Source organism: Erithacus rubecula, assembly GCF_903797595.1.
Source record: "Erithacus rubecula genome assembly, chromosome: 9".
In the NCBI taxonomy this organism is placed as follows: domain Eukaryota; kingdom Metazoa; phylum Chordata; class Aves; order Passeriformes; family Muscicapidae; genus Erithacus; species Erithacus rubecula.
In genome coordinates, this window is record NC_136660.1 from 4,361,576 (window position 1) to 4,432,010 (window position 70,435).

Here is a 70,435-nt window from a genome sequence, read left to right on the forward strand (position 1 = left end):
GAAAGCAAAGGGGGAGGGGAATTGAGATAAGGAAGATCAGCAGTATCTTTAGATGGGGAAGCAGCTGGAGCAGCCCTACAGCCTGAGGTGTTAATGCAGAGGTCAGGCCCTGCAGGGGTTTCTGGCAGTGCCCAGCAGGGCATGCTCAGAGTTTTAAAGTCTGGAGCAGGAAGGTTGTGATGCTCCACAGGGTCTAAGGCCAATTCTCCACAGCATTCAGCATTACTGGGGTGGTCTCTGTGGAGCCCAGTGTTGGGAACTTCTGTAGGATCCAGGGCTCTCTGTGAGGCACCCACCTGCTGGGGGAAGGAGAGTCCCCCTCAGCCCAGGCTTGAACTTGGGAGCAGGGCTCTACCATTCGAAAGAGTGGTGAGTAACAATCCTACAGAGTTTAAAAACCCACGGCCAAAAACTAAATGCCACCAAAAGTGTTTGTGTTTTGTTTCTAAAGACTTTCAGTTTGTGTTTCTTTGTAACTCAGTTTGTAGTTTGTGCATGGTTGCTTTTTCCAGGGCTGGGTCCCAGGTGATCCTGGTGCAGGAGCCTGGGCCCTCACTCCAGGGCACATGGGAGTGGGCCTTGCAGGGAAACAGACTTTCTCTTGCTCCCCGAGAGTAAGAGTAACAGTCCCATGGTCAGAGAGCACTTGGGGTTGTGTCCCTTCAGAAACAATCCTTTAAGGACCTGTGGTGGTGTAGCTGCTTCCAGCATTCCCAAGGTGGGACAGGTGGAGGCTCTGGGTGTGCCTGGCTGGGGTTTCTTGGGCTGTTCTTTCCAGGGTTGCTGTGAACAGTTAGAGCTGCTGTGCTGGGTTCATCTGAGGCACAAACCCTCTCCCCCTGTAGCCCAGGTGCTCCCAGAAGGGTATAAGGAGAGGGAAGTAAACCTCCAGGAGCTCTGGGAGCCCTATGCCATGTGAATTTGCCCAGCTCCTTTCCAAGGTCCCATGGCAGAGAGCTGCTTAGTCAGTGAATGGTGATTTGCTTCAGTGCCTCTGCTTTTCTGAGCCTTGGGCCTCATGCTGGGGGAAGAACCAGCAATTCTTTTCCCTCAATATTAGGATTATTATTATTACTGTTATTTTCCTACTGAGCCATAAGTCTGTATCTTCTTGAAATTGCCCAGCAGAGTAACTCAGGGTACAACTTGGTGACTTCTCAAGGATTCACAGCTAGCTTGAACCAGTTGTTATCTAGAGATGGCCAATTGTTTTAGCCTGAAATTCAGTATTTTGCACTGGGTTTTATTCTCTAGTCACTTTGCAGATAAGTTTATAATGTAAATAAATGCAACTGCTTTTCAGTTTGATTCTGGTTCAGTATTTAAGCATAGATTCTGAGCTTGAGCTCAGTATAATAGAAGAATCAGGCTCCCTGGGTCTTCCTCTTCTCACTTTTTTCAGTTGCATTCTCAATGCTGGTTTCATTAGAATTTTATGCTCCTGTAACCCCTTTTAATTGTATGTTGACTGTCCCTTTGTTGTCATGCATTTAAAAATACTATGTTTTCCATAATCAGATACACTAATTAAAAACACACTGAATTCAAGCCAGATCCATAGAAAATGCATGGCCATTAAGAAGAAATTATGACAAGATGTTTAAATATGTGCTGCTTTAAATACTTTTGCAAAGTCATCATTGTGTCTAATGTACCAGAATAGGCTGGAAAGTGGCTGGGGAATGGCAAACAAATGCTTTACTTTGCTTTTTTTTCAATGCATCTATTCAATATAAGTACTAAGGACTATGATGCTTTCATATGATAATTTACATAACTATCCTAAAAATAAGTGGTCTCCTTTTTTGACATTGTACAAATTACAGCTGGACCTGGACATGCTCTGCCATGCTTCCAGACAAATTTCATACATTTAATCTTTGGTAAGTTTGTAAGGTATAGCTAGAAATTAATGGAAACCAGAAATCAAATGACAATTTTAATAGACTTTTAGAACAGAGTGTACGAGTATAAAACACTGGTTTTGTATTTCAAAAGTTGCAGGAAGATAGCCAGTCATTTTAAACAGTCTTCTACAAAACATATGCCAGTAGATTACATAAAAGACACTATATACAATATAAAAGAGCAGAAAACAATCCTCACTGTAAAAATAATTTAAAACAAAGTATTTCGATTTAAAATATCTCCTATAGCACAAACTAATACATTGTGACATGCAAGTGAAAACTAAACATATTGCATTCTTTAATGTAGCCAAATAAGAGCTGTATTAAATTTGGACAATGAGACAACATGCCAACATTTCCCAATGAATACAGGAGGCTGTTCTTAAATATTTATTAAGTGTTGTATTATGTTCAAAGAACAGCCACTATACATCTTCCAAAATGTAATAAATATTAAAGCAAAGTATATGAATAATCTACATCGTAGAGTTCATTTGGGCCAATGTTGAAAAAGTGGTTGATAGAAAAATGCTGTTTCACTGACTACTGCACTGTGCAATTGTACAAAATAGTTCTAAAGGCTTGGAAACAATCTGCACTTGAACATTTGCAACATCCAGGTTTAAGGCAGCCTAGCACTGGAGATAGCAGAGTGGGAGAAGCTGCTTTGCCTTTCGTATCCCAGGTGGAGCTGGCAGCTGGAGGAGGATCCCAGCTGAGGCAGGAGCTCAGGCCAGCAGGTCCTTAGTTCGTGTGGAAGCTGGAGCACTGCAGTGTCTCTCCTGGGCTCGGGGACAGCACAAAGGAAGAGCTTTGCTTCTGCGCCTTCTCCCGCGGGGAGGAACGCTCTCCTGGGCTCTGCTTCCACAGGGAGCCTTGGCAGGTCCTCAAATGCTATTTATAAAGCCAGCTGCTCTAGATGTGCCCGCTGCATACAGTGACAGACTCTGACTGGGGGGATCCTTTTCAAATGCCAGGTTCTAATTGCTAAGGAGCCAATGGCAGCAACGCTTCACGTCCACAGGAAGTCTTGTACTCAGCAACCTAAGCGTGGTCGCAGCACTTCTTGATCCATCTAAAAACCATTGGATTCCTCAAGTGCTGCTGTCTTGTTTCCATCTCACTATCTGCTCGCAATTATGTCTCAAACATACAAAGTAACTGTTAAAGCAAAATAATTAGCTGCCACGGGAGGTCTTAGAAAATGCCAGTGTTTAATGACAGACTAGGCGTGAATGAAAGGTTTAGCAGAAGCCTAAGAAGATTTTAAATAAACCAAAGTGTTACAAAGCAAGAGGTGTGAAAATACCATTCTTTGGTCTAAATTAGCTGTTCCCTTTATATTAGTTTAACATTCCAATGGCTTTTTCAAAACTGTTTAAAAATAATATAAGCTGAAATTTATTAAGCAAAAATATGTATTATATACATGGATGCCTGATCAGACAGATGAACTTAAAAGTGAACATAGTGACAGTTGTTTAGATAATCCTAGTACCTTAAAAAAAAAAGATGAGTTAGTGTTGAGTGCGCAGTAATAGATTTTTATTGAAAAAGGTAGAAAACTAAGCATGAAAATCTGTTTTAGTTCTTTATAAACACTACATCCGTATGGTTTTGTTGCTCTAAATTCAGACGTAAACATTCATTCTGACATGCCAAAGCTCCTAATGCTGGTGGAAGTTCCTGTAACCAGTCAGCCTTCACTTCACAGCGCGTCGCTCGCATGTGCCGTCCCTGCAGCTTCGTTTGGCTCAGCTGATTCCTCAGCTGCCAGCTCCTCCTGCTCGGCTCCATCCTCCTCTTCCCTCTCGGGAGCATCCTCATCCTCTATGCCATTGTAGAACTCCTCCATCTCGCTCTCATCCTCCACATCCAAGCTCTGGCTGCGGCACGAGCCGCTCTCGCTGCTGCTGCCACAAGAGCTGGAAGATATGATGTCGTCCTCAGAATCCGAGTACACCTCAGCACCGTGGAAGATATAGCGATTGGGTGGCAAAAACAGATACTGAGTACCTGCAACAGAATTGGAGCAGTCAGGGCCAGGCTGAAGTAAGTGATCCGTGCAGCGGCTGGCAGACACCTGCACAGATCTGTTTTCAACAGTGACTCTCAAATCAGATGACATGAAACTGCAGTTAGGTCCATGTGTGTGTATTGATTATGAAGGGCAAAGAAATGCTTCACTGGAAAGCTCAGTGTTCCTCCTCCCCCCTCCCTCTGACACCAAAGAGGATTTATGCTGATTGTTCAGCAGCTTTTTCCATGGGAACACATTCCCAGCTAGATTTCCTCTACCTGTGACAGAACAGGAGCCCCTGCTTGAAGTATCAGCGAAGTCTGAACCCAGCCTTTCCTCTGGAAAATTGCACCTGAATTCCTGACTCCTTACATCAGCTACCCGACTGCACACTGGAGGGCTTCCTTGGAAAATCTAAACTTTCCTTAAAAATGTGCCTCACTCCAGCTGAGAGATTTTTAAGTCCTGTCATGACTTTTGTCTTCCAGCTCTACCCTAACCAGCTTCTACTAACTTTTCTGAAAATGCATCTGAAAATGTTATAAAGGGATTGATTTTTTGATACCTACCTTCAGTCTCCTAAACCTTGATCTTTTAGGTGAGGATGTAATCACAGATTTTAAAACCTATTATGAAATACAAAAAATGTTTCCTACTGGCTTCTCCAAAAGAAAGAAACGGTTCAATGAGAGTTATGTAGATACTTGTCTGAACAAAAATAGTCGCCAAAACCTACTGGCTCAAGAGTAACTTACTTATCACTTTAAAGTCTAGCATAAATTTATCAGCCAAAAGGATGCAAAATGCCAAAAAGCATTAACACTTACCATCCAGCCTTTTGCTAATCTGTTCTTTTGCAGACCTGTTTACCCAACACTTCTTCAGCATTTCACTCTTTTCTTTATTTTCTCCATCATTAGATCCATTTTCCTTCATTGTTTCAGAGTTCATTAGCTCACTAGCAGGATTTTCAGGGTTCTCTGATGGCACCTGCGTGTCCTGAAGGGTCTCCTGGGAGCAGGTCCCTTTAGTTTCTGAGGCAGGCTCACAGTTTTCTACCTTACATTCAGGTGGGTGTTGTGACCCTGCTGCAGGATCAGGTGGGCTCATCCTTTCTGGTGAACTGGAGCCTTCTGAAATGTTCAGAGGGGTTGGTGGGAGCTCAGCCGAGAGCGCTTCGAGCTCCTTGTGCGGCCGCGGAGGCTTTTCTGTGATTTCCGAAAGTTTTACCGAGTTGTAGCAAAGTTTTGTGTACTCACTACCTAACCTCTGACACAATTCATTGATTATAACATCACAGTCTCCGAGGAGCTCCACGTCAAAGTGTAGATGAGGCAAAGGTTCCCTATTAATTAGGATCTGAGGCACTTCATGGGGGATGGAACCTAGAGATAGAAAAGAGAATTCAGAATTCCAGCAGAGCCCTACTGAGAAAGCTCAGGCTTCTCTTCATGCCTTCTTGCAACAATACAAAACCAGCCAGGTCAGGAAGAAGGCAAGGCAGTCCCAAATTTAGCAATGGTGGTTGAGGCAATAGCCTGGTTAGATGGGGTTTTCCCCCCCCATTTTTTTCCAGTTAAAAGCATTCCTCAATCACAGAAATACTGGCTACAGTAACATTAAAATACATTTAATAGATAGTATTAATACCATAATCTCTTCAAATTACGTTGACTTTATGCATTTGTTTTATGTATTAAGTAGACACGAGGAATATGCTGCTTTTGAGATGCTTCCTTTTTAAAGCCTTCAAGCCTTTCTAAAAGCATATCACAAGCAGGGAGAGAACTTAATCTTAGAACAAACTCATTCAGGTTTAAGAAAGTAGCTTTTCAGAGATTTTAAGTACCTTGAGATCTACCTGGAGTGTAGAAAAAGCATTTGGAATTTGTTATTTTCTCCATTTTGCATTTCAGCTTTACATAGGCAAGCAGCTTTCATCTTACAAAACGTCGTGCTCACTGAATTGAGCCAAAGGTGTTTTTAAGAGCTTGGAGTTTCTTAACTGAGAATTCCACTTCTGATCCAATCTTTTAAAAGAAAGTATTACCAGAGACAGCCACTTACTTGGGATCAATGCTACTGGTCTTACTTTGAGCGAAGACCCAATGACAATGAGGAGATCCACTTCATTTTTGTCGTACTTCATGGCACGGTGGAACTGCTCAGGCAGGTTCTCCCCAAAGAACACAATGTCCGGCTTCATGATAGCCAGGGGCTCCTCGGGGGGGCAGCGGGGACAGCGGGGCACCACCTGCACAAACAGCCACTGTTACTGCTCTGAGGGCTGCCTCACAAAGCCCACACCTCACTGCTGCTGCCAGACACAGGGACGGTGCTATTGCCTCATTTCACTGCTCTGCCTGCAGCAACTGCTCAGGGAAATAAAGCTACAGCAGGAACCAAAAGGGAGAAACCAGGCAGGTCTGTGCCATGAGCCAAAGTCCAGCAGTTGTGCTCAACACCCACTGAGCACTCCTCCCATTTGACAGGAAGTTTAATCAGAGCAAAAACTTAAATTTCACTATCAGGTTCCAGCTGAGGATCTGATACAAACCCTGTCCTAATGAAGAGACTTTTGTGGAGCTTTACCTGGAGTTTCTCCTCTCCTCCTGAAGGTTATATGTGTTACACAAAGCTACAGGACACTGTGGCTGGCTAAGAGCATACAGGACAAGAACAGAGGCCAGAACTTGCTTGATCTCCATTTTAAACTTTTCTAAATTCTCCTTGAATGGAGGAGAATCCTAGTGGACACTAGCTGGGTTTGTGGAGAAGTTGATTCCCTTTTCTCCTGAGCCAGGGAGTTTTCTGATCTTTGGGACCTCTTTCAACTCTTCCCTAGCTAAAGACTTTTTAAGAGAGAAGAAAAGCAAGAAGGTGAGTGATACTGAGCAATTTCTTTCTAATAGTTCATGCCTTTTTGGCTATACTATTAAAACACTTCACAAAAAATCCAAGGAGCTGCAATCACAGAAAAACCATCACAAGCTACAAATCAGAGCTATAAAAGTGTAAAGATATGTATATTACCTATTGCAATAGAAAAATACCTGAAAACTGACATTTAAATGCATAAGAACTCCCTGCTATACAGAGAACAGCTGCAGAAAAAAAACAATGTAGAATGTTGAAAGTTTAAATGAAAGAATTGGTTTCATGGATGCCTGTAGAAGACAAAACTCTCCAAATTAGAAAATATCACAAGTAGAAGGTCTCAAATAATCTTTCCTAAAAGGTCTCAAATAATCTTTCCTAAAAATTTAAGTCTTTGAACAAAGAAAAACCTTGTGGGATGGATGTCTTGTGGGATAAGAAGCAATTTGGCACAAGAGCTAGGAACTGATGTGGTGGAAACCTTCACCCTGCACCTGGGCAAGAGAGTATCCAATAACCCCACAGTCAAGGGAAACCAACTAAAGGATTCCCCAAAAAGGAGCAGATGGCTAGAATGAGTCTTGAACTTTTTCCTCAGATCTTTATATATTAGAAAATCTAACTCCAGCCAGCTGGCTCTGGAGGTAAAGGAACAAAAAATATCTGTAGGATGTTCTTAAAAATAATATTCTTAATAGCAAAGTAAACCAAATTTTACATTCAGTATTTCAGGCTTCAGGCTTATGAGATTCACATTTCTTAAAGCTTTAACTCAAACATCTCTTCTGAAAGGCTTTCTCTGAATTCCATTTCAAATGTAATACCTGAAGGATTTACATCCCTTCCCTGTTTCTCATCTTAAGTTGCAGCTGTGGACTCTGAGGCATTTATCAAAAAAACCCAACAATGAGCCTGCAGAAAGAGTTCCCTTTCATCTGCACAAACAAACTGTGATCTTTTTGAACACAGAATCATCATCTCTGTTCCTTCACAAGAAAGGAAAGAAGGGCAAAGGCAGAGGGTCTCTCCAAGTCAAGGTTCCTCTGCTGTGACAGAGCAGAACCAACTCCTGCCTTGGTCACTTGACACCCAGACACAGGGAGTTTGGAACATGGAATGGTTCAGGAGTCCTAGGAACAACACAAACATCCCATTTGAGCCTTGCTGAGAGCCTGCTCTGTGGTTAGCAATTTCTCCATGTATCAGCTGCTGTTTAAACACATTTTAATATAGGTAAATGCCCAAAGAGCAGCCAGTGTTATAAAATGCTAAGAATGCTTTCTCAGTGTGACTAAATTCAGAACAACACAAACCAGGTATATATCCAACTTTCTGCTTACCATTTAATCTCTATTTTTTATCAGGGGAGCCATTCAAAATGGACTCTTAAGGTTTTTGCCATTACCTAATTTTTGCAGTACAGTATTTGAGCATACTTTTAAATACCAGAGGAAATGCTAAAATACAGAGAGGCACTTTTATGAAACACATGCAGAGATATGGAGGCTTTTAAAAGCAGATCTTGTAAGCAATTCCAGTGTGGTGGTTCAGGGTTTGGTTTGGGGGTTTTTTGAGATAATTACTTATTAGAAAGCTGCAGTGAGTTAAAGTAGATTTTTTACCTGATTGAAAATATCTCCTCGAACAACTTCACAATCAACTTTGTATTTACAGATCAGGCAGGAAGCTGTTGCAAAGGAACCTGAGGGGAAAAACCCGTATGGTAGCATCAGGATTTTCAGTCATTCAGATTTGGTCCTATGCCCAAGCTGTTTTGACAAAAAGGCTGTTATGTTGCAGTGCTACAGAAATCAGGCATTACAAAAGGTAATGTAAAATTAAGAGGAGATCCTTGTAACATTAGAAGTTGTTGTTCTTCAAGGTGTGTTAGTCAGCAGAAATCTTGTTTTAGGAGTAGCCATACACCACATGCATGTCAACACAAATGATTCTGTGTCCTGCCATTCCCCTGACCTGTGCAAGCACAGACAAGGAGCAGAGAACAGAAGCTGCCCCCCTCATTACACAACAGTGTGCTGCAAACAGCATCAGCAGCACAGGAACCCACAGCAACTCCACAAACTGTAGCACAGAATAACTAAGAAAATGCATTAGTGCAGACTTTATGCTTTCAGGGTATTGTATCTGGTTAAGACAAAGACAGTGAAAGCACAGAAAAACCTGGAGCAGATAATTTATGAGCAACTGGCAGCTGAGGTCTGCTGATCACTGCAGGCCTGCTAACTGCACAGCTGCTGAAACCTTGCTCAGGATTGCAGCTCCCCCAGCCTGAGGGATTCCAAGGACCATGGGAGCTATGACAGTTATTTTCTCATTCTAATGAGCTGACAGTAATAATTCAGAGCTTCATACAACACAGTAAGGACATGTCTGTCAGGCTCACAGACCCAACTCAGAGGGATCTGCTGATACCTCCCTGTAACTCTATCATGGAAATTATTTTTCACCATCAGAAGTCTGGTGTCTGGCATGAGCCATTCCCAGCCAGCAGGCCATGGCCTCTGCTCACACAGCTCCAGCAATGGCAAGGAACACAGTCTAATTCCAGATGCACTGGTTGAATGCAAGAGCCATTTTAGATACAGCAGAATGCATCTCAGACACCACAGTTTCCACAAGAGGAGCTGTATTGTAGGTCTGCAGTGACAGATGGGTCTGAAGGTTCACGTAAGAATTCCCCAAATCACTGCAAGGTTCTTTGTTAACTGCTCATGATTAATTTGCCATTGCCCCAGCCAGAGGAAAAAGTAGAATAAATACAGCAGTGTGAACCCCCACAGAAGAGTTTTGGTTTCTCTTCAGCCACCACCATTAGGCAACAACCATTTGGTAAAGAGCAGCAGCTGTAGGTCAGATGAAGCTTGATGTGCTCAAAAACCACCTTTGCTGATTTCCAAAGGCCTCAAAATCTCCAAGTGCACAGCATCACCTTAAACAGGACATACACTGAAGATGATCCCATCCCTGGAATGTGCAACTGGAAAAATGGGGAGCTTGAGCACAGCAGTGATGTGCAAAAACCCAGCCACATAACAGGTCTGTGATAAATGCCTCAGATGAAACACCAACCAAAAGAAAACATGTGACACATGAAGCACAAATGGGAGCCAGCACTGGGGCTGGGGAGCTGACAGCCAGATGCTGCTGTGTGCTGCTTGGGCCCATTCTGAGCACTGTGCTTGCTCTGCCTGGAGAATCAAGACCCACAGATCTGGCACTGAGCTAAGCTTTGTAGGTACGGAAACCACGTGAGATTGGCTCCTGGCAGAGGTGCAATTAGATTGATGGGCCTTACAAACATGCCAGTGCTGCTTTTAGATGATTTATTTGTCTGAAGTTCACTAAATGATACAAACATGCAGTTAAGAAATAATTTTCTGCAAGCTTTTCTTGGAAGTTAATCCTTGGACTTACAGCTTGACATATGCAAGTCCTTGGAAAGGGAAAGCATATCAAGCAATTAAAGCAATTCCACTAAATTAGGCCTCAGAATTACAGAATGTGTATGACATTGAAGGTGCAACAAGACAATCTTCAGTTCAACTGAACTGGTGATTAATCCTCAGTGTTTTATACATGAGGTGGAGTCACTAAAGTGTCAGGACTTTAGTGGAATATAACTTAAATAAAGAGTCAGATAACACCCATTCCATTGATGGGCAGGGAGAAGGACCTATGGCAAGACTGGTTTCAATGTTATGTTCTCACACAGATCAAGAAGCACCAAAAGCATTTTAGAAGTTGCAGTCCAAGCTTGTGCCAACAGGGTGTGGATCTTCACTGATACACAGACACTTCATCAAGCTCAATTCCTGAAAGGAGTTATTTCTACTTGAAACACTTCTGATTTAAATATGCAAGCCATCTAAAACAAAATTTCAACATTTAAAAATCAGAATATTTCTTGGCAAGAGACGGGAATTAAGGGAAAGAAAGTTTAATTCCAACAGTGATTACCTTGTCACATGCACCAGTAAGAATTGCCAGAGGGAAAAGAAGAGAAACTAAAGGCACTAACCATGACACTGTATTATCCTCTGGATTCCTGCCACCTGTTCCAGTGTGTCTATGTTCTGAGTATAGTTGCGAAGGAGTTTTCCTTCCTTATCCATCAAAGCGATGAACCTGTGGCAGAGAGAGGGCTGGAACTGTCCTGGGTAGATTTCCTAGGGAATTCAGAAGCACATCAGACAGTGGAAATGGATGCAGAGTCTTTAGCTCAGCAGGACACTGTCCCAGAGGTCCCTCCCTATCCCTCTGCCACTGTTCTAGCACCCAGCTCCTCTTCCCAGCACTCAGTCAGCTCTTCAGCAGGAACTGCTCTGTGCAAGCTGGGATTTTCTTCTTTACACAGCATAAAAGCAACATACAGATCTTTTTCTGGTTTTGAGAATTATGAAATGGGAAAGCTTTCTCTCCTTTGTAAGTGTCCTCAGTATTTGTTATTAGAAACATGTATTCTGATGGACAGAAAAGGAGGAGGAGGAGTGAAAAAGTAAAAATTAAAAAGTATCAGCTAAATTGGATTTGGACTTTCCTGGTAAAACCTGTGTATAGACAGGTTTCCAGTAAGTTGACTTTTTGTTGTTGTTTGCTGTGGTGTTTTTTGGTTTGGGCTGGGTTTTTGTTTGTGGGGCATGGTGTTTTTTTAATATTAAACCCCAAAGGAACCAACTATACTGATGAGCATCAAAATTTATTAGTATCTGGGTAGGAGGCTTTCAGAGAAAGCCAAGCAGAAAAAGAATAAATTGGGTTTTCTTTCCCACCCTTTGTAACATGACAGACCAGTAGTATGAACTGTGTACAAAAAAGAATAAGCACAACTAGTGGTGATTGATTTTCACAAGTCCTTACTGATCCTGTAGAAATTCTTATATTTTGGATTTAATATTTCTTTTTGGTCTCAAGGAAATTGAAGACTAAATGCAATTGGATTGGTTTTCTTTTTGTTTCTCCATATGTCTACAGCTTCTACAATTCCTTCTTGTTTAAGAGATGTAATCACTGCTTTTGAAAATGTTTAACATCATTGAGATCTTTTCAACCATTTGATATAGTTGTGTACATCACAACCATGATATATCATGAACTTACAACAGGAACAGTAAATAAGCTTAAAAAAGAGAGAGAATGTTGCTGAACATTTTTAGTTTTTAACTGAGTTATACATTTAAATACTGTCATCTTTCTTTACTGACCAAGACAAGAACTGTTGGAAAACCATACCTTTGAAAACTTAAAAAAGGGCCTGGGATCCTTTCTGAAGTATTCTATATCAAACATTGCTTGAGGATCTGGAAGGTCTGGGAAGTCTACAGCAAGGCGTGCATAGATGCCATCTCTGGATCTAAAGTCAGGGATTCCACAAGACACTGACACCTGAAATACATTTTTGCAATCTGAAATAAGTGCAGCTACATATTGGACTATAAAGTGTTGCATATAAAGCTGGATTATAAAGTGAGCATTTCTTAATGCTCAGAAAAAATATGCTCAATGCTCAGAAGCATTAAGAACCAGTCTGGGTTCCTGGGTTCTACTATCCTTTTCTTTTATTAGTCCAATATAACAATTCCCAAATCACAATCAGGAGAAGCAGCACAGAAACAAAATTTGACAGGTGGACAAAAAAAACCCTTTAGTACAGTCTGCACAGGTAGCAACAGGATACCAGAACTTGCTTTTAGCACTGGAAGTTTTTTAAGGTGTGAACAAAAATTTAGAGCATAATTGCATTAAATTTAATTAATAATTGTTAGCTGATCTGCCAACTCATACTTAGATATGGTGGTTGATATTTTAAATTTTCTTTTACATGCCAACACAGTAACAGAACAGTCTTGCTTTTGAAAAATATATTCTTTTGAAGAACCCTTTTTGATAAAAGTTGCTTACTGACAAACATTGCTTATCAAAGCATTGTAGTCAATAAGGACTGAAATCATTGTCTCACACTACCCCAAAATAGCTTGGGAAGAGGAGGAGAAACAGGTGTATGGAAGTATGGAAAGAGCAAGACTGGGAGTGGCAGTGCTCTTCTAAAAGCTGATTTGAATTACTCATATGCTCTGAACTGTCACACCATCTGTGTGTGAACAGAAGGAAGAATTGATCTGGTGCACAGGTACAGAGCTGCAAATGTGCAGCACCTCAGGAATGTTCTTTATTCAAACAGTGAGTAGCTTCATCTCCATCACAGAGCAGCACATGCTCAAAGGAACATTCAGTCTGCTGAAATCTGATCAAACTGCCCTATGATCATCCTCCCCAACTCTTTTCTTTTCAAATCCTATTCTTCTAGTCCCTCAAGCTCCATCTAGGATTTTAAGAGACTTTAAACCAAAACAGAGATCCACTGAAATTCTGTTTAAAAAATTCATCCCCTTTGTCTGAAGACTAGGATAGAAAATGTTTTTATTCCATAACTCTTCTGCATGGAAGCAGCTGTTTACAAGTTTCTGTGTCTAAGATTACTTTGTTCTGAGAGGAGAGATGGTGTAATTTCCAAAAGCTCCAGCCCCTGCAGTGGACTGGACTCTTTTCCCCAGCACAGTGACTTGCTGCCATCCCATCAGCTGTGCTGAAGTGTTGAATCAACCTGTCTCCATATTGTCACACTGTCACTGCAGCAATACCTACCCCAGCTCCAGTCAGGACCATGATCTTCTTGCACTCCTGCAGAAGTTTCACAGCATCATCAATGGTGTTAATATCTTTCCTCTTCTTCCTTTTTGGTGGCTCTGAGAGGATGTTTATCACTATCTGCCACAGAGTCATGTCATCCAGTTCAGGCGGGGGGATCGTTTCTGGCAGCAGGTCCTTCAGAATCGTCCGGGGGTCTGTACCCAACATGAGATGCTGCTGGACAAAAGTGTAGGGACCTAGGAAAATTTAAAAATACAGGTATTTAAAACACAGGCAACTACTGCAGATGATCATGGTCATTGTTCCATTTGTTAATATTTGCTAGTATAGTTTCATTAATCCAATTTAATGCTCCATTAAACCTCCTGTATTTTGGTGTAAACTCTCAAGTGAGAGCTGGGCATTTTATTTCTTTATCATTATTTTATGTTAACCCTGAAGGATTTAATAGAAAGTCAGTCAGGTAGGAATCCCAGTTCACAGCAAACTTAACCTCTTCTTAGACTGTCTTAGAGTCTCCATCTGTATTTTCCCAGCATTTGGTATTTACAGGAATATGCTGAAAAGACAACGTACACATAGAGCCCAGCAATCCATGATTTTTTTGTTGTTGTTGTTTTTTGGTCATCTAACACAAATTATTTCAGACATGACCTCCTCAAGACATTAAATCAATTTTTCCAGAAACACTCAAGATGAGGGCTCACTGTCCTAAAATCATACAGGGATCATGTTCTTGTCCTTTAAAGAATTAATATTAGTAGGCAAGCTACAGAAATATGCCATGAATTAGTTTAATTTAGTGAGTCTGTGTATATCCTTTTAATAGGGATCATGGCAGGATTTCTATTCAAGTAAAAAAGACATTGACAATTTTAATCAAAATACAGCAAGTTTCAAGGGGTTCATTTTTAAACTCCTTAAATACCATACAGAATACAGCCAACACCTCTAAGCTGTTCAGAAGCACTAACTGCCAATATTTTTGCAACATGAAAAATAATTTGAATACTGGGGAGGATTAAATGACTGCTCAAAGGCAAAGAGAAACTAAGAACATGCTCCAGGCTTCTACCTATACGTGGTCTTGGGGTCCAGTCACTGGAACTTGCATGTGAGGCTCTGTCTTCTTCATCACTGTCACAGGAGTGAAAGCCATTGGCTATGATTTCATCACTGAGGAGGAAGTTATCTGCAAGACAGCACAACCAGGGGGTTACAGTCCAGCCCAAGGGCACAGCATATCTTCAAACAGATCACAAAAACAAAAATCACATGCTCAATTGGCAGTTTTGTCACTTAGGCACAGAAAATGTCTATTTTCCTTCACATTTCTAGATATGCTTTCAAGCTGTCATTAGATTTACTGCAGGGTTTGCTGCCTTAATGCTGGGCTTCAGGGGGCTGGATGCTGACCTTGGTGAAATCTCATTCTCTGAAGTGTTGGGCATTATGGATATTTCACCATAAGGAAAATCCAAGTGCTTTAAAAATATAATGTAAAATGCCTTTCCCTTACAAATATCACTGCATGCCGCCATTGCAGAGAGATCTGTGACTAGGTTTTAAGAGCATTTTAACAGCATTTTGAAAGAAACCCACAAGTGCACATTTGCTACAAATTCACAGGATTTTGTGAGGGTGTTACCTTGTAGCTGAGCTGTATTGCTGACCACAAACACCATTTATGATATTTCAGCTGTGGCACAGAACCACCCTCACTAAGTTTCTCTCCTCCCTTTGCCCCTGCAGCTGGGTTTGGCTCAGAGTGCCAGTCACCTTGGCTCAGCCCGTGGCCTTAAGCCAGAGTAACCCAATCTCACTTCAGCCCAGACCTCGATGAACGAGCCCAGGGCAGAACAAGGCACTTGTGTTACTGAGCTCACACTGAAGGGGAAATCTAAATTCAACCTCAGCAGCTTACCAGAACTTGGACCACTCAACATTTTTAACTGGCTTTATGAGAAACAGCCTCAGCACCTGTAGCTTCATTTGCTGAAAATCCAAGATACACACAAAGAACAAATTTCAAATTTGCTCTGTAGGGCAAAGAATCACTACAGTAGTTCTACTCCACTTGATTCTCAAATAAAGAACACCACAAAACACCATTTTTTATTCAGAGGTTGTGTTGTCCTTTCCCTTGTTGGCATAAATACTTTATTTTTGATTAGAACAGAAAGAGTTCAATTACAGAAAAGTTGTTGTTGGTTCTCACTGCCTTGTTCTTCTGAGGCCACAGGTGCTCATTGACATTACTATCTCCTATTAATCTACACATTTACAGCATTTCAGCTCTTGTTATTCATGAAGTCAGTGAACATACTGAGAATTCTGGAGAAGAAAAAAGTGCATTAGTACACATCGGTAACTGGAGGTGCAAGTTTCACCTAAGCGACCTCTATGGCTTCTGTATCAAGAACCAAAGTTTACATTGTGAAAGGCTCCTCACACACAGCTCACAGCGCCTGGGGTTCAAGAAACAGTGACAGATACAAGCAGGATAAAGCAACAGTTTAAACTGTAACACTCCCTGTGTGTTCCTCAAAGGACCAGACTGGGAAATGCTGGCCAGAACTAAGGCACCCACAGCGAAAAACGCCCGAGGCTCAGAGGGACCTCAGCAAAAGGCTTCGTCTAAGGCACTGATAAGAGAGATTTTAAACACTGAGGCTGTTCCAAGTTTATCCCATACTTGATCTTTTTGGGTTGTTTTACAAAAATTTTCTATAGAGCTTTACTGAAAAAATAAAATATCTTTAACTGCATTCCAGGGTAAAATGTAAAGACAGTACTGGCACAACGCAGTGACTGATACATTTTAATAAATCTTTCCAAAGCACTGCTTAAAAAAAAAAAAAAAAAAAAGCGCCAAAATTAACAACTCCATCAAGAAACAACTCAAACCGGATCTGTTTTTACTGTGAGGTACTTTCGCAGTGATGCTGCCCACCAGTACAATTCAAATGATCTGAAAGAAACTTTTTAGAAAGATTACAGTTTAGTTGTGTGCTGCAGTCACTGAAACTTTAGCCAAGACTGTCACTTGCAGTTCTTTAAAGAACTGGTCAAGACTGCTGCTCCTGAGCTTACGCACAAGTTTCTCAGCATCAGAAATAAAACAACGCGGCAGAGATTATGAAAAGGAAAGCGGGCTTATGATGTTCCATTTTTAATAACTTGTCGCCAGCAGCACAGCAGAATGAATGCGTTCCGGGCGGAGAGCCGGGCGCTGGCGCTGCGCAGGAGGTGCCGGCAGCGCCGGCCCGGAGCTCGCTCCGTGCCGCGGGGGCGCAGCGCCGCGCTCACCGCACCGCGCCGGGCGACAGCGGGGCTGGCGCTGCGCGGGGGGAGGAGGGAGGGGACAAGGGAGGGGTCGGTCCTCACCGGGATGCGGGGCCGGCGCCGCGGCCGCCCCGTTCGAGCACTGCGCCCGCCCGCAGCCCGGGGCCGCCTCCGCCGCGTCTTCGCCGGGCGCCGCCTCTGCGCCCTCCCCCTGGAGCCGCCGCGGAGGCGGCTCCGCCCGGGGCAGGCCCCGCAGCGCAGCCCCGCTGTCTGCGCCGCTCCGCGCCGCCGCCGCCTGGCCGCCGTCCTCCCGCTCCGCCCGGCCGCCATCGGCCGCCGCCGCCGTCGCCTCCTCCCCCGGCGGCTCCGCGGGCGCGGCGGCGACGGGCGCGGGCGGCGGCCCCGCGGCGCGGTCGGGGCGCGGTGCGGGCGCGGCGCTCCCCGATCCGCGGCGGTGCCTCTTGGCCGCGGGCTCCGCGCTGTCGCTGCCGGGGCCGGCGGGGCCGCGCGGGCGGAGCGGCGCAGCGTCCCCGTCCGCCATCTTGGCGCCGCCGCAGCCGCCGCCCCCCTCGCGCCCGGCGCCCCCGCCCGCCGCGGGCAGCGCCGCCGCACGTGACCGCGGCACGTGACCGGGCAACAACAAACCGGGGCACGTGACCGGGGGCGCCGCCGGCGTCACGTGGCGCTCGTGCCGCCTCGCGCCCGCCCCCCCCCTCTCCCCTCGGGCAGCCCCGCAATGGCGGCGCCGAGAGCGTGAGGGAGCGCTGAGGGGCGCGACCCGCCCGTCGCCTCCGTGCTCTCCTGTCCCATCCCGTCCCGTCCCGTCCCGTCCCGTCCCGTCCCGTCCCGGCCGTGTGCCGCTCGCAGCCCGCCCGCTGCCCGGCACTGACCGCGCGCGGCTCCTCTGCTCCCCCGGTCGGCGGCTCCCGGCAAATGGCGGCTCCGCTGTTCGCTCCTCGCCGGCCGCGTGAGGAGCCCTCAAGGCTCGCTCTCCCTCAGGGTATCGGTCACACAGAGCCCCTTCCCCGGAGCGAGCTCCCCGCTGCAGAGCCCTTGGCTGGGCCGTGCGGCACCCGGTCAGGGGAGCCCGCCGGGCACAGGCTCAGAGCGGGGCTGGGGCTCAGGGCGGGCTCTGAGCCCCCCGAGCTGAGGGTGAGGGTGCTCACGGGGCACGGCCGCTGCCCCGCGGGCTCTCGGCTCTAAGGGATGCTCTAAGGTTCGCCCCTCATCCTCCGGGATAGCCCCGTAGCCCTGCCTGGGAGTCTGAACCGCGGTGCTCCAGCTCCCGGGATGCAGGAGCTTATTTTGGGCAGTCGGCACCGCTCTAAACCTCTGCTGCTTTAGGAATGGAGCCTGCCTGCTGTGTGAGAGACCTGATGGTAAGAGGCGAGAGCGGCATTTGTTCACATAAGGGCCCCAAATTCCTTGTGTTTCTTTCCCCCTCGGAGTTTAGACTGGATAGAACCCAGTCTTTTTCCCAGGACTGCCACCAACATAGTCTAAACTTCACGGGTATAAATTTAAATATCAGTTTGTTGTTACTGTTCAACATCACGAGCTATTTGTAGAATAGTATTAGAGGATTTAATACAATGGAATTCCTAAATTTAATAGCAATAGCCAGGTTAGACATTTAGAATTTCCCCCTTGCAGGCCTTGATAACTAGTAGCTTTTAAAATATTTGAGGCTAAATTTTTTGATAAATTTGGCTTCAAAAGGGATTACTTTATGGATAATTAACTTTATACATGATCTTTGTAGGGGGAAGAAGTTTGGGTTTCGGTTTGGTTTGTTTTTTTTTTTTTTTTTTTTTTTTCAGGTATTAACAACCCTGGAAAAGATGTACATACTGTTTTTCAGTATGTACATATACATATACACTGCTTCTCAAAACAAGCTGCAGAATAACCAGATCAGGAAGTTTTTATTATTTTGTGCAACTTTGTATACAAGCATTCTTTTTCTTTCTTGCCTCTGGAAGCTGAGGCAAGATTTGTATTTCTTAAAGGGCACATGCAAGCTGCTTTTGTCAGCATATAAAGGAGAGGTGGTTTGATGGTCATTTGTGTGAAGACAATTCTAAGGAGGAAATAATCCCAGTGATGCAGATGTAGGATCTGAAGTTCAAATAGAGATTTCCAGATCTTACTGCTTTATTTAAAGGACTGTTTATGACTTTTACAAGTTGTTGACAAATGTCCTGTTACATTGGAACAAAATTCAGATTCACTCTAAGCTCTAAACAAACAGAGTTGTCGATATGTGTTGGGACTGAGAGACACCTTTAGTTGGTGGCTGGGTCCAGAGAACAAATACGAGATTTCCTCACTTCCAGAACAGTTTGTACATCCTGAATAGCACTAACCATGGCATGTGTAGGCAACAGTCTGTGCCATCTCCTGCTCTGCAATTCCCTTTTAAATGAACTCTATGTCCTGGGGCTAATCTTTGTGGGTTTTCTGTGTAATACACGTGGCTGCTCTTGCTCTCCTTTCTGATGATGCTTTGGGAGTTGCCCCTCAGAAGTCAGTGGGAGCAGTAGAAGGCTGAGTTGTTCAGTGTATTCTGTGTTTTCCAGACACACCTGCAGCTGTGCTGTGCTGGTTTGTCACTGCAAGGCAGCCCTTGGACCTGACAGCACGGGAATAGCCACTGACACTGGAAAGGAAAAGGGTTAAAGAGCTTCCCTTTCACCTTACGCAAATGCACAAGGAATACTTGGAAAAGAAAGGGATAGCAGGAATGCTGTTGGGAGCAGGGACAGCTGTTTGTTTTTTGTCCTCCCACAGAGTACAACCTATTTAAATATTGACATGTTCTGTTATTAAAAGACTTTCCTGCACTTTTCTGGTTATTAAGTTATGAATGGTGGAGATGGAGGAATTTGTAATCGCTAATTCTTCCACTTGTAGTGATGTTGAAAAAAGATTTCTGTTGTTCCACTTACTGAGAGAAATATGTTGGTGGAGTTTTCTGTCAGATTTAAATGGTTTCACCAAGGATTCTGCTTTTTGTTTCAGTATTATTGCTTTCAGTTATTTTGTGTATTTTATAATCTTAGTAGGCTGTCTGAACTTGCAGTAGAGGCAGAACATTTCAGACAATGCAACCTTGAATAGCAAATGCTGGAAGATTAATATTAATCATCATTGCAGAACATTATTAATTCAGATATTAAAGCCCTTGTTGATGGAAAAAGTATGTATTTGTTATTCATAAATAGCTCTGAATGGCTAATGGGTCCTTCGTTGGTTCACACGTGGCTGTTCCAGCCTTAGTCACATCCTGGGCATCTGTAACTGCTCACAGCATCTATTTGTAAGTGTTAAGGAAACATCTGAATTTAATGACACTGAACATTTTGGGCTGCAGAGCTCTTGCAGGTGTGGATAATGTAAAACCAGAAGTCCTAGGACTCCAGGGGAAAGACTTTAGCCTGTGGTTATATTATGCTTAGGAAGCCATCTTTTGAAATCAACAGATCATGGTGACACCAAATATGTCCAGAGTCTCTGTTGGGCTGAGGCCTTGGTCATTAATCATAGTTTAAAATTAAAGTGTTAAAATTAAAATTCACCTCATTGTAAAATGAGCTTCACAAGGAACATGTTTTGCACACAGTACAGACCCTCAATCCACAGTCTGAAAGTAATTTAGCATGAAAAAGGCTATTTAATTTGATAGTAGATGCTGAGTGTTTCATGTCCTCGGGTAGTTTTAATTTGTGGGACGTGACTGCTGTGCAGTTGCTGTTTGGTTTTGAGGAGCAGTGTCTGTGTACCCAAGGAAGCCTTCAGAGAGTGAGGGTTGCCCCCTTTTTGTTGATGACTGGCAGACCTCAGACACACTTTGGCAAGGTCGGTGCTTTGCTCTCCAAAGTTCGCACCCTGTAATTGTTATTTTGGAAGTAATCCTTACTCTTTTCTGTAATTACCCATCTAATCATCTGATCAAGGGCGGTGGCAAAAGTTGCAAACAGAAATGGAACAGAAAATGGCTGAGGTGCAGGGCAGCCTCTCGGTGTGTGCCTGGTTTGCAGGGGCTGCACAGGTGGCGGCCAGAGACAAATCTCTGGCACGTTTCTGTGTCCAGAGCTCTGCGGTCAGGACGAGAGCCACAGTTTCAGCTTGGGGTGGCTCTGGCAACTACAGATCCCAGGGAGCGCTGCCGATCGCAGCTCGGCGCGGGGCCAATGGCAGCGGGGACCTCCCCAGCCCCGCGCCTGTCAGCTGCCCGCGTTCAAAAGCGCCGCACGGAGCTCGCTCCGCGCTCCCTGTTACCCCGGGCACTTCAGACTGTGGCTGAGCTCCGATCTGTGTATTCTGTATTCCGCAGCCTCCCTGCTGACTCGGAAAAGCCCGCTGGAGCAGCGCCGATGGATGCGATCCTGAGCTGCAAGCCGGAGGACCTGGAGGATTACTACAACTTGCTGGGATGCGATGAGTTATCGACGGTAAGAGCCTCTCCCTCCCTGCCAGCTTATTCACAGTTTGAACGTGCTCGTGTGCCTGCTGGGAATGTTTGAAATGCCTTGTGCACCTTCTTTCTTGCCACTTGTAGGATCTCCCTCGGAAAGCTCTGTTTTCTCTCCTGTGTTGTCTCTGACGTTAGGAGTCTGGAAGTAAGGCTTAGGTTGAAAATGCCGTGTAGAACAGGACTGGATTATGAAGAGAGGCAAATGCATGTGCTTGACAGCATCCAAACAATAGTTTGGAATATATATTATTGGTTTTGAAAACTGAAAAGGAGCTATTTATGCACAAGTAGTGCAACAAAAGTTCATAGCCTTAGGGCACTGATAACACTGCTCTATTTCTCAGGCTTTACACATATTTTTAAAAATGTATTCACTGGTTCAGATGAAAGCAAAACCAATATCTCTATCTTTTACCATATTAATGTTTTTAAATGCTGCTTCTAATGAAATTCAAGTACTAGTTTCACTAATTTGTTTTGATAGCAGATACATGCTTTATAATGAGATTTAGCTAAGCTATTTTTGAATGATATGCAGCTAGAGGTGTCCCTACAATTTTTTGTTGGCTAGGCTAGTGTGCTGTTGTTTGGTTTGTTTGTTTGTTTTAAATTTAACTGTTCTATTAACTGGACTTTTGTTTCTGATTTGGAAAAGGAGTTTTGATTACTCTGCTGTAATGAGGGATATATTCCGTGGAGATAAAAGCTGTGTTTTGCTCAGTAAATTTAGTCAGATGCTCTCACCTGTACTAGTGGTGAAATATAAAGCTCAGGAGTAAACATCTTCGGTGTGTCCCAGAGGGAAATGTAAAGCTTTTCCTGAGGACACTCCTAGCAGTGATCCCAGCAGAGGGCAGTGCTCAAGTCTCGTTTTCTACCTCACACTAATTCTTTAAGGGCTCAGCAATTAATGAACAGTTCAAGTACATGTGATAATTATTTTTCCGATTGCTTGAAAATGAAATTAAAAGCTGGAATAAATGCTAATGAGCCCTGGAAAAGAAGCTGTCAAGTACTGTTTGTTGGGAGAAGCAGCAGATGTTGCTGCACTGTTTTTGACACGGGACATCCAGGCTGACTGAGCCCCAGGATCACCCCCCCTCCCCTCAGGACCCTGCACTGCTCTTCTGGGGTCTCACAGGAATTTGAAGCATTACAGGGGTTTTGCAGTCTCGGTGCTTTGTCCAGGAGTCAAACATTTGGCACAGGATGCTTTGGGCATGCACAACACACTCCCAGCTGCAGAATATCCAACTCTTGGTTGGACCTGGTTACATTTAGGCAGAAATGCTCTCAGTTTCTGCAGATTTTTTCTGTATTCAAATAAACACAAACTCGGCTGCTGGTGGAATTTAACTCACAGACACCTTCTTCATCTTTAGATGTGATAAGAACAGGGGAGATTTAATCTCAACCTTCTTCAAGAACAATACTATTCACGTATAGTGGGTATTGGATATCTTTCTTGCTAAAACACCTCGCTATATATTTTATAATCATTTCAGGTATGTTGTGTAAACTTCCTATAAACTTTCCTTTCTGCTGATTATTTTTCTAAGCTGAAGGCTTCCATGCTACTCTTCTGCTACATTTCAACCCTCTGTGCACATGTTAACTTTAAAGTTGCCCTTTCAGTAACTAAGTTTTTGAGATGGTAGCTGAGTCTCACGGAGTTCTCTGTACGTGTTTAAAGGGTCTTACTGACTGCAGATACACCACATTACATCTGTTCCTCTGGAAGGAGCAGAGTGAGAAGTGTAGAATTCCTAAGATACTGCTGTAGGCCACATTTTTTCCCAGAATATGCCAACAAGATTTATCCAGCTAGTTGAGCAAACTGTAATTTTATTCTAAATAAAAATGCCATGAGACTCAATTTTGAAGGAAATAATTTAAATTGTATGTGGCTGTCATGGTTTGACAAATGAGGAATTTGTATAAACAGCCTGGGTACTATGGGAAAGAATGGTAATTATTTGATACCTTAGGGTGAATTGTGAAAGCTTAAGCTGAACTGCAATGATATCAAGAAGTTTTGTCTTCTGAATTATAAAAACCAGCAAAATACTTGGAAATGCACTAAACATTTGAAAACCTAAGATGATGCCCACTGCAGTGGTTTCTTGTATTTTAACTGTTAACATGTCTTAGTTTTTCCAGTGGTTGTAATGCTTCATGGTACAACAAACTGTGTGGGAATTTGCAATTAACTGATAAACTAATACATTCCAAGTCTAATGTTGATTATAAATCTATTCTACTCCAAGCCAACCTTTTTGCATGGAAAATTGACTTGAAGAAAGGGTGTGAGCTACTGGTTATTGAGCAAGTTATCTTGGGGTATCCAAGATGGAAATCTCTTGGGATATCCAAGATGGAAACCTCATGGGGTGCAGGCTGAATTTCCTATGAAGAGATATGGAGGAAACCATCTGAATTCACAAATTGGTCTTCAATATTACAGAAAGCCTTTGCTTCCTGCTGAGGTTCTGTTAGAGTTGGTGAAACATTTGGTGGTTGCATTTTTCCTCTGTGGTCAAATGTCTTTGCACCTTTTTCTGGAGCCATGTTGGATGAGCCTCACAGAAACAAGACCAAGGATGAGTGCATGGAAATGAGATTAAATAAGCAGTGTCACTGGCAGATGGTTGCTGTTACCTACTTTGCTTGTACTAAAGCTTGAATAGGACAAAATCTTTCAGCCTTCTTTGTTGTTCCTTCCAGCCTCTTTCAAAAAGAAAATTTGCAAGTCTTTTCTGTGTTTGCTCACTTTATCTCAATATTTTGTTTAGGCTGAACAGATTCTTGCTGAATATAAGGTTAAAGCCCTTGAATGTCATCCTGATAAGCATCCTGGAAACCCCAAAGCAGGTATGTATTCTTTCCTGTGTAAAAACAATCTCTTTTTTTCTTCTACTAACATGGCCAAGATACTGAATTCAGCCTTAAAACTTTATTTCCCCTCAATGTGTTTCAATCATTGTGTGCACTGAGCACATTCTATTTAAATAGCAAGTTTGTGATATTCTTTCTAAGGCTTGCACACTCCTCTGTGGTAGTGCAGGAAGACACTTGTTAGACTTTTTTTTTATTTCTAGGACCTTGGATTTTTTTTCTTTCTACAGCAGATCATCTTAATACAGAATCTAGTTCTGGAGTGGGTCCCTTCCTGGACCTATGGAGTTGGTCAGTGGCCTTCAAGTGCCACACTTGTGTCCATCAGTTGATTTACTGCCAGGAACAAGCCCATGAGAAGCACATAAAATGTGCTTTATTTTCTTCTAATGTAATTTAATGATGGGAAGTGAAGCTGGCCCCATGAGGAGCCTCTGTTTACAGAACAGCAGCTGATGTTTGTGCTGGTGAGAGGGAGCAGCTCCTCAGAGCTGGGAGGGCTCAGCAGCACCTGAGTTATTTATTTGAGTCTTTACCCATTCATAACCACAGAGAGCCCTTGGCAGAGCTCAGCAAGGCTGAGCCACAAAAAACAGCAGCTACATGCCAAATAGCAGAGCAGCCTTGCTTGTCATGAAGAAATGTTACATTCTCTCTTTACCTGAACATGCCTTATTTAATTTAAATACCTTTTTACAGTACTAGTGAGAGTTTATTTTATGATTTTTATTTTATTTCATCAGCTTAAAGCTTAATAAATAGTAATTAAAATAGACTTTTTATTTGTTGAAAACTAGTGACACTAGAAAAAAGAAACCTAGTACAGTTGTTCCCTCAGCCTGTTGCCTCTTGTTTGATTTATAGTTATCAATTTTGATTAATGTTTGGGTGTAGTGTATTTCAAAAGAACTCTCTCTGATTTATAAACTGGAATAAATGAATAATAGTAATAAGAATAGATCACTGTAACATAGGTGAGTCATAGATAAAGTCTAAATCTTTATAGCCCTTCCACAAATAGTAACATGCAGCTGCATCCTTAGTAACCATTCCATGAAAAATTACCCTGGAGGGAAAAGTGAGAGCTCTCACTCATGCACTGGATAACATTGTAGCATACATAGAAGGTACATCCAATAACATGCACAAGTTAATTAATCTGAACTATATTTAGATTATTCTTCTTGTCATTTCCTGCTCATCATTTTTTCTCCCTGCTCGTGGTTCTTGTTGCTGTGCTCTGCTCCTGTGCTGCTGTAGATCTATGTGTTCCTTCTAAGTAGTGTTGCTCTAATTTCCCTTTTTAAGGTAGTCTGCAGGGGCTGACTTGTGTCTTTCACCTGTGAGCTCTGTAAGCTTCTCTGAACTTACATTTAGGAGCTTCTGAAGCTGATAGAGGAACATTTCAGTCCTGATTTGCAAGGGATCAGTCCACCAAAGGTGCTGTGATCCTAAAGCCAGCCAGAGCTGTGCAAGCTGGAACCAGAACCACATCCCTTGGCCACTTGCTCCTCCTCCCGTCTTCTCTACTTTGCTCGGCGCCGTTGCTGGCAGGGCCCCTTTTGCACCTGAATTCATTCCTGTGCCAAACAAAGGTTGTCTTTAGTGTCCTTTTGGTCTGTGTGGCAGTGGAGAATTTCCAGAAGCTGCAGCAAGCCAAGGAGACCCTGACCAACGAGGAGAGCCGGGCGCGTTACGATCACTGGCGCCGGAGCAGAGTGAGCATCCCGTTCCAGCAGTGGGAGGCGCTGAGCAGCTCCGTGAGAACGGTCAGTGCGTGCTGCGGCTCTGGGCTCGGCAGCGGGGACAGAGGGGCTGCCCCGGCAAAGCACTGCACTGAGGGGATGCTAGGGGAATTCAGGAAAAACGGGAGGGCTTCAGAACCCCTTCCACGTAGTTTTAGAGTGACTTTATCGGGTTGCTACATTTATAGGAAGTTTTAGTCACTTAAGGGCTGTTTTCAAATGCTTCAGCTCACTTTGCTTTTGTAGGAAACTTTTATTTCTTTTCAAAGTTAAGTTAAAGCTGGGACCTTTTTATAGTATGTTTTCCTCTTGGTATATTGCTTATCAGATAGGTCTGCATGCTGATTAAATGAAGATCTCATTGAAAAAATCCAGAATGTCCTTCCCTGGAACCTGGGCTATCCACAGAGCTTTGGAGAGGCCCTGCTAGGCTGATGGGGGGACCTGGGACAGAGGCAGGAGTTTTTTTGGGTGATTTCCCTCCTGATCTTGCTATTGAAAAGATTTGGTAGCGTGTCTCTAGTAGAGCTCAATTCCATGATATTGGATTATTTTTTTCCTGCCCTACTAGAGTGAATTATAGTTACAGGGCTACGTGGTCATATTTTAAGATAGGTGAGTAAAAGTCTTCTATGTCAATTCTGCCCATCTCAGTTCTGCTTAGGAGAGGAGTTTGAGACACTTCAACTAGAGCATTAAGCCTGAGCTTAGATGTTTGCTGGAAGTATCCAAATAAGCTTAGTTCATTTCCAAACAGATGTTATTCCACAGACTTTTAGTATTAAACCTTCTCAAATTGCCTTGCCTTCAAAGGGTACTTTGAAGTCAAAGACAGCTTTGAGAATGAACATTTTTGAAGTCACTCATGCCCTTTTAAAAAATGTCTGAATTAATGGCAGAAGAAACTGGACAAAAGGCCCTTAAAATTCTGATCTACTTGTACATTTTGTTCTTCACCCCCATCTGACATGAAGTATCCTCTGCAGTGCTGTTTGTTACATGTAACCATGCTTTCCCCTGTCCTATTGACCTGCAGGCTTCTCAATGTGCTTTGTTTGACCACTTATTACAGCAATATAAGAAAGAAAAAATAATTAAAAGCCCATTAAAGCATAGGGCTTAGCTCTTTGTTATGTTTGTATTTGTGTAGTCAATGCACTGGGCTGTCCAAAGTAAGAAGGACCAAATGCTGGAAGCTCCTGACTTTGGGAACACCAACAACATAACTACTGAGATGTGGACCCAACAGACAGAAAACAATGGAGATGGATTGTTGGAAGGGAGCAGAGAGCAGGAAGATGTTGCAATTCCTGATGTGAAACCACAATCTTCAAAGACTCCAGACTCCCCAAGTAAGTGAAAACAGCAATTGCAGAAAATTGCAGTATCCAGGGATTGGCCTGAAATGGGGGCTTTCAGCCATGAGAAAGTCTTCTCCAAAGCAGTGTGTTTGACTTGGAGCTTTTCAAATGTGGTTTTGGGTTGGGATTTTGGTTTGGGTTTTATGCTTTTGATTACTTATTAATTTTGAAGTTTTCAGATGCTGCTTCCTCCCTATCCCAAGTTTCCTTGTTTGTTTGATAGTAAAAGTAGCAATTGGAGAAGAAGGAAAAAATTGCTTCTTCCAAAATGGAAGGTTTAATTTTTCTGATATATAAAAATGCAAAGTAAAAAGAGAAGGGACTTTTTTTCAGTGACTTTTTAAATAAATTAATTTTAAATATGTTAAGTAAAATATTTAGGTTTTGGGGGGGTTTTATCCACTTTTCAGCACTTGTTTTTTCTAAGTAGTGTATGCACCAGAATAAATGTGTGTTTCAAAAGTGTCACCTACCAGTCATCACTTCCTGGCTGTGGTTTAGGTCACTGTGCCTGGGCAAAGCTTCCTTAGGACCATGGTCTGATCCTTCAGGAGTTTCATAATTCCAGGTCCGTAGAACTGTTGTTAAACAAAGTCCTGTCATTTCTCCCCAGTTTGATCAAACAGGAAATCAGGGTGAACTGTGAGGGTAGCAAAACCTAATGTAATCCCAAACATCTGTGGAATGCAGAAAATAGAAAAGAAAATTCTACAAAGAAGTGTATGCCAGGACTAACTGAAAACTTGATTTTGAAAAATTGTGCTCTATAACTTCATACTATTTGCTCTTTATTTTTTTTTTAATTAAATAATCACTGTATCCTTTGTAGAACAGTAAAATTTTGAAGGAAAGAAGATATAATCTTGTTCCTTGTAATGGTGAATTTTCTTTGCAGGCATGTTCTTTCTCTTTCTCTCTCTTTTTTTTTTTTTTTTTTTTTTTTTTTTTTTTTTTTTTAAGTTTTAATTTAATTTCCAGATATTTGAACAGGGAAAACATCAAACTCATCGAGTGCCTACTTCATTTATCCAGTGGCATATATTTACATCAGTAAATGTTAATATTATAATGTATTTGACAGGGTGTGTATACACTTCAGTGTATATACCTGATATTAGGATGTTGATAATGTTTTTGTTTTGGTCCAGCAAAAATTTATATATTTGGTTCCACTTTGAAACTGAGCATTGTCTGTTCCTGTGTGCTGGCCTGGTTGAATACTGAACTATCATCTACATGATTATTTCAGCTCAAACAAGAGATTGGAACACTAATTCTGCTCATAGGATTCAGTTTGCTGTAAAAGGAAGGAAGGTCCCATTTTAGTATTGAAAGGCCCCAGATTAGGTACTTGCAGATTAATCACATCACCATCTTCTTCCTTGCAATGTGCTCAGTTGTCCTTTGTGAGTCCTTGCAGTTTTCCTTTGGACCTTCCCAGCTGATCTCTGTCCTGAAGGTTGGTGTTTGAGTTCCTGTTCCAATGTGACAAGAGCTCGTTGCTTATTTGTCACTGATAGTCAAGAGTACTGGAAGTCACCACTTTTCTGCTGACTTTTTTTTGGGAAGACTATCAAGTATTATTTCAGAAAATTTAACTTTATGCATGTTTGTAATAACTTAGTTCTCTTTCCCCTTTTCCCCCTCAGGATTTTCAGAGGGGAATTACTGGCACTTGCGTTTCCGCTGGTCAGGAGATGCTCCATCGGACCTTCTGAGGAAATTCAGAAACTATGAGATCTAACATGAGAAACACACAGGAACATGAGATCATCTGTTCAGCAGTTCAGTATTTTTTCTTTTGCCAGCAGTTATAAGTTATTTGTATTTTGTATTCTTTGATTGTAATGTGTTGTTCCAGTCAATGTCTGAATACTGATTTATCACACATGCCGTGAGTGTTACAGATGGAGGTTTTTCTGTTCAGTAAGCAAAGTCCTTTTCAGTATTAACATATAGTGATTTTGTGAAGTTATCTAACATCTTATATATTGTTTCTTGTATTCTCAAACATTGTGTAGTGATTAATATTTCTCTCAGTAGTGTGATGTTATAAAAAACATACTCTCAGTAGAACCCTGTGCTCCAGGATATCCTACTCAGTGAGGATCTTCCAAAAGCTTGATGACAGTGACCTGTAAAGAGAGCTGTGCTTATCTCTGTGCTCTGCTTCACTTCTCCATTGCACTGTACTCACTGCAGTGATTTATAATGTGCTCATTACTAACTTAACTTGTAGGAGAGTTGTGATCTTATCGATAAAATAAGAGGGTTCTTGTTATCCAAGGTCTCTGTGACAGATCAAGCACTCCTAAAAATCACTTGTTTTCTACCTTAACAAGAACACTTTTTGCACCAGCTATTTGTTTTTGGAAGGCAGTTCCAGGACTTTACTCCTCCAGATAGCAATTTTTGTGTTAAGTTGTATTAGTGGAAAACTGATCCCCTGTGGATGTGTGCCAGCATTGTCCTGTGGCTTCACAGCAATTCCCCTCCCTGCTCAGGTGTGCTAGACATGGTTTTATCAGGGGAATGTACAATCAGACTAGTCAGCACTTATGTGTACAAAATCTCACATGAAAAGTTTTTGATACTTTGGGCTACCTTTCAAATTCTTCGTTGTTATTTATTTATTTTGTCTTTGTTTTCTTCTTTGCAAACTTGGCTAATATGTAAGGTATTGACATTGTGGTTTTGTGCAGGCAGATAATTCCATCAGCAGCAAATAAAACTTCATACATACAGCAAAGGGGTTGCTTTCATCTTTTTAATGAAATCCTCCACCCACCAGAGAGATTCCTTTGGAATTTCTTGTTATTTGTCATGTCAGTAGGTAAAACCTTAAGGAGTCCAGTTAGGAATTCTGGCAGTGCAATGGAAAGTGTAACCTGGAATGTCCAGTGTTGTCCCCCTATGGAAACAATCTGATACCTGTCTCTCCTTGGAGGGATGTGTGTGGCTGGGCTGTGCTGCCTGAGTTACTGGGGCCTGTTAGCCACAGACAGACCCAAGGGCTGTTACTGGAACCCAGTAACAACTGCATCCTACTAACCTCATGGCCATCAGTGTCCTGGAGCCAGCCTGCTCCACTGGGGCTGCTACCAATGCTGCTGCTTGGTCCCAGTTTGGAAAAGCTGAGTGCTGGTGGTGTGCTGATACAGCCATACTCACCCTAGAGTGGATGGCATTGGTACCAAGAGCCAGTTTTATAGCACATCATCTTTAATTTCACGTGCTTTTCTCTTTCAAATTTTGCAGCTGAAAATATAGAGATGAGATTAATAATTCTCTGTAACATCTGTTAAATGTAACTGGTTTGTTTTTTTCAGTGCATTTGCTGCTTCACTTCATACAAAGACATTTGCTCAAGAAAGACTTTGATTGATGTAGAGGGACTGTAAGCAATGTCAGACAGTAGTAACAGAAGAAACTCTTACTGTAGGTGAAGGATACTAAGTAACAGGGAACAATTTTCCCTCTGACAAAAAGATGGGAATGCAGCCAGCTGGAGCACTTTGAATCAGATGCAGCCCAGATTCTCCTCTGCCCATTTCACTTGCCGGTAAGGGTAAAAGGGAGTGGTTGGATGGGTGATTTAGCACCTAATGAGCTGGTTTCCCTTGAGAAGTGAACATACAATAGACCTTTGAACAGCAAACTAACAGTTTGTGTCATTAAAACTGATGTCATTATTAGCCAATTATTGCGTGGTTGGTTTTGGCAAAGAACCTTTGGATGTTTGTTCTGGATGAATAATTGCAGATATTTGGAAGGCTCTTAGCCCAGTAAAAGCTCATGGCAAAAGTTGTGTTTGGCAACAACCTGCTCAAGATCAGTCCTGTAATTTTGCCCTCATGAGGAGGTCAGGTTCTAACTGGTGCTCCAGTACACCAATCCCTCCAATACAGACTTTTTTTTCTTTCTTTGTACATGTTAAACTTGCAATGGTCCATTTTTCTGCATTTCTTGAGTTGACAAAACCAGAGTTTTGGAAAACAAGAGGAGCCTGCACAGCCTATTTTGCTTTTTATTCTCCAAAACCAGGTGGGACCTGACCTGTTGGCCAGTAACAGCAGTTAACTGGGATGAGTGGGCAGGCCAGTTCTCCCTCATGTTAGAAAGTAAAGAAACAAGCACCTGCCAAATTAGTGTTAGGTCATTCAGGGTCCACACTCCAAGCATATATTGCTTACCTGTTTCTTTAAGTATATAGTATTTTCAGAAGTTTTTTGCTAGTAACATGAAAAGATCCAGTGAATGTCCCACCTGACATTTCATCAGCAATTATGTGGTGCTTTGGCCCTGCACTGGTGAATTCACATGCTGACAGTTTAACTGGGGCAGGGGGTGTGGGGTGGATCTCGAGCTCTGTGAGGGTGGGATTGAGGCAAACAGAGTCGGCTGTTCATGGTTCTCAGGGCCCACTGGGATTTTTAACTCTTTGCAAAGGGTTGTCTGTGGGGGTGGGGAACAACAGCAACAAACCCAGATACTTTATTGGATTAGGGGCTGGGAGTTTCAGGTTGGAGGAGGGCAACTCTCTGCTAGATATGGTAAGCTCCTATTTTCCTCTTTAGCTCCCTTTGTGAGTTGCTTAGGTGGACAGAAAAGGATCTTGAATGTTTTGGGTACGTGGGGACTCTGTGTTATAGCTCTGAATGTTTTGGTATGAAAATAAACAGAGCTGTGAGGTGAGCCCAGATCCTCTGGAGTCCAGTCAAAAATGTTGATAAAACCTGGCCATTACTGGACTTGTAAACAGGAAAACGGAGGAGTTTTCACCTGGAAGTTCCGAGGCAGCAGATGGGGTGCAGGGGCATGTGATAATGATGATAAAATACAGAGAATAAGGCACATTATTCAATGTTGTGTTTTAGATCTTTGAAACTATTTCAAACAGAAATTAAGCAACTATTTAGCCAGTTATTTACAGTGGAGCTGAATACCATCTGAGGATTCCGGAATTATATGAAATTATTATATATTTATTTGCTGCTGTTGTATTTGTGCAAGTGCAGAATATATAAGATCGTCAAGAAATAAAACCTTCTCAACCTTTTTGTTTTGCCAGTATATGCCAAGTTGCTTTGCTAACATTTGCCAAGTGACAGTGTAAGAGTTAGTTTGGATGATGAATGCAGACAGTATATGGTTTAAAATCTCAGGCTGAGTAATGCTGAATGATAGGTAAGGTTGTTTCTTGATTGATTGTTTTCCTCTTTAAATGAGATTTTTTAAAAAGGCAGTTTATATGTTCTATAATAGAAGCAAGTATCCTGATTATTAAGAGATACTGAGTATCTTTAATTTCCTGAGCATGAACATTGCTATCTTACCTTCCCAGCAGGCTCATCTCTCATTTCAGGATATGAAAGTGTAAGCAGTGAGGCTGTTGTAAAGCTGATGAAATTACACAGCAAAAGATAAAGCCACTCGGTGGGTTGTCGGGCTGTGTGACTGTCAGACAGACAGATGATTATCAGTTAGTTTATGCTGGGTGTTTTTATTGCAGCCCAGTGCTCACACTCCCCCTGCTGTTGGCAGAGTCTCCAGATTGTCAGCCCTTCACTAGTGCTGGGGAGGAGACTGGCACATCTGAGTGGGGAGAGCTCAGTGTAAGCCAATCAGAGACGATGGGGGAATGCTGCCTGGTTTTGTTTTTCCTGGTTATTAATGGCAAAATAACTTCTGAGGGTTTTCCCCCCTCATATCCATATTGTGTGTATGTGTATCATGCATGTGCTGAAGGTCGTAAAAGGCAGCAAAAGAGGATTGAGGACCCCGCTCATTGAAGGTCCAGGAGGAATAGGCAGGTTCCTTCAGGAAAGGCAAGGTTTGATGGAACAAGTCCACTCCTTAGAGAGAAGCCTTCTGCTGACAAAATTTCATTTATTTTGTGTCAGCTCTAGGACATGGGACAGAACAACGGAGCTTTGGGTGATCAAGGCACTGTCTGTGTGGATGAATGCCGAGCTTTGCAGCTGCACACCGCTGCCCTGTGTGCAGGCTGGAGGGTGAGCTGCTGGGAGAGCAGCGAGCCCCAGGTGTCCTGCTCTCACCTCCCTGCAGGGCTCGTCCCTGCTGGTAGATGAGCACCAGAAACTCGCCCTGGGACCTGCTGCAGCTTCGGTGCTGCTGCTCTCTCTGGCAGGGCTCGGGGAGGAGCAGGTCGGCACGGCCTGAGGAGCCGCAGTGGGATAAATATCACAGGGCAGCTAGGATGATGAGGAGACTGGGTGGTCTCTCTTGAGGAAAGGCTGAGGGAGCAAGGGCTGCTCCCCTGCGCAGCGACCGAGCCCTGGAGCAGACTGACAGCGGCTGCGGAGCCTCCCTCGGGGCGCTTCTCAGAGCAGTCAGGATACTGTCCTGCCCTGTGCTCTGGGATCGCCCTGCACTGCCCGATGGGCCGCTGTGTCCCCTCCGAGCTGCCCCGTTCAGCGTCATCCCCGACAATCGCCCCGATTGTCGCAGAGCCTTTCAGCCGAGACAGGAGACGCAAGCAGCAAAACTTGCGCATAGCAGAGAATAGGAGAGAGCCCGGGAGGAACAAAAATTCTAAGCCCCTCCGGGCCGCAGCGAGCAGGGTTCGAACCTGCGCGGGGAGACCCCATTGGATTTCAAGTCCAACGCCTTAACCACTCGGCCATCGCTGCTGATGCTGCCTTGGAGCACCAGCTGCACCCTTATAGGGCGTTCCGCCCGCGCAGGCCCCGCCCCCCATCCGTGCAGCCAATGAGCGCCGCCGGCCCCGGCCCTGGCCCCGCCCCGCAGCAATGGCGGCCGCAGCTCGGCAGGAGCGGCGCAGGGGAAATAAATCAGGATTCACACGTGAGGGGTTTTCAGCCTGGAATACAGGGACTGTGCGCTCCTGCGAGTGAAACCTGGGTCCGACAGGCAGCCAGGAATATACCACAGGAGACAGCAGCCATTAGATTTCTGTGGCGTTAATATTTTTCCTGGTTTTACAATTTCTTTCAATTATTATAGGATCTCGAGAGGTCCCTATCATATGACGTTTATATGTAATTTACTTCCCTATAGTTTTGGGTTTTTTTTGCACTAGCAGCAGTTAATTGTGCCAGCAGTAATACAATGGAAATTAAATTTCATTTGGCTTTGTACCCGTGTTGCAATGGATAAAAATAGTGATTTTATCTGATTTTTCGTTCCACACGCAACATGCTGGAAACAGGCTCAGTGCTCCTTCTGTCTCACCATTTGTAATGTCGCACTTCAATGTTCTGAATTTAGGAGCCTTTTTTTCCTAGCAGAACTAAGAAAAAAATTAGCGTTATTTTTTCTTTAGACAGCAGCTGCTTGGTGTTCGCGTAGAGGACTCGAGACAAACCGTGCAATTTCAGTACAGCGTACCAAACGCCGCGGGGGCCGGGAGCTGCTCAGGCACACAGCGAGCTGGATCTAACCCGCTCCAGGCGGTCCCGCTGGAGAGTCCCGGGCTCTGGAGGAAGCTGAGCAGTGCTGCAGTGACCTCCAGTGTTCTCAGCGCAGCCTGCAAGCGCAGAGCAGCTCCAGCTCCTCAGGTACCAGTCCTTGCCCAGCAGCAGTGCCCAAAGGGCTTAGGGACACTGGCGGAGTGTATTTTAAAATGAATTTACCTCCCAAAGCAATCTCACAAGTTTTATTTCTTATTCACTTAGCAGGAGTAAGATTTTGACATTGGAACAGGTAGCATAACGTTTAGGACTGTTACATAAAATAATGGTGCTTGGATAGAGTTGCCTATATTTTTTCATGGTTTTAATTTCTTCAAGTAAAGTGGACAGATACTGAAAAATCTTCAATAGCACATGGACAGATTAACCAACCAGTATCAGAAATGATTTCTTTAGAAATACAGTGACAGAGCCCCAAGCACCTCAATCCTTCAGGTTTCTGGTCTTTGTTGACCTTAAGTGCAATGCCAGTTTTGTAGTGCTTGTCCATCCTTTCCATCTCTATCAGCTTTACAAATTCAATAGTTTGAACATTTCTTCCTGTTGGAAATCTATGATGTTTCCAACAGAAAAATAGGATAGATTCTGCCTAAGTTAACAAATATTTACAGCAGTGTTGGCAGAACAGCAACTTTGTGCTTATATGTAATTTTGAATATTCAAGAGTAAATTTTACATCTTCCCTGGAGAATGTGAATGAAGTAACTACTCCAACATAAACTGTGTTTTACAACAGATAATGCTTGCACCACAACACTACAGAATTTTGTGTCTTTTCCCTGAAGAAACCAGTAACAGTAGGAAAACTAATGCTGCATACTGAAGAATATTTCTTCTGTATTCCTCCTGTTCTGTCTGTTAGCTTTGTGGATCATTTAACAGAGCTGAAACCACACAGACAGTGAAAATAAGAATTTACTATAGAAAATTCCATATGGCTAAAATTTCACATTCCGTGAATGCCTAAGAAGGGACCAGGGGCAGCTTTCAGGTAGAGAATCAAAAGTGGCTTCATTCCTTTAGTTAGGGAATGTTGAAATTGTCCTTGTTTGTTTGTCAACAATGACAAAATTTGTTGTGATGCAATGGCTGCTGGGCAGCTTCCCTGGAATTAATTGTTATCCCATGGTATTTTTTATAGACATTATCTAGACAACAAATCTACTCCTAAAGTTAGCAGACTGTAGAATCTGCTTTTGCCTCTAATCCTCTCATATGTTCAGTAATAGATAGTTTTTGGAAAAATGCTATTCATTCCACTTTTAAATTTTAATGAAATTACAGGCTCAATGTCACAAGATTATCAGATTATAATCACTGAATGTTGTTGTAGGTGTCAATGCAGCCAAATGTTCTGTTGCATTTTTAATAAATAATCTTAGCAAATTTGGGCATGTGTGTGCTACTGGATTGGAACCTTTTTCCTTAATACATCTTTACCAGTTCTATTGGGTTTTAAACCAGACGCATGTTCCTATTTGCAACTGGTTTATCCACACATTTCCTACATTTATATGAAAACAGAAGGTAAATGGATATCAAATGTGATATTTAAAACTGACTATGCTGAATATCATAACAAAATGCTACTCTGGGCCACAACACCCTTATGTTAGGTGCATTAATGAGACTTGTCTTTCATAATGCATCTGCAACACCATAAAGAGTAATGTGCTTTCCACTTGTGAGAAATTAAAATAGGCTTCTGGCTCTCATTCTGTACTTCTTGACTTTTGTCCCCATTCTGAGCACAGATACCAGTATGGAGACCCTGATTTACTCACCTTTTGTGTGCTTCACATCTTAAAATACACAACTTCTTGTTTGATTTATCTTTCATCATTATTTTCCAGTTTGTTGGAGGTTTTATTTTCCTCCCCATAAAAACAGTATCTGCTGTCTGTTTTAAAAATAGTTGTGATTAAAACCTGTTATTTTGCTCAGTTTTACAGGCTGTTTTTCACACTGTCAAATGTAGAAATTAATTGGTGCAGTTTTGGGAACATCTTTTAAAAAGGCGTGTTCTGCTCTCATAGCTATACCGGCTACATAAGATGAGTCTGTGACCAAATTAAAGGGTTTATCTTTGAATTTTTCAAAGGCTCTAACAATGGCTGCTAGCTCTGCAATTTGTGGAGATCCCTCCACTGTTTGAATATCTGATTCCCAATTTTGGGTTTTGGGGTTTTTCCAAGTCATAACTGACTTGTGAGAGGAGTCTGAGCCATCTGTGAAGACAGTTAGAACTTTGAGGGGGGTTCTGCTTTGGACTAATTTTGGAATGAAATGAAAAATTGCATCTTTATTAAAAAGCATGTGTTGTGGTAATTGGATTGAAATTTGGCCAGTATAGCTATCTAGAGCAATTTGGAAGCTTTCATTGGTTTGAAGCAAATGCTCTAGATTTCCAGTGGTCAGTGGCAGGTATATACATGTGAACTCACACCCTGCGAGAGAGCGGAGGCGAGTTCTGGCTTTTTTTATAAGAAGTGCCACGATTTCTTGAAATGTGGTAATTGTTTTTGTGGGTTGATTGCTTGTGAAGACCCATTCAAGGATCAGCAAAGGGTCTAAGAGTTTGGGGTCCCATTGGAAAATCAGTCCATGAAAGTGAGGGGCCTTTCCCAGGATGGCAAATTGGAAAGGCAGGTCAGGTTCAAACCGATGAGCTTGGCATGAGGAGAGGGCTTCTTGGACGTTGACAATGTCTTGTTGAGCTTCTGGAGTGATGGTGCACGGTGAGTTGAGGTCTTCTTTTCCATGGAGAAGGTTGAACAGGGGAGCGAGTTGTTTTGTTGGGATTCCTAGGAAGGGGCGTATCCAGTTGATGGGTTCGCACAGACTGTGTAGGTTTCTTAGGGTTTTTGGATTGTCTTTGATGTGAAGCTGCTGAGGTATGATAGTTCTTTCTCAAATTTGAAGTCCAAGGTAGTTCCACGGGCTGGTGTACTGTACTTTATCTTCACGGATTTCAAATCCGGCTTTTTCAATGGTTTCAATGGTTGCTTTTATTGCTTTGTCCAAGTAAGTCTTTTCTGAGGCACAAATTAAAATGTCATCCATGTAGTGATAAAAATTTGCATCTGGGAATGAGCTTCGAAGAGGGGAGCGAACGTGAGCCACATACCATTGGCATATGGTGGGAGAGTTTTTGAGTCCTTGAGGAAGGAAAAGTCAGTGGTACCTTTTGAGGGGAGCTTCTTTGTTGAGAGAGGGAACGGAGAAAGCAAAGCATGGGGCGTCTTCAGGGTGCAGTGGGATGCTGAAAAAGCAGTCTTTGATGACAATGAAAGCAAGTGTCCACTTGCGAGGCAGCATTGATGGAGAAGACATGCCAGGCTGAAGGGGTCCCATATCTTCAATGACATTGTTAATTTTGCGAAGGTCTTGGAGAAGCCTCCATCTGTTTGTTCCAGGCTTTTGCAGACAGTCTGTCCATGCCCTGCTGCCATTCTGGGGTACATTTAGCCACTCACCAGTTAGGAATTTTTCATTTGCCTTCTGTGGGAATGAAATCCAGATACATGAGATGCAGAAGTGAATAGGCCAGGTTCCTTACCTGCATGATCACTGCCCAAGACTGGGATTGTCTTCACCCAACACAGAAATGGATACGGTATTTGATTTAAAATTTACCTTGATTCATGGGTACCTTATTTGATTGTTCAATGTGTATGAAGTGCAGTGTCTCAATAGGTGTAGCTCTCATTCACAGCTATGAAATGCTACCCAGAGACTCACAGTAGAAGATAAAAAAAACAGAATCTCCTCTGGTGAATCAAACTGGAGGGGGAGTCATGGAGGACTGGAACAACCTGAAAAAAACAGTGTAAGCCAGAAGGGAGGATATGTGAACATTGACATAAAATTATTTTAAACCAACCCTAACGAATAGGCTTAGTGCACAGGTTCCCTCTGTGACCTAACTTCATGTTACAGGGCCAAGGAAGAGCGGCGGCCCCGGCCCCTCCTCAGATCCGAGCCCTTGGCAGAGTCGGATCCCCCTCGGTCCCCACAGGCCAGACCCCTCAGGCCAGACTGCCCCTCTGTTCTGCCTCCTCAGCCTCAGGTCAGGAACCCTCCCCTCAGGTAAAACCCTCGTCCCCTCAAGAATGCACCCAATTCCCCTCAGGTCAGGTCAGTTACCATCCCGTCCTCACCCGTCCCCTCAGGATTGCGCCCATTTCCCCTCAAGTGGATCCCCCTCGTCCCCTCAGGAACGCGCCCATTTCCCCTCAGATCAGATCGCCCCCGTCCACTCAGGATCGCGCCCGTTTCCCCTCAGGTCAGATTTTCCCATCCCTCCTCATCCCCTCAGGATCGCGCCCATTTTACCTCAGGTTAAACCCTCGTCCCCTACGGATGGCGCCCTTTTCCCCTATGTCAGAGCCCCCTCATCTCCTCAGGATTGCGCCTTGTTCACCTCAGGTCAGATCCCCCTCATCCCCTCAGGATCGTGCCCATTTTACCTCAGGTCAAATCCTCGTCCCCTATGGATGGCGCCCTTTTCCCTTAGGTCAGAGCCCCCTCTTCTCCTCAGGATCGGCCCCATTTTCCCTTCAGGATCACACGCATTTTCCCTCAGGTCAGGTCAGTTACCATCCCGTCCTCACCTGTCCCCTCAGGATCGCACCCATTTCCCCTCAGGGCAGATTCTCACGTCCCCTCTTCATCCCCTCAGGATCGTGCCCATTTCCCCTCAGTTCAGACCCCCTCGTCCCCTCAGGATCGCATCCATTTCCCCTTGGCAGATTGTCCCATCCCCTCCTCATCCCCTGTGGATCGTGCCCATTTCCCCTCAGGTCAAAACCTCATCCCCTCAGGATCGTGCCCATTTCCCCTTAGGTCAGACCCTCATTCCCTCAGGATTGCACCCATTTCCCCTTAGGTCAGACCCTCATTCCCTCAGGATCGTGCCCATTTCCCCTCAGGTCAGACCCTCATTCCCTCAGGATAACGCCCATTTCCCCTCAGGTCAGACCCCCTCGTTCCCTCAGGATCGCGCCCATTTCCCCTCAGGTCAGACCCCCTCGTGCCCTCAGGATCGCACCCATTTCCCCTCAGGGCAGATTCTCCCATCGCCTCCTCATCCCCTCAGGATCGCGCCCATTTCCCCTCAGGTCAGACCCCCTCGTGCCCTCAGGATCGCACCCATTTCCCCTCAGGGCAGATTCTCCCATCGCCTCCTCATCCCCTCAGGATCGCGCCCATTTCCCCTCAGGTCAGACCCCCTCGTGCCCTCAGGATCGCACCCATTTCCCCTCAGGGCAGATTCTCCCATCGCCTCCTCATCCCCTCAGGATCAGGCCCATTTCCCCTCAGGTCAGACCCCCTCATCCCCTCAGGATCAGGCCCATTTCCCCTCAGGTCAGACCCCCTCATCCCCTCAGGATCGCCCCCATTTCCCCTCAGGTCAGGCCCTGGCCTGAGTGTGTTGCAGGGCCCACCTGCATTAACATGGGGAGAGCACCTGTGTCCTGGGGGAGGAGAAGGGGCGAAGGCAAGTGGAGCCACGGACCTGGGCATGTTGGGAAGCAGGTGCACATGTCTTCACAACTCCTTCAGTGTACAAACTCGGTGAGGGTTTCGGGCCAGAGAGGCATATGGATGTCCCCCCTTACTGAGGAGAGAATGGGGCTCAGAGAGGTGTTTTGGATACTCCGTTGTGTCCTGGACCTGGCTGCCTTTTGCTCAGAGCTTTCACGAATAGTATGTAAGTAGACAAAATTATATTTCATACAGGGGTTTTGGGAGGTCTCTTCTAGTATAGTGGCTTTTGCTTTTGTCCATCTTTCTAGGGAAATGAATTCAGTTGTCTGTGCTGCTCCAATGTTGGCATATTAGCCCAAACATTCCCCTCAGCCTTGCCAGCAGCTGCCTCAGGAACATTTGAAAATGCTTTCAGGGTCTTTTGTAAGAAGGTGTCTATTTTTATTGGTCTGGGGAGGTAAGAACCTTGTCCAAACCCTGCCAATTCTGACTGCTGCCCTGAAGTTACCACAGCTTTTGAAGTAATCCCTCTTAAGAAGCACCAGGAACTTGAAACAGTTGCCTCTCCAGTTGGAGAGGTGTCTGAACATAGGTGTCCAGGACCATTTTAGACCCTTTTGGCCTTCAAAGCATCCCTACACACATCCCTTGCATATGTAGTTGAAGTCTGTGGGAGACCTGGGGTGTCTCAGAGGCTTTTCTGATGGATACTACAGTATCTAAAATGGTTTTAGAATCCCATTTAGAATCCCAATCCCAGCTGAATCCCATTCCTCGTTTGATAACTCAAAATGATGGGTCAAAAATGTTCAAATAAAATGAGCATTCTTCACACCTCTCATTTGTGAGTCTATCAAAACAAAGACAATTGCTGTTCACCTCTAGAGTCATTTGCTTCAAAAATAAAACACTGATGCAGTTACAAAGATCTAATGATCAAAAAAGTGTAAGAGGGATCCTTTACATAAATCCACTTGTCTATGTTGACCTTTGCAGTGAAGTGAATTGGTGAATTGTGTTTTTGTTCTTAACTTTTAAGTAACATTCGTGAAGTAAATGACAGCTAAAAAATGCTAAGAAATAAAAACTGCAGGTGATGAGATTTATACTTGATATATTTTTAATACAGTACTCAGAAAATTAAATTGAACTCCCGCAGCTTTCTTATCTGTCTGTTGCTGTTCATGTCTTCTAAATTCATGAGTTGCAGGTGAGAAAAGAATGATTTTCTTTTTTCAAGGTTTAAGCTTCAAATATGAACCTGAGAGGAATGAATTATGAATAAAATTGCATGCTTAATATGGCAATACCAAGTGTATTTCCCTGTAATAAATTATTATATAATCTAGGAAAGTCTCCTTAGTTTATGTTAAGAAAATGTGATGCTTTTTCATCCATAATCCTTTTTGCTGCATTCCTTCTATGCATCTCTAAGTGCAGAAAACACTTTTGAAATCAGTTGGCCATTGCATGACAGGGCTTAAATAAATGTGATTGATTTTTTTTCCTGTTCCTTGCAATTGTTTCAGTACTGTCAGTTCAGTATGTCCAAGTTGGTGGTTTTTTTTTTTTTTTCCCCTATTCTCCCTTGTAGTCACAATATGTGCTCCTTCCTTAGGTTTGGTTTTTTCCCCCTCATTCCTTCTTGAGTCTCCCTAGTGCTGTTAGGTGGTGTCAGGTTACTCAACCTTTAGGCCATCTGTGCCCTTTTTGCCTCTAAATCAACTAAAAATGGCGAAACTGCTTTGGTTGAAATTTTCCAAAATGAAAATGTGGACCTCATTCAAATTTTCAGACTGAATGATTTAAGGCTTTCAGTCTCCAGCAGAACAGATGGAAATATTGAGCAACCTCTGCCCTTCAGGAGTTTTAGGAGGGTTTTTTTCTTCCACGTATATTGTAAAATGCCCTTCATGGTACTCATACCCATTTTTTAAATGGCTGCCTTGGAGGAAAATCTTACAAATGGGAGATTATCAATCTAGAAGTGTGTTTTGAGTGTTTTGTGAAGGTGAGTGAAGGAGATGTGCATTGTATCTATATCTGATTGTGGATTTACAGTAGTGGCCTTTGACTTCCTTCTTCCCCTTTCCGTTCTCATATTCAGCCCGAACCTCATGGATTTTTGAGGGGGGCTTTGCCACTGCCTTCTCTGGTGTCTGATTTAGGTTCTAAAAGCCCCGTGTCAGACCTGGTTTGTGAGGCTAGGACTGAGCTTGGGTGCCTCTCAGTGGTATTTTCAGTAGCTCCTTGTGGGTGAAGTCGGGCAGTACCATTTTGGGAGGAGTTCCAGTGGAGTGCTGCCCTCCCATTTTGCTCCTTACCTACTGGGGCTGACAGGCATCCATTTGCAGCCTGGTTGTGGGTGCCCGTGGAGTCCAGCTGCATCAAGAGGAGTTCTTCACACAGCTGTTTCCAGGAGCTCCTTTCATTGCAGTCTTGATTCAAAAGGTAAGATTGAAGAAGAATGTGGGCAGCTTTCCTCTTAGTGCAAGTGCATGAAGCTACAAATGGAACCACAGCTGCCTAATAAAATAATCACTCCAAAAGTTTAAAGGCTGGTTTTCTCAGTTAGCTTTATAAAAAATCAACTTTTAAACATGATTAAAAAAAAAAAAAATCTGAATTTTATAAATATTTTAATCATCGTGGTTTTATCACTTCAAGCCAGTAGCCGAAGTTGTGTAGTGTGCTCGTGCATTTTCCAAATATGAGAAGCTGTTTTGGCATATTGGAAAAGGAAGGATAAAGTGTTGTATGGATGCTATTACTTTAAGAAGTTTAGCTTGTCTTCTGGTACTTTGCTGGATCTTGCACCTAATTGAAGGAAGGTTTGTGTAAATGTACGTTGATTACACCTCAGTGGGAAAGTGATGAGTTATTGCACAATTTTGTACCATTTCAAAAAAATTTTGAAATATAAAAAAGTATTAATTATAATAGAGGGCTAAAGGGGGGCTGTTACATTCAGTGTAACATTGTGCATATTTCAATGGATACACTTCTCTGTTAGGTGAAATTGAAGACAAGAGCTGTGTTCAGACATAGTGAAGCCCCAGAGATATCCAACAGCAAAAATTAGTTGTCATGACAGGCATTTAGGAATAAACCACAAGGAATTGTTAAAGAAACCATAATGAATTGTTTTTTTCTAGTGCAAATCTGTCAAACTAGGAAATGTTGAGAAATCGATTTACCCTGGAACCAAGTTTGGTTGGTTTTTTTTTCCCTCTCTCTCTGTATAAAAAGTATCAGTCACCTTTGCTGCCTTTAATTTTGGGGTTGTTTTGGGCATGTCTGTAAGCAGTGGAGAAGAATACTACTATTCTAGAATACTAAAACACTATTTAGATCACTAGACAAAACCTTTATATCAGTTGGAAGACAGCTCTGTGAAATGGTACATGCTTGTGAATCACCCTGGAGTAGGGCATGGGTAGGAAACAACCAAATCTCTTGGCAAAATCAGTAGCAGCTCTACAAAGAAGAAACCCTATTTTTGACCTCTTTGCAGTTGAGGCACATTTTTAAAGCAAAACTGCAGAGTGTAATGTAATAGATAACTATCAGCAAATAGCAATAAGGGGTAATAGGGAATTGTATTTACAGTGAATAAAATTTGAAACCTTTCAGTAGCACCTCTTGGAATTTCTATTGTCTATTACTCTCATGAGTTAAACAATATCCTATTTTTAGTGAAAGGTCAACTTGAACTGTATTTGAACAGGGTCTCTGGTTCTGAACACAGATAGGAACACTTTAAATGTGATAACAGAAGGGAGGGCTTGGAGCCAGACCTCCTTAACCTATCGTCAGGAGCTCAGATAACCATCCATGGAAGAGCTGTGTGCCACTTAAATAGAGAGGAGTCCTTGTTCAAACTGCACACAGTGAAAATAGCACTGAGACTCATGTGGAAGGATTTTGGTTTTTATTTAAGAATTTCAGATAGGTCCAAAATACATTAATGATCTTTTTTTTAAATGAAATGCTGCCATCTGATGTCACACCACCTTCTTTTGTGGTTGTTGTGGTGGGTTTTTTTTTTTTTTTCCAGTTTTTTTATTTTTATTTTTTTTTAAGGTAAGTGCTTTTTCAGTTCCTTAAATATTGGAACTCTAGTTTTCAGAACAAATACTCCAGTACCTGCAAAAATGTACGTGGAAGGAATGTTACAGACATTAGATTATTAAAGTATTTCTAGCCTAAGCTGTATTATGTTAATTCTGCTGTCACCCACAGTGGTGCATATCCAGTGGAACTCCACTGATGAGCGAAATTATTTAGTTTACTGGTAGTGAGATAATGTCAGGTTCCCTAGTTTCCATGTTATACTTCAGTGGGGAGATTTTTCTTGCAGTGGCTGCTCAGGGCAGTTACACATTTTTGGATAGCTGTTGTCTGAGAAACAGTCCAGAGTGGCAGTACTAAGCCAAAGGCTGTGGAGCTGCTCAGGCTGCAGGGTTCACACTTCTGCTGGAACATCTCCTGGTATTTGAGTGTGTGTTCACCAAAGGAAGGATTCTGATAGGATGTTTAAGGGAGGTGATTTCTGACCTTCCTGGGAGTAAGCAATACCAGTGTCAGGGCAACTTTAACATAGGAGTATGGAAGAGAGATGGTCTTCTATAGATTTATAGTGTCTGAAAAGGTTTTACTCTCCTCAGCCTGCTTTTTGGCCTCAATTAAAGAATGTGTAGGTAAAGTGCTTCAGTAGTGTTATGGTTTTATTCCAGTACTCTGCCACTGGCATTCTCTCTGATCTTGAGCAAATATTATTTCCTCTGTAATTCTATTTCCTGATTTGATACTGGAACACCACCTCTGCTTGAAACTGTGCTTTGATAGAAAGCACTGTAGGAAAAGTAAATATGATTACTGAGCAAGGAAAAGAGAGCTTGTTCTGAGTGTTATAAACCTGGGAAAATTCTTAAATTTTTATCTCACTAGATAAAAGGAAGTTTTCATGAGAGAAGTTTATTAAGCTGAAGTAGATTTTTTTTTTGTCTTTTTATGTTTTTTTTCATAAACCTTGATTAAACCTTTTAATGCCATTAGGTCAGTCATGAACTGCTTGCCATGGGGTTTCACCAATATCCATAAAGAACTAGGCTTAGGCTGTTTTCCTTGTTAGATTGATTGTAAGGTATGATGTATCACATTATTTATGCTGAGAACTATGTTGAAGAACTTGGTGGAAATCTTATGTAGTTGTGAATTTTAACTGCTCTTCAGATGCGGATTGAAAAAGTGCTCTAGGGAGAAAGTAAACACAGGCAGAATGAAAAGGAAATGCAAAAGGAAGTGCTGTGGTTTTTTGGTTTTAATTTTTGGGGCTAAGATTAAAAAAAACTTCTGGTTACTTCATTGCCAGTCTACACCTAAATGCAAAGTCTGTTTAAATAAAGGAGCTTTAAGTGAATAAATGTTATGAATGGTTCTGAATCTTGCCATCTTCCCCAGGTCTCCTTTCTGCTGTCTGTGCATTAATAGCCATGTTTCTTGTTGCTAGTGGTAAGAAATGATGAAATCTGAGATGGTTGGAGAGTAGCCTGACAGCTTTGTCTGGAAATTTAAATAATTTAGCAGGTGCTTTATGGGTTTTACCTGATGCTAAATGGGCCAGATCCTTCCCAGGTGTCAGAGATACTACTCCATTCCAGAGCATGGTCTGGCCTGCAGGAGGTCTTCTCTTTGCAGTACAGCAGCATGGACTTTTCTGTGCCTGAGCCAGATTTTGGCATCCTGAATATCTTATTCATGTATCAGCTAGAGAGTTAAAGGGAAATTGTTTTTGTGGCTTCTATGAAGTCTGATTTGTACTTGCAGCACTGACTGTAGAAAAAGACTGACAAATCTTATTCACAGGGTGCTGTTTGTAGCAATGATGCTGTATAAGAAGTACTGAAATTGATAAAGACTAATAAAAAAATTCTGTTATGTATTCTCAGCAATGTTTCATATCTTGGAAATCCTCAGATTCCCTGTCCATATGCATCTTGGTAAAAAATACAAATCCTGACTATTTTGTTTGAATTTTTCTTCATTTTATAGAAGGCAATAGGCCTTTGCATTTTCTGAAATTGCTAGGATAATGCATTGTGTGCCATTGAAGAGTACCATACAATAGAAAAAACAAGAGAGAAAACAAATTCGGTGCCAAGTTCCCGGGTGTGAGCTTTGTGAATCCCTTTGCTGTCCAGTTCAGGAGTCTGAGAGTGAGTCATTGCCTCCAGACTGCAACAGGCATACAGTCAGAATGCATGGCAAGGCAGTTGCTGTGCTGAAGATTCCAAGAATAATCACTGGAAGTACAAGTAATTTCATGCTTTGTATCATCTAATTGTTCAAAACCTTTTCAGCTCCAAACTTTTTGCTGTGCTTGTGCTCTGCTATACAGCTTTAAGGATGCCCATCCCCCTGCCACCCCTCCAGCAGCCGCTGTGTGCTGTCACTCATCCTGAAATACACTGGGGAGCTTGTCAGGCAGTGCCTTGCAGATGCCTCAGAAGCCCAATGGTGAGCCGAGGCACTTGCACTGAAGTTCCTAACACAAGGAAATTACATAGACAGTTGTTTTAGTGCTGAATATGGACCATATGTTTTCTAGGATAGGTGAGTGATGCACTGTTGGCTTTCTAACAATCTAGCAGGAAATGGATTCTAAAGTAAAGGTTTTCTAATTGATGCAGAATGTCTTTGGCTCTGCTTTCTGACACTTATTAGTTAATGTCTGTGTACAGTGTACTTACAGATTCTAAAAAAAAGCTGCAGGAACTGTGTTCATGTTGCATTGCAGAGGATATAGACTTTGGCTGTTTTTCCAATGTCTTTTTCTTCTGGTACCAAAAGACTCAATAGTTTTGGCATCTGATGAAAAGACAAAATTTTCATTATCTTGAGGTTGGTAGCACTTGGTAGCACAGGTGGTTGCTTTTCTGGCTGTTCTGGGACACAACTGCGTCTTGTAACACATGCTTAACATCCTAAGTGTTGTAAGAGCTGCTGGTGTACAGGGCTGAGATTGCCTCCTGGAAAGGTTAATCTGACTGAGTGTGAGGTTATGCAGCCTTTTACCAAAATATATCACAGTTAAGGCCCCTGCTGTAGTTAGGGGGGTGTTATATTGGAACAGACAAGTGCATTAAAACCAAAAAAAAATGGAAGGTGGGATTTTCATTTTTTCCTGAGGCAAGCATCAGATTTTGTCATCTTAATGAATATGATCTGAAAGGACAGAGGTTCACTGAGAAAGCAGAAATGCCAGAGAAAATCCCAGGATGGCCGTGTTTTTTTGTTTCTATCACCTCTTGTCCTTGCCTTAATTAAAAAAAAAGTAATTAAAGAATCCAATTTAAATATTGATTAGCCAATGTGGTATATAACAGTAAGGAGAGCCTGGTAAGCTTAAAAATGTAGTCAGATTATCAAAATAATTTAAGATCTTGTAGTTTTTGCTGTATTGGCTTGCAAAACTGTTTCTATCTTTCTGCTTTAAGGAAGTTTCAGGAAGCATTAGAATTTTACTTTAAAAATATTGCTGTAATCAGCAGGTGAGCCCTTAAGTGAGTTATTTATATCTTAGAATATAATTGAAATTTTCAGAGACAATAGTTTTTGCAATTGACTTTCAGTTGATGTTTCATTATGGGCCTGACTCAAGGCTAAAAGCTTAACTGCTTTTGAACACAGGGCTCCAGCAAAGAATAAAAATGCTGATGTTAGACAATGGGATAAGAGTAAGAAACAAACAAACAAGCAAAAAACACAGAACAACCCAGAAGAGGCAAAGTCAAGACACATGGATTCACATTTTTTCTGACCTGGAAAAATGGCGTTGGATTTGTGATACTTCCCGAGTTTGAGAGTGCTCTGTGGTGGGATTCTGGAGCACAGGGATCCTCTAGTAACAGGAATTGGCTTTAATTACAACTCCACATTTATCTGCCAAAGTTTAAAAAAAACATATTATTGCAGATGAGAAGCAGAGGAGATTGTGCTGTGAGAATGGAGAGCAAGCAGCAGAAAGCTTTTATTTTTCCATTTTGAGCAAAGAAGGTGCTGACTCTCTTCTATCAAGGACCTGTGGGGAAGCCACTGCAAAGTAAAAGCATGAGGGTATCTGCAAGAAAATAACCTGAGTCAGCTATAGGTTTCTTTAGGGCCCAGTAGAAGCACCAAGTGCTGTCTCCATCTGGTGTACTTGTCCCCTTGTCACTGGTGTCTGTTTGACCAGAAAAGAATTCACAGCACAGTCGATGCTGTCTGCTTGCAACTGTTGTGATGGGCATTTCTAGACTTCTCTTTCCATTCATATCTGTGGAAGGAAAAGTGTTTTTTCTTCTGGTCAGTCTGATCTCAGGTTTCTTTTTTCTTTGTCTTTTGGCTCAGAATTAAAGCTGAAAAATCAGTTCATTCCATATCCTATCACCTGGCTGGATGCAGCTGAATTTGTGGGAACTTAGGTCTGCCACTAGCATGGTTTGTAATAAAAGAAAAACTTGGTGCTTGTGTAACCTTTAATAAGAATGGCAAAACCCTAAATTGCTTTATACCTTAATTCTTCAATTACTGCTCATATTGTCTTTGCTTTTAAGTGAAGTGTGGGTAGCTCTTGAGATCCATTTCTACCCCAAACCTACTGTGGTGTATTAAATCAGTGCTAGGTTCACTGGAAGGTGACAATATATCTCTCCAGCCTGTACAATTGCAGTACATTATTACTGTATTATACAGCAGCAATGGTTGTAATAAGTCTTGCTTTAAAAGGACACATATCCATTATTTGTGTATTTGAAGTCTTCCTTGGCTAACAAGGCTTTGCCAAGTTGTGTTTTATAGGAATTTACGTTACTGCAAAATTTAAAATGTCTTTTATTTTGGGGTGGTAATCGGTTGCAATCCAACTAAAGCAGTTATAATTCTTTGTTGACACACACACATTTCAGGCTAATGGCCTGAGCCATGGCCCAGTTAACTTGGTGAAAACTATTAATTCACATCAGTAGATTCTGCATCAAGTTCCTAATTAATGATTTATTCACTTTAAAGACCTTACTTAGCTTTACTTCCATCTTATTGATTTCAGTATTAGGTTTTCTCAACTTAATCTGTCTTGACACTTTAAAAATATTTGTTATTGCAGGGTATAAAATAACTAAATGTTTCACTTTTGCCCGCTGTTAATTTCCAGAAATCTTAAGAGCTGCTGTATTTGCTTTTTGTTCTTAAGGTGCTTATTATAACCCCTGTAATTTGGCACATGGGATAAGATACAGATGGTGTGCACATAGCATTAATGTTTTTGTTTTGTGATAAATTTAGTAATGGAATTTAATTTTTTTTGCTTTAAAGCTCCTTTTTAGACTTGTAGAGGACTTTTATTCAATGGTATTCTAATTCAATTATCCTTTTTGTATTTTTTAAACACGAAGTCAATGTAGAAATGTGTAAGTGAATATAAGGAGTTATATGTACTTTAAATCTATGATTTTGCAGTTTATGTAAGTACCAATATATTTTTTTCACAATTTAGAAATGGGGAATTGGAAAAGCTAATTGTATGTCTTGAAATCCTAAGCCTGATATGAAGCAAGTTCATACTCACATGGGCAGTCTCTGGGCTCTGACAGAAGGCAATGAGGCTTGTAGTCATTGTTAATTGGCTTATTGCACTTCTCTTGTTTTGTACCCAGGTGAAATGTCAACCAAAGTGCCAAACATTAAACTGAAAATTGATCCTCGGAATCTGCAGATCCAGACATTTACAGTGGAGAAATTACTGGAACCACTGATAATTCAGGTATTTAAAGTTGCAGATAAACTGGATAACCACCGAGGGAAGGGAATTAGAACCTGGACTAAGGACATTATCCTGAAAGCCACACCCACAGCTCTCCTGCACGTGCACTTTTCTCTGGGTCAGGAGCTCTTCCAGATTGAGTCATTCATCTGGTCACTTCCAGCTTTGCCACCCAGTCTGTCATAGTAAATGCTGCATGTTCTGGCTGGTCTCTTGCACAGTGGTATCTGAGAGGTGCTTAAATGTAGAATACACTGCAAATGGATTTCCAGTGCATGAAATAAGTAATTCTTTAAAAATAAAGTTGTGCTTTCCCCATTTTAAGCTTTGCCTCTCCCTAACTCATCCAGTTTCTTTTCTTTTATTAATTATTCATTGTATTTGAATTTTTAAAATTTTTGTCTTTTCCTCCATTACTCATTTTTTCCCTTCTGGAAGGTTATTTTGCTCAGAAAGTAACCTTTGCTTTTCTATCATAACTTCATTTCCGGCTGCTATTAACTGAGCTGCCTCTCTCTCATTTGTCCACCTTTTTTTACTTATTTTTAGCTGGATGTGATTGATGGTGTAAAACCCCTCAGTTTACCAGGTCAATGGTTTGTGGAAGCTGTCAAGGATATGTGGATGGATTATAAAATTAGTTTCAAAGTAGTAAGAATAGATGTCTTGATAGACTGAATTTAAAAACCTCTTGTAGATCAGTAGGTCAGACTGTGCTCAGGCAGTTGCAACACTGTGGGTGTTTTTAGAGGAAGTAAAGAAATTTTGGTTTGAGTTTTGCAGGATTGAAGAAACCTGACAAAACAAAGAAAGTGCAGTCCCAGAATAAAACAAAGAAACCATCTAAGTTTTGGGGTTTTTTTTTCTTCTCAGCTCTTCTCAACCACTGAAAAGCTTGAGGCTGTTCAAATTGGAAATACTTTGGTTCTCAGAGAAAATTTTGACTGTCTGTTCTCTCTCTTAAGCTTAATGCTTTGCTTGTTTCAGACCTGTAGAAGGAAAACTTATGTTTTGAGTGGATCCTTTGAAAGAAAATGTTGAAAATATAAAAGTAGGGATTAAAGCTTATATTCAATGAGGGGTGATTGAGAGGCTGGAAAGGTAATGAATGAGAATTAATCTGTGATTATAAAGAGAATCAATCCAGTCACAGATAAATGATGTTCTTGCCAGATTCACTTTAGCAACAGCTGCTTGGAACACAGTTTAACTTAATTTTGAGATTTCTGTTGTAATTTATTTATTTAATACTCTTGTAATGCTGTGGCAAGAAAGAAGCAATGGACGTTCTTGAGGTTCTCAGAAGTCTGTCCTAGCCAGTTCTGCTGAGTATTAGGGCAGTCATCAGATTAGCAGCATCAATATAGGAAAAAACTGAGGCAAAACCAGCCTGGGATGTAACTAGGAAGTAGTTGTGGAAATAGCAGCAAATCACTTGCTGAATTGCCTCTCTTCTCTGCACTGTGCAATTGGCAGGGGTGATTACTATGAAACTCTGAAAATAGCATAGCAACTATTTTGTGTAAACTCTTCTGTGAGTTGGCAACTTCTCTATCCTTGGAATAAAACAATGTCCCTGAATTGCCCTGGGGTTTTCCCTCTGTCTGTGTGTGGCTTTTATTTGATTCCAAGTGTTTTGAGGATGTTAGTTTTGAACAGAAGGCTTCTCAGTTTAGTTCTCAATCAACACATCTGGCATATTAAAAAAGGTTGTTGCCAAAGTCAGCATGGCTCAGCTGACACAATGTGTAGAAAAATGCCTGCATTTTGGAGTCCCTTGGATCACTTGGATGAAAAACAGGCAAGTTGAAAGGCGTGTGTTCCCATCTGTCACCCACACCACAGACCATAGGGAAAACACACACTGTTGGTTTTAGTTCTGAATATGGTGAGTTTACCTTCTGCTCACTGGGTGGGATCAGCCAGTGTTTGTTTGTATGGGCAATACTTTGAGTTTGAAACGGTGGGCAGGGGTTCTGATGTGTTCATTAGTCACTGAGTTCATGTCTTTTCTTAAATGCCTAGGGATTGACATCTAGTTATGCTGCACTACATTATTAACAAAAAAGAATGATTTGTGATTGATGCTTAAAAATACTTTTTATATTAAGATAAGGGTGAAGCAACTATTACAATACTCAAGGTACGAAGACATCACTCCCTGAACTACTGCACAACTGAGAGATTGTCTCTAAGTGCTGCTTGTAACTGAATATAGCATTGGAAGTACTGCTTCAGAGTTTCCTAGAAACTCAGTATTTGGCATAACCATGGCCCCACAAGAAACCTCACCCTTCAGCCTATAAGCAATGACAATAACAAGCAACAGCAGCACCATGCAGCTCTGTCAGTGTGGTGGCACATGGCCTAGAAAAGGGCTTAAAAACCCCTTGTGCCCTTAGCACAACCCTGCTGCTCCTACCAGAGCTAGCTGGGGAATCTGCTGTGCATGGCAGCAAGAGGGTGTTCACAGCTGGGAGATCCAGGAGCAGGATTCATGGGGAAATGCTTTTCTTTTCTCTTAGAAAGTTGTCAGTGATTGTATATTCTGCTACTACAGTACAAGCCCTGTTGACAGTGGCACACTGTATTAGTCTGTAGTTCAATTCTTTCTGGGTAGGACTGTATAAAGGTTTCACATTCCTCATTGGGGTTTTGTGTTAGAGAAATTCAGAGTAGCTTTTCTGTTTTCCATTATCTCCATGAGCAAAGAGCTATCTAACAAATTTTGACTCGTATTTGAGATCACCTGCTGCCTCCAATATTTCCTGACAGTGATGCTGAAGATGTAGGGTCTTACAGTCAAGGGTTTTCACCTGCAGGAATGATCATTTTTAAAAACTTTTTCATTTGTTTTATTTCCTTTCCTCCTCAGCATATCAATGAACAGTATATAGAATGATATTTTGCATTTAAAAAAAGTAATTTTTTTTGCTACAGTAAAAACCTGTGAAGTAGAATATATTATTTTCTAGTGAAATAGTGATTAAAGGCTTAAAATTTATTAACAAACCTTTTATTCGGTAGTATTTTTTGGTCCACTTCTAATTTTGGTAGTGTTTTATGCCTTTCTTGTTGGAAGTATTAGCCTGTAATCTCTAACTCATTCTTAAATATATGGTCATTGAAACTGTCTTAAAGGTTCTTAACCTGACATTGGAGAGTTTGTAAAAATAAGAGATAAAGATTTTTATTCCCAGTGCATTCTCTATCAGCTGGCTGATTTATGTGCCATAAATAATTCCATTTTCTCCTTTGAGTCAGAAAAATACCCAAGCCTTCTTCATCTTTAACAATCTGAGCCAGAGTTATTTATGTTGCTCTCTCCCTTGTGGCATGCCAAAGCAGTTGATGTCAAGTGGATAGTCCTTTCCCACTCATGTTGCACATGAATGGTGCAGGGGTCAAGGCTTTTAAGTTTCACAGATGTGTTTATAGAAATGTTACCCAGAGGATATTCCACAGCTCTGTTCAGCAGTAATGATTCATGAAAAGCACTCAAGTGCATGAATTCATGGACAAGATCTGAAGGTGAGCTGAGGCACGTGTAGCATTGTACTACTCTTGTTCTGGCAGAGAGAACAGGGTAGGATGATGAAAAAGAGTCAGTGAACTTCATGAAAATAAGATGTGCTTTAAAATATCTTTATAACACTTAAAAATGTTTTGGGAGTGTCTCTTTAGTGTTACAGCTCAAGCAATGCCTTAGAGAATAGTCTTTCAGAAACATTCTGTTGGAGTGTGGAGGCTGTACTCAGATGATGAGGAATGTGGAGTGGGATGGTCTATAAAAATAAGTTCTTTATGGATGTTGAAGAGCCTTGGTAAAGATACAATTCGGATTAAGCTGCAGTAAATCCAAATTCTGGGCAATTTGATGTACAATTTTAGTGTTGAGAGCACCCTGAAGAATTTGGAGGTGCTGAGCTCTGGCCACTGGGATACCCCTTTGGTAAGAAGAGAAAGCATTTTGAAAGGTGTCTGTTCTCATTTTGGGTACTTGTTCTGGGACACCCTGCAAGACTTATGCTGGAAGTATGGGAAGACCCAGCACTTCTGAAGAGAAAGAACATGTGGGTGCTGGCTGACAGCATCTGAACATGAGCCAGCGTGTGCCCAGGTGGTCAAGAAGGCCAGTAGGAGCCTGGCTTGTGTCAGAACTGGTGTGGCCAGCAGGACCAGGGCATGGTGCAGTGCTGAGGCCACACCTCGAGTCCTCTGTTCAGTTTTGGGCCCCTCATGACAGCAGGGACATGGAGGTGCCTGTCCAGGGAAGGGCAAAGAAGCTGGGGAAGGGGCTGGAGCAGCTGAGGGGGCTCAGCCTGGAGAAAAGGGGGCTCAGGGGTAACTTCTCACTCTATACAACTCCCTGCCATGAGGCTGTGGTGGGATGGGGTTGGTCTCTTCCCGAGTAACAAGTGCTAGGAGAAGAGGAAATGGCCATAAGTTGCAGCAAGGAAAGGTTAGATTGGATATTAAGAAAAGTTCTTTCCCTGAAAGGATTGTCAGGAACAGGCTGCCAAGGGACACGGTGGAGTCACCCTCCCTGGAGGTATTCAAGAAGAACATGGATGTGGTGTTTTTAGGGGCATGGTTTAGTGGTGCACTAGGCAATGGTAGCTTGACAGCTGGACTTGATGATTTTGGAGGTCTTTTCCTACCTTAATTGTTCCATGATTCCTGCCTTGCTGAAGCCTCCTCAGATAGCACTGGTATGTTTTTATTGTATTATGAACAGGTTTTAAAACAAGCAGTGACAGGTGTTGGTATCAGGGTTAATAGAACAGTGACATTTCTGTTAACTTTGCTTTATCCTACAGAAGGAAGAAAACAAAGATGACACATATTGAGTAAAATTGCACCAGATTGAATTCAATACCTTTTGCCCATTCTTGGTGTTTATGCTGAGCTTGCCTGTCTGCCTCTAAAGCAGAGGGAATCTCTTTGTTTATTCTTAGTTATATTTTATTTTTAAGAACAATATAAATTCTCTTGTAGAGCTTAAACCATTATTGTCTCTTGTTTCTTTTAAATGTAGGTTACAACGTTAGTCAACTGTCCACAGAATCCTTCTAGTAAGAAAAAGGGCCGTTCCAAAAGAGCTCGTGTCTTGCTTGCTTCTGTGGAAGAAGCCACTTGGAACCTGTTGGACAAGGGAGAAAACATTGCCAAGGAAGCAGTTGTGTTTAAAGAGGAGCTTCACGCAGCTCTCGCTGATGTGCGGAAAGAGAGTAAGTACCTGGCAAACGATTCAGGCACCACGAGGAGCTGGTGCAGCTGTGCCTGGTGTCCAAGTGATGCTGGCACACCTCTGGTCAATGCATCGTGATGTGAAATGCCTGAACTTGGAGCTGCCTAATCCTGTATTCTGGGATACCACCTGTGAGGAGGTGAGGTGTGCGAGCTCAGCCCCATTGGGAAAAAATACATGTATCAGTGGAAGTTTTGTTGTTTGCAAAGTGGTTTCTTTCTTTTCATGAGGACAGGATGCCTCTTGGTCATTTTAGTGGCTGTTAAGCACGACTAAAAGTTAATGTATATTTTAACTTCTTGATCTGTTTACCTGAATCTCAGATTAAGGCCTTTTAGTTAAAAATTTTAAACCTAAAATCTTGCCTGTTTTATGCATTAATAAGGATTTCAGTGGGGAAGGTATAATAGTTCAATGTGGAGGTATGTTTTGAGAGTAGGAGGAAGATGGATCCTTTGACCTACCATAAGAGTCATCCCCTCCTGATAGAGCAGCTCCTCTCGGGTGAGTTGTGCCATATTCTGTTGTGTCATATTCATCTCTCCATTTTGAACCTGATTCCCAGGACTGGGCTATTTTTTGTGATCTGCAGAGAATGTTGTAGCCATTTTCTTTCAGACTCTCTGTTGTTTTCTTGTTTTACTTTTCCCCATGGAAACTGTGAATATTTGGGTGAGCACAAAGACAATGAGTCACATGACCAACATGCTAAATGTGTTCCTGCAGAAATCACAAGTTAAAGTTCATCTATGTTTTAATGATATTGTCCTACCCTTACTGAAGATGGAACTTAATCAGGTTTTTCTTTAAATGTGAATTTATTTTATTTGATCATCTTGCACATGCAGCTGGAGTGGTTTCTGAGTCTCTGCTGTTGTTCAGGACAGTGATTACTTGCTTTTGGCCTCCTCTGAATCCAGAGATAGCTGTGGTTTAGAGTTTGATCAATGCATAAGGTGTCTGAGATACCTTAAGGTCCTTTGTGATTAAAAGCGTTATGACCAGCAAGTATCACTGTTATCTGTCACACTGAGCAGCTGAGGCTCTTGCAAAATCATTCATTTTGGAGTACTCTTTAAAATGTTAGCCCATCCATTACAGGCTGAGAACACAAGGTAAGAATAAAATATATAGTTTTATATTGATTTTTATACATAGAGAAATTGAAAATGTGAAATATTTTTATATTATTTATGGATTCTCAGCCAAGACCAGAGGTAACTGCAAAAATAAATAATACATAAGGTAGATTATATATACCTCATACATTCTAAAAGAAAGCTAAGGCCATGTTATCACCTATCATTATGCAATGATGAAGTGAGTAGTTGCAGCCCATCTCCCTTCACAAATTTGCCAAACTGCACAGGTTAGTTTTAAGAAATTGTTGAAACAATTGTAAAAAAAAGCAGCAGTTTCTTAATTTTGCAGATATTTTTAATCTTTGAAGCTGTGTGCTATTTTTAATTTGTGGTGTGCTACATCACGTGTAACTTTATTTCCTGTTATTGAGGCCACATTCTGCTGCTGTTAAATGTCTCCTGTTATTTACTTCAAGCTCTTTGAGGGGATGTGGGTGAGCAGCCATGGTTGCATACAGTATTTAATTTTCTGTGGGCATTATTTTCTGTGGTGACTGGCAGGTACTTTTAATAATACAATCTTAAATTAATTAGGAAGCTTTGCACATGGCTACAGCTTGTATTTCCTGGATAATGGAATTTTGAAGAAGTGCTTCAGATAATTTCACTCACATCAACAAAACTCAGATTTGCACACTGAGATCTGGAAAGAATAAATACTGTCTCACCTCCTCTAGTGTTTTACCTTGTATCGCGTGCTGAACTTGTTCAGTTGGGGATGCAACATGAGCATTAAACACTTATTCCTTCTGAATGTCAGTTGCCAGTGGGAAAACACTCCTTTGTTACTTTTGGAGCTCATTAATTTTGGGCTCCTTTTAAATGAGTGATAGACGTTTTTCAGTCTGCTTCTGATAATCCTGTTCATAATAATGCTTTGGAGAATAAAGGAGCAAATGAATGGGATAAAAATGAAGAGAGGGGGTAATGTTTGGTGTATTTAATTCATCTGTGTGTGATTCATTGTTTTCAGAAGTCATGACATGGATATGGTTTCACTGACTACAGCTTGCTCTTGGCACTGTCAGTAGATGAGATTTTGGAGTCTCAAGTTTAGTTGAATTTTGTTAGTGACCTCTGAAAGAGGATGTTGCTATAATGGATGACAGACATGTTAACCTTGATAAATATAGTGTCTGCTTCCTTTGGCTTCTGCAAAGTTTTATCAGAGATTTATAAGCTTTGAGACAATTGTTTTAATAGAGATTCTCTGCATTTTCCTTTGTTTCCTCTCAAGAAAGTACTTTTTAAGGCCTATTCACATCTTCATACATCTTCTGGAGCTCTGCTAAATGGGTCAGCAGGAAAGTGTGTGGGTGGTGGGCTGTATGCATCATCCAGAAATCCACTGGCCCAGTAACTGAAGAACTGCCATGATTTCCTGTTGGTCTGATACAGCAAAGCTTTGTTAGAGGCTATTTATGTCCACAGTTTTATTCTAAAATAGTGTAATAACCCTCAAAGTAAGTGTATTGAAAAACTCTCACTGAGAGATTTCATGTGCATGCAGCATTTCAAAAGATTGTCTCCTAATTCAATGTTCTGGGGAATAGCTGACCCCTATGCAAAGGGTGTAAGGAACATTGTTCTACCCTGAATGCTTCTGGCACTAAGTGTCAGCCTCGAATTCATGTCCTGGTTCTGAGATGTAATCAGTTTTAGGACAAAACAGTGATGCTGTTCATGTGATAAAATGTTGCTGTAGAAATCTGAATTGAAGTCTAGCGTTATCCTCAGGATGATGAGTTTTTGCATATATGTCAAGGTGTGATGGCTTACAGTTTTCAAACAGTTGCATGGGCATAACTGAAATGTTTGGTATTTACTGCCACTGCTGACTGACTATATATAGTCAGAAACACAACAGTTGTTGTCTGCCTTGTTTCTATCTATTGCAGTGTCAGTGTTCCTTGTGTTTAGCTGTTATCATGCTCAAGTGTGTTCCCTGATAAACTTGTCATCACACAGAGCAGTGAATTGAAAGCAAGTTACTTGCTGGAGTTACATGCTGAGCTTGAGTTACTCTTTAAAAGGAAATTCTAACAAATACTTTGATATTTTAGATAGCCGTATTTAATGTCTTCTGCTGTGCAACAGGGGAGGTGAGAGTTGGATGGCAGGGAAAGCACTACCATTCGCTGGAAAGAAATGCAGCTTACTTGAAAGGGCATTCATTAAAGGAAGGGTATAGGGATCTTTTGTATTATCCTGTGTTCTTATTTGTCCCTCCCCTCATCTTAAAAGTAAATTTAACTTTCTCATCCTGCATGAAGATGTACATGTGTGTATTCTGCATCTAAGGAACTTTTGTTCTGGAGGGCAGAACTTAAATGGCTTAAAATAATCTGTGCTCTACCCTCCTTTCATCAAACCAAGAACAGATCCTCTGCAGAATAGCTTTTGACATCAGCATCACTGGATCAGGTGCCCCCTGAGTGGGAAAGGGAGAATGAAGAGGTGGGTGTAAGGCATGATGGGGATGTGTGGTGGCTCTGATTACATGTTAGGAAGAACTGGATGAGATGTGGAAGTGGAACTTCCTGATATGCAGTGGTGAAATAGTTGCAATGCAACAGAATCCAGCGGTATCTGAGTGGAATAAGAGACTCTGTGGCAGGAGAGAAATGTACTGTAACAGCTCCAGAAAGCTATTGTGAGAATCTGAGTTATCACAGTGTTGAATATTTGGAACATGCAGTTGGTATTGATCTGCTGTGCCCTGACACTGATAGTGTCACTTCAGCTGGCTGGCTGAAGCAGAATCCTTTTATTTGCTGAAGCAGATGGAGCTGATATTTGTAGGAACAGGTGATCACACTGGTGACTTGTATTGTTTAATCTTGTGTTTTTAGAAAGGGTATGTTGTTCTGTGCTATGATGTGACCTTGACTCCCAACCTTCTCTGGTACTTACTCTGCTTCCTGTGTTAGTTCATGCCTGCAGAATTGAGGCTGCACGTGCTAGTGTAAGAGCTGATAAGTGCTCTGTTATTGGTGACACCCCATGCGGAATACTGCACTAATACTGTATCCAGCTCTGGGGCCCTCAACATAAGGAGGTCATGGACCTTGGAGCCAGTCCAGAGGAGGCTGCAAAGATGATCAGGGGGATTGAGCACCTCTCCTGTTAAAGACAGGTTGAGAGAGCTGGGCTTGTTCAGCCTGCAGAGAAGGCTCTGGGGAGATACCTGCAGAGCCTCTCAGAACCCAAGGGGAACCTACAAGAGATATGGAGAGGGACTTTGTACAAGTGGGAAAGGCTTCAAACTGACTGAGAGTGTTTTGGATGAGATACTGGAAAGAAATTCTTCACTATGAAAATGTTGAGGCATAGGCACAGGGTGCCAGAGGAGCTGTGGCTGCCCCATCCCTGGAAGTGTCCAAGGTCAGGTTGGATGGGGTTTGGAGCCACCTGGGATGGTGGAGAGTGTCCCTGCCCATGGCAGGGGGATTGGAACTACATGATCTTTGAGGTCCCTTCCAACTCAAAGCAATTTAGGATTCTCTATTATAAACCATTATGGGTTTTTTCTTGTTTGTATTTCTGCTCTCTCAAATTTGAGACTGAAATGTTGGAAATTCTTTCTTTGGTATGTCTATCCCCCTCTTAGTAAATGCGCTCCTATTGTCAGTTGTGTTTCTCTGGAGTTCTGAGGCCATCAGCCTCTAATAGTGCAGTTCAGCAGTGGGTGACAGGACTTTCTTGGCAACAGTACCTCCTTGTGGGAGGACACAAGAATGGCATGAAATTCACTGCATTCCATGTGCATTTCACATTGCTGCAGTTGAAATTAAAAAATGACAGGAGAAAGCCTGTAAAGTTGTAAATGCAAATAGAAAAGTGTGATGCTTGGATGTGATTTCAAAAGGAGGAAGAAAATCAAAGAAATAAAAGAAGAAAGCACAATTTTGTTGATGTTTCCTAAACCAGTGCAGAACACTTGGGTGCTGTCAGTGCGATGCTGAGCACTGTCTCTAAGGGGCGCTCACTGCCTGCACTTGGTGGTGCTGCAGCTCTGTACAGACAGCCTGGCACGGGCTGTCAGCTGATTGCCAACAGGCTCACAGTTCACTTGTTTGTAAAGGAATTTCCATGGATATTTTTGGTGCTGGATAAAGTTTTTACATTTTCCTGAGCAGATTTTTGTAGGCACCTGTAACAGTCATTTGACACAGCAGTAGCTGATCAGCTGATGGTAGAGCAACATTTACTTTGGGAGTCATCTATCTGGGTGTGTTGAACAGAGTCTTGGGAATATCTGCCTGACAGTAATTGTGTAGTTATGATAGATCCTGGCTTTGGTTCTTTGAATTGCTTTTTGTTTGATTGTCTAAAAGAATTGAAATACTATGAATACTGCTGTCTGTCTGAATTCCTATTTGTGCCACTAAAAGGACATTTTTTGTGTTTCATTGTTAGTGACAAAACGTAATTATGGAAGAATAACCACTTGATGGGAATTAAAATAAAAATAGATTAAATTGCATCAGACTGTCATGCTGTCTACTGCAATTTAAAAAAGTTTTAATATCATGTTGTTGTTGGAGCTGTCATTTTCTGCTGTTTGTACTTGTAGCTCCTATCTGTCTAGCCTGCATCTCATGGCTCTATTTTAGGGATATGATTTTATGTGTTCATCTGGCCATCTCTGCTGGTGTCACACTCATTTCTAAGGGCTTGGTTATATTCAGACTCTTCTGACTTGTGTTTGCTCACAGAATTGCAGAATTGAATTGCAGAATTGTTGATGGGTGGAAGGCACCTCTGAGGGTCATCTAGGCCCATGCCCAGGTCAGGCAGGGCCAGCAGTCTGCCCAGGACCATGTCTAGTCAGGCTTTTAACACCTCCCAGGATGGAGACTCCACAGCCTTCCTTGTTGGCCTGTGCCACTGCTGAGGCACTCTGGCAGTGAAAAAACATTTTCTGATGCTGACATGAAACCTCCTGTGTGTCACTTTGGGCCCATTGCTTCCCCCCCCGTTGCTGGGCACAGTCTGGCTCCATCACCTTTTCACCTGAGGTGTTTATGGTATTTGTCACTGTTGTCTGCATTTCATTTGCCAAACTTCACATTGGAGAGCAGTATATTGTTGTCTACTGGCAGTCACTAGCTCTGTGGCACAGATTTCACTTTATGACAGTCAGATGTTTGAATGTATGAGGTTTTCATTCCATTAACTTACATTTGTAATGAGAAGAGCAGTATTTGATTGCCTCCTGTGACCAGGAGTTATTTGATAGCAAGGACACCAAAGTACATAGTAATATAACAAGTAGTGACTAGCAGGGTTTAACAAAGCCCCTGGCTTTGTAGTGTACAGTTAAGAGCAGTGAAGGCCAAGGGAATTATTTCAGAACTGAGTAATGCTGTGGAACAAAAAGGGAACATCGTGAAGGATGTGGAACATTGACCTGCACGATCTGTAATAACTGACCTTCTTTTCAAGGCATTAGAGCAAGAGAGAGACACCAAATTTATTGGCAATACTTGTAACTTGCCAAATAACTGCCAGAACTTCAATGGCTTCCTTTCCTGTGTGTGTTGTGCTGCAGCCTGAGGGAATGTGTGTTCCTTTTGCAGGTCAGGCCCTGCAGGTGTCAGCAGAGGCGTTCACCAGCGATCCCTGCTCCCTGCCCCGGAGGCAGGCTGTTGTCCCGGCAGCTCGCTCCCTGCTGGCCGCTGTCACCAGGCTCCTCATCCTGGCCGACATGGAGGATGTGGCCTTCCTGCTGCAGCACCTGACTGTGGTGAGTAACACTGCTCCCCCCAGCTGCTCTGACCGCAGCTGGGTCTGCTCAGGGCTCCTCCGCGTGGAAAACTCCTCCTGCACTTGAGCCTTGCACATAACACCCGGGCAAGTGTAGAGTCTGGGTCAGATTTGGAAATGGACCAAAAAAACTCATCTACTTGCAGCTCAGTATACTTGATCTATTTTTGGTTCCTCTTTTTGTCCACCAATACTTTCAGTAATTTATAACAGACTGATAAAAGCACAAATTTTTGTTGACTTGCTAATATTTCAGGGCAGAGGTGAATAATCAGTGCCACCTCTCATAATGCCTCATGCCACAAGAGAGCACAGTGACTTAGGAGACCATGTTGAAGCACATCCTATTTGGTGAGGATGAGAGAACGAAAATGTGGCTCCAAATCAGAGTAGGAAAAGTATTTAGTAATAAAGCAATGTTGTGTTTCAATACTGGGCTTGAAAGGTCTGCCACTGACCACTGCTAGAGACGTACCACAGGCTAAATTAACACTAACCTGCAGGAGCCTCTGTGTTCTTCTATATTTTTATATTTGTCAGAATGACATGTCTTTTGTACTGTTTGTGGAAAATTTTCTTAAATTATTATGTTTTTCATGGTAATCTATTACATTTTTAATATTTAATTTCATAATCCTAGATGCTCTCTTTTGAGATGTATTAAGTATGTTTTACATGAGAGAACTAAGATTAAGTGGTGTTCCTTACTAGAGTTTCAGTGTTTCTAAACAGCTATCTAATTCCCTTCATGTTTTCCATCTGAAAATGAAAACAAAATATAACTGAAAATGATGAAAGAATGTAGAGTATCATTCAGGAAAACCTTCAGCAATGCAAAGAGTGCCATTAACTTGTCATCTTCTTCCATACTTCCTCCTTAACAGGAGGGAGAACTGAATTTGTAAATGAACCCTTAGAATAAATGAGTGTGGTATAACACTCTCAGTAATGCCTGTGCAAAAAGACTCACCCTAGCTCTTAGAGGAGACGGTTACATTTTGCATATTTGTTTAGTCTCTGCTCTGGCTGTTGAACTTGCCAACAGTGGTATTAGCTGTAATGGTGTCTTTTTATGTTGACATCTAATTAAGAAATTGACTTAATGTAACTTCAACATATGCTATTGAACATCCCTCAATTTCTAACAACTTTTGGTCACAGCTAACTGAGCCAGACTTAAATACAGTTAAATATTGTAATGAATTGTGATCTGGCTCTATTCTAAGTGTATAACTAAAATCACTATACTTTAAAACTCTCTTAGGAATTCAATTTTTCTTCAACATGGACTTGCTTCCACAAAAAGACATTGTATTCACACAAGTGTCAAGGTAGACCTTGTCTTTGCTGTATCAGCTGTAATATTTTTGGGTTTTACAAGTTCATATGCCTTGAAAATCAACTCCTTAAAAGTCATTAACTGCTTTTCTTTGCACTTGTTCTAAAACTGTAATACTTCTTCCATATTATCCTCTTCTTCAGGCTTGGGTGTTACTGCTGTTATAATTTAAGAGATGGGAAATGTCATTGCTCTTTATTTCCATGTCTCTGAGAGCCATCATATTCATGGGGTAGAATGAAGACATTAGAAAGGACTAAGCCAAAATTAATTTGAAAATTAAAAAAAAAAAAAAAAGTAGTGGTAGGATAAAAGACATAAAAATTCTAATCAAGGATCCTTTCTTTCTTTGCATGTATAAAATGAAAGAATTCAGTTCAGCATCATCAAAGAACTCTGTACAGTATTAGTGAGATCTTGCTCAATAGGGAAGTATTTAATTGGGAATTACCTATTTAAGTATCTAATATTTTTCAAACATATTTATCAAAGAGTGCTGAAAGTTTTTGGTCTTGGTCACTAAAATTAGTTAATTCCCACACTGACATTTAAAACCATACCTTTTTATAATGACAGAATACACTCTGGATCATTAAACTTTAATTTCCTCAGTAACCTGGGAATAAAAATAGAAAGAAAACAAAGACAATGTGACTGGCTGTCATAGAAAGCCTCATCTACTGTCACATCTGCCTGATGATGTATATCTAGGAGAAAAAGATGAACCTCAGCTATCTCTTCCAGTTTATTTAGACTCTAACAATAATGTTTTCTGTACATTTTGCTTAGACTTAAGAGTGTTTTTGAATTCTGTGGAATAAAGTCTTCATATTAAATACTGTGTAATACTGAAAATACTGGATATTTTTTGTCACAAAAATACTGAAATGTGACATTTCAAAACCAGAAGTATCAGGTAAGTGAGTTTGAAAGGATTTAATAATCCTGACAGGGATTTCAAACCAAATGTTCAAAACTTTAATCTTTGTGAACTGGATATTAGCTTTTTTTTTTTTAGAAGTTTTGCTGATGAAGAGAGTTTTGATTGTTTAATGAATTCTAGCAGATTTTCACCGAGCAAAGTGTGAATAAATGTGTGTGTAAATAATGCATACTAGATGCCAGTATAAACTCTCAGTGACTGATCACATTCTGGCACAGAATACTTCTGGCCACTTGTGGAATTCACAGTCCTATTAGACTGAGAGGGTGCAGTGCAAACAGGAAGATCCTTTTAGAGTTGACTGAAAAAATGAAGTACATCACACCAAAAAGAAAGGTTTTCCTTCTTTCAACAATTTTTTTTTTTTTTTTAACAGGTAAGAGTTTAAATAAATAGCTATCTGTGTCTGAGTTTCCATGCTTAAATGAAGTCTCTAAAGAAACAACTGAGTTGTGAGAAATGTGGTCAGACAAAGGGATGTCTTGTGTATTGCACTCTCTGATTCAGAGCTGTGTTAGAGCTCATCCATTATGGTTAGTAATGCTCGATATTATTTTATTAAGTGAATTAACAGACTAATGGAATTGCTTGAATTCATTGATCAGAAGAGAACAGCAGGAAAGTAACAAGTTTGGAGAATCTTATTCAAAGAGCATTGGCAGTCTGTCTTTCTCTAATCGGTTTCAGATCATGCTGAGCCAACATGTTTTATCTGCCTTTTCCCCCTTCATGTCATGCCTGTAGATTTACTGTCTAAGTCTTCTTATTTTTCATGAATGCCTCAGACAGCATGGTCTTTACAAAATGCTTGCTTAGACTTATTTAAAACTCCTGCCAGGGGAAAAAAAGAGAGAATGGCTAGAGATAAGAAACAACTTGTGAAGTTGGGCCCTGTGAGCATAGTGCTGTCTGTTCCTTCCTTTCCTGCAGAGTATTCATCAGCATTAAAAATGTTGTGAGCAGGAACTCCTTACGGTTACATGGAATCAAAGAGGAAGGTCATCTTGGGCTGCCTTGTGCTTCAGGTTTAGGGGCTTGCTTCAACTCCCAGAGCTGTGTTTAATGGATCAAGATCCCTGTGTGGGGGCCTTCCTACCCTCCAGCAGATCACTTTGGACTTGTGTGAGTCTTAGATGGTGTAGCTGGTGACTAAACATTTCATTTTGGATTGGGGGAATGCATTCTGCTCCCCATCCTGTGATCAGCTTCAGGGGGCTGGGTACCTGGGAAACAAGTGGTCCTGCTCCTGAAGGCTGAGACAGAGAAGTACCTCAGACTTTTCCTCTTTGTCACCATGTTTCCCCCTGCATCCAATAAAGGATGGAGATTGTCCTTAGCCCTCCACTTGTTCCTAATGTGTTTATAGAAACTTTGTTTTTTTGCAGCAGTAGCCCAGAATAAGTTCTAACTGCTTGCCACCTTCCTTTGTTGGGTGTGGGTCACTCTCATGGCAGGGGGAACTTCTGGAGCGTGAGTATTAAGAAAGTAACAGGAGTCTTTGAGAGTAAATGGTTCATACTCCTATTTATTTTCTCCTCAAACTGAGATTCTTGCTACCAATCAGAGGTCTGTGTGTGGTACATGGGATGCAGCTGTTTGGAATCAGGGCTACAGTGTTTATCATTACAGTCTGCAAATTCTGTGGCACTCTGGGATGTCCGGTAAGTAACAGAGGACAAACAGCTTCCAAAGAATTGCTTTTAGGAGTTGGCTTTTTCAAAGTGAGTGTTCTTTTGAGTGCAGCAGGAATCTGGATGTCCATTTCTTTTCTTGAGATAGGAGTCTCTGGACTGCTCCTTTGTAACTTATTTTTACAAGTAATTGTCAAGCTGTGAGATGATAAATTCCTACTGGAATGTTAAGTTGTAAACTCAAAGCTTGGAGAGATCTGTAACATAGACATGACTTGTAGCAGAGGTTAATACAATGCTTGACGTCATCAGAAGTCCAGTTGAGTGTGAGAAATCCATATTGTGTCTGGTGATGAAGTTGGAAGGTGGGTATTAGATAAGCAGAGTCCTGTTTAAATAATTGTTTGGACTGTGCAGATACCTGCCTGCTCCAGTCAGTGACCAGGGCTCCACTGCAGTTTGAACCTGTCAGGGAAAGAGCATTGCTAAGGGCTTCCCTTTGGAGAATCTGGTCCTGTGTTTGGCCTCTACAGCAGCACACACCACTGAAGTGCTGTACTTAAAGGAGAACAATATGGAAGTGATGTTCTGAAATTTCCTTCTCTACAGTGCTAAGATGGGAAGGTAAATTCTAGGCTGTGAAAATCATCTTGGGAAATTATCTTCCCCTGGCACATTATTTATTGGTAGTGTAGCAACGAAGGTGGTGTAATGTAGAATGGCTTGTCTGATCAACAGTTCAAGCATGCAGAGATCATACAGATCTAGAGAAATTCATTTTATAACTCATTTGTGCTTTGAGAGGCAGAAATGAGGAAATGCATGCAAAACAAACAGTATCTGCTTTATCATCAAAGTGTATGTCTTCAGACCTTCTTAAAATGACAACAAAATCATCTGATATTTTCTGAATGGGAAAAGCTGTTGAGTTGCTCTCTATAAACCTCTCCAAAGGAGGCACATTTCCCATTCCATTACAGCAAAATATGAGAAGAGCTGCTTTTTCCTCATAAGTATGTGTGTTCAGTAACTGGAATTTAAGAGAGGTCATGAATGGGTTTTTATCCAACCATATCTCTGGGTAATTTAAATAGTACACTTAGTATAATTTAGTCTTTTAAAGGACCAGTTCCTTACAAAAAGCAAGAAGCTATTTTTTTCAATGGACAGCTTCCTTATGTCAAAATGGAAGTAAAATTTGCTTCCAACCCTTAATTCAACTCCTATTAATCCATATGAAAATAAAGAGAAATACTTTACCAATGGAAAAAAATAGTTCAGTGCTACTGTACTGCCCTATGCAGTGGAACATGATAATATTGATACTCTGAAATACAAATACTCTTTGGCTTGTGCAGCTCTAGATGAACAAAAAAGAGCCATTTCTCCTAATGAATGAATAACAGAGTGGCTTTCTGTAGCACTGGCCCTAAATCTGAACCAGCTGTGTAGAAGGAAACTATTATGTAAAGGCAGTGCAGCAGGCCCTTTGATTACATCATCTTCATAGAGCTGGACTCCCAGGTGAGTCCATTAAAGGTGTGTGGCCTGTGCAGTAGCATCATGCACAAATGGCAGGAGCAGGTTCTGCTGCCCCTGTTCCTGTTTATATGGAGATTGTAAGGTGGTTACCAGGAATAGGCTTTGTACTCTGTGATTAGTGATGTTGCTTCCCACATTTCTGAATTATAAGCAATGAAGCACTTTGCACTGCATGTTTATAATCTCATAAATTTGTGTCCTGGCCTCCTATTTAGCTGGTAAGCCATTAATTTTCATGGCTTGTGTTGAAGATGAAAAGTATTAAATTTTGGCTTAAGCAGTATCAAAATTTTAATATGATTTCCTTTTGAAATGTGCAGCCACTCTGTCTCAGACTCTTTTCTTTGATCTCATTGCCTCTTTTTGTTAGGTATGACAGCAGAGCAGAAGTTCCAAGGCTCCTGAAAGTAGGTAGAAGGATAGTGGAGTAAATCCTCGAAAATGCTATGTCAGGAGCTCATAAAGACAGCAGAGGATTCTCAGCTGTTAATCTGCTTTGCTGCAGGAGGAACTTGAGTCAGAACTAACCTCTCATCTTTGACATTGCAGTGTTTAAGATGTGAGACCACAGGACTTCCAGTCCTGATGTTTACAGTCATACTTACTAATTAGATAAACCATGGTCAGTATCTAAGAGGAGGCTGTAACACTTCACATTAATCATGAACATTCATACTTCCGAGGAGGCTGTGTTGTAACACTTCTGGCCCATCCATATTTGTGATCCTCATCACTTTCAGGGTTCTGATGGTATTTGTTGCTTTGTGATACCTGAAATGGGACAGGGAGATGCTTCACTTAGCTGGAGCATGCACTGTGTGTTGGTTTCCAGTCAGATGAGCACGGAGCCTTCATTCAGCTGTGTCCTGATGGTGCCTGCTCAGGACATTGGGGCTGCTGTGTTACACACCCTGCGTTTTAGGGCCAGGGTGCTGGGCTCTGATTCTGCATTTGGTGGGCTTGGGGTTTCCTGTCAAAGGAATGCTGTGGTACTAGTGACTATAAAGTCATGCCCTTCTCTTGAAGGTACAAAGTTATCTATGCACTATCTGTGCTATGAAGTTATCTGTGGCAACTTAACAAACAGAAGCAGCTCTGATGAAGTCATAGAGGAATGATTTTATCACAGAGGAAAAATCCATCCAGGTAGTTACCTAGTAGTGCCACTGAGACTAAAACTAGTAAATGAATGCTACTTCTCAGCTTCCAGAAACTGTTCAAAGAACTTTGAAAATGTGACAGGCTGAAATCTGCTGTGAGTATCTTATGATTATTTATATTTGGCTATTGGTAAGAGAAAAACAAGTCAGGAATTCTGATATTTGTTTTCACTTCTAGACAGGAGAGATGAGAGTGGTTTTTCTTACTGCTCACCCCAAAATGCTGGTTCACACTGATAAAAGTATGATGCAGAAAGATCCAGATGTAATTTTAAGTTTAACACATGTGCTGATAAGCTTTGTACATTCAAGACACTGTTTTCTGATTTCCTGCTGATGACAGTGGAAAGTGCATATCTTTGTTTTCTTAAAATGGCTTGGTTTGTTTTTTACTTACTTTTGAGTTGAATTTTTAAAAAGTGTTTCTCTCTTGCATCTAAAGACAGATGTGGATGTTCTGGCAGTTACCCATCAATTTTATTGAAGCATGTTGCCCTTATGCATTTGGTTTGTATTTGCTCATGCTCTCATGCTGCTTCATATATCTCTTTCCAGAGAGCCAAATGCATTATTGATGTTTAGGTTGCTGCAGGACATGAGGAACTGAGTGAAATTGCTAGCAGAGCTTCTGCTAATGAAGAACTGAAGCTGTGGGGTTAAGTACATCCTTAAAAGGATGATGATGATCCTACAACTCTATTGTAGTCAAACATTTTGATCATTATCTAAAAAAAAAAATTAAATAAAAAGCCTCAAGAAAAGACTGTACCTTATGCTTATTTAGTGAGTTCAGGAATCATTGGAGACCTTATCCCTGCATTATTCAATCCCACAACAGGGTGCAAGAGCTTTGGGCTTAGTTCTGGAGAAATATGTCATGGTTTGAAGCAGAAGGTGCATGATGAACTTGCCAGAGACATTATGAGCAGTTTCTTACACACTTGAAAACAACCAAGGACTATGGAGTGCTTTTGGTCACTTTAAACTGAACTCAGGTCTTGTTTGCAAATGTTGCAATTAAGTTGCTTCCAGCTAAGGGGTTATTAGCCAGGAGTGGGTATTGATGAAAGCAAACAGTGCAAATGCAAAGCTTTCAGATCAGCTCTGGAGCAGAGATAAAATCTGAAAACAACAAATCATACAAAAATTAGAAGATAATGAAGTCAAACAGAGAAGAATAGAGCATATTGCAGTTTTGTTCTGGCATGTGTGTTTTGTCAGCTGTGTCAGTACAGAATTCAGGAACATATACTTTGAGTGAGAAAGTTTTATTTTATTTTTTGTTCACAAACACTTTAAATGCAACTAGAAAGTCTCCAGTTAACCTGTAGTAGTGCTGAATGAGGTAGGAGTAAGACAAATTACAGATAGATAAAATCCCTGTCTTTACTTGCCTTTTGATTATGAGAGCAGCGAGACTGAAATAAAGGCTGCAGAGTGGCAAACAAGACGTGCTAACTTGCCTGAAGATTCCTGAAGTTGTAGTAAATTGTCAGTGGAAATCCACTGCAGCTGCCTATTATCCCAAGGAGAAGTGCCTGGGGGCTGTTCAGTGTCAGGTGCAGCTTGGGCTTGAGCTCAGTCACATGCTCAGGAATGAGGGCATCTGCAGCATTCCAGGTCCTGGATCAGCATTGGCTGTCAGTCATGTTCTCAGCTTCTTGAAGAGGGAC

The 70,435-nt window shown here is 41.9% G+C and overlaps 3 protein-coding genes across 9 annotated transcripts in view; 2 read left to right on the top strand and 1 right to left on the bottom strand.

Annotated features, from left to right (window-relative positions):
- Window positions 1–1,926: 1,926 nt before the first annotated feature.
- Window positions 1,927–17,800, bottom strand: SIRT1 (sirtuin 1). 2 transcript variants are annotated; one of them, XM_079312294.1, is made up of 9 exons: window positions 16,864–17,800; window positions 14,552–14,668; window positions 13,471–13,712; window positions 12,058–12,210; window positions 10,847–10,994; window positions 8,430–8,509; window positions 5,998–6,184; window positions 4,758–5,315; window positions 1,927–3,926 (listed from the first exon to the last, which is right to left on the bottom strand). In XM_079312294.1, the coding sequence occupies exons 1-9, from the start codon at window positions 17,300–17,302 to the stop codon at window positions 3,619–3,621; spliced, it is 2,232 nt and encodes a 743-aa protein (XP_079168420.1). In that variant the 5' UTR covers window positions 17,303–17,800; the 3' UTR covers window positions 1,927–3,618. The 2 variants fall into 2 exon arrangements, with proteins under 2 accessions (XP_079168420.1, XP_079168421.1); XM_079312295.1 differs by lacking the exon at window positions 16,864–17,800 and adding an exon at window positions 16,574–16,678 and having other exon boundaries at window positions 14,552–14,721.
- Window positions 17,801–21,003: 3,203 nt separating this feature from the next.
- On the top strand, window positions 21,004–29,988 carry DNAJC12 (DnaJ heat shock protein family (Hsp40) member C12). 2 transcript variants are annotated; one of them, XM_079312306.1, is made up of 5 exons: window positions 21,004–21,215; window positions 24,031–24,109; window positions 25,763–25,902; window positions 27,029–27,230; window positions 28,889–29,988. In XM_079312306.1, the coding sequence occupies exons 1-5, from the start codon at window positions 21,138–21,140 to the stop codon at window positions 28,981–28,983; spliced, it is 594 nt and encodes a 197-aa protein (XP_079168432.1). In that variant the 5' UTR covers window positions 21,004–21,137; the 3' UTR covers window positions 28,984–29,988. The 2 variants fall into 2 exon arrangements, with proteins under 2 accessions (XP_079168432.1, XP_079168431.1); XM_079312305.1 differs by having other exon boundaries at window positions 21,080–21,215; window positions 25,556–25,902.
- Window positions 29,989–42,606: 12,618 nt separating this feature from the next.
- The window catches only part of CTNNA3 (catenin alpha 3), a 374,030-nt gene continuing 346,201 nt past the window's right edge, over window positions 42,607–70,435 (top strand). For 2 of the 5 annotated variants that reach the window (XM_079312296.1, XM_079312298.1), the window contains exons 1-4: window positions 44,754–44,883; window positions 49,879–49,985; window positions 55,024–55,216; window positions 61,961–62,127. In XM_079312296.1, coding sequence (XP_079168422.1) covers window positions 44,802–44,883; window positions 49,879–49,985; window positions 55,024–55,216; window positions 61,961–62,127 — 549 coding nt within the window. In that variant the 5' untranslated portion in view covers window positions 44,754–44,801. Of the gene's footprint in view, window positions 42,635–44,753; window positions 44,884–46,664; window positions 46,799–49,878; window positions 49,986–55,023; window positions 55,217–61,960; window positions 62,128–70,435 lie in introns of those variants that run through there. The other 3 variants (XR_013775088.1, XM_079312297.1, XM_079312299.1) reach the window with 2 other exon arrangements.

Excerpts from the sequence above, each read along its gene's own strand:
- DNAJC12 (XM_079312305.1), top strand. The coding sequence starts at position 21,138 with ATGGATGCGATCCTGAGCTGCAAGCCGGAGGACCTGGAGGATTACTAC. Across the intron at positions 24,110-25,555 it reads TCCTGGAAACCCCAAAGCAG|GGGATCAGTCCACCAAAGGT; the intron begins GTATGTATTCTT and ends CCTGATTTGCAA. Across the intron at positions 25,903-27,028 it reads TGAGCAGCTCCGTGAGAACG|TCAATGCACTGGGCTGTCCA; the intron begins GTCAGTGCGTGC and ends GTATTTGTGTAG.
- SIRT1 (XM_079312294.1), bottom strand. The coding sequence starts at position 17,302 with ATGGCGGACGGGGACGCTGCGCCGCTCCGCCCGCGCGGCCCCGCCGGC. Across the intron at positions 14,669-16,863 it reads GGCGCCGGCCCCGCATCCCG|ATAACTTCCTCCTCAGTGAT; the intron begins GTGAGGACCGAC and ends GCTGTCTTGCAG. Across the intron at positions 8,510-10,846 it reads GAGGATAATACAGTGTCATG|GTTCCTTTGCAACAGCTTCC; the intron begins GTTAGTGCCTTT and ends TTTTCCCCTCAG.